Genomic DNA, 72,089 nt, shown 5'->3' on the forward strand with positions numbered 1-72,089 from the left:
TGGGCTCCAAGTTGGCCTGAATGTGTAGATGTGGTTTGTAGGTTGTCTAAGTGTTCAACAATTTTACAATATGGGTGACTTAAAAGAGCCATTTTGTTTTTTTTATACCTCACCCTTACCTACCATCATCTGAGAACTAGAAATGAAAAGGGAGAGAAACTGGGAATTGAGTAACTGCAGTTGATATAAAAGGAAGAATACTATTTTTATTGCAATGTGGGTGGCTCTTAAAAAAAGAGCCTTTGGTTTTGCATAGTGTAGTCTATGGCACAAGGTGTTGCCGGGGAACAAGCTCGGAGAAGTAGGCGGTGAAGGCCTCCCGCACACGGATTGCCTTCCGTGCTGTGTTGTTGGCCCCCATCCATGCAACATCCTGCAGATCTCTCCTCTGGCACACGGCGGCGAGCTGCAGGTCCCCTCCTGGTCCTCGTGTCCATTCTCATGAAGTTATTCAGGACACAGGTAGCCTTCACACACCCCTCTGCGTTAGCAGGGTGGACCCCGATGACTCGCCGGTACATCTGGTGCACTCGATGGTCAGCCTGGCTCGGGAGAGGTCGGTAGTTGAAGACCCTGTTCCTCCAGGGGATGTTCGCTCCAGGGAAAGGCTGCATGATGTTTCTCCGGAGAGGAAAGGCCTCGTCTCTGACGAACACATGGGGCTGAGGTCCCTGGTGCTCTGCTCCAGGAATCAGTCTGTCTTCAGGGAGGTCCCGGGTGCGATCTCTGAGGACCTAACCAAAGGCAGAGTTGGCCAGAGTGCCTCCGTCGCTCGTCCTGCCGTAGCTGCCAACATCCACTACCCGGAAGAGGTAATTGGCATCCACAACCACCAAGAGGACAATGGAGAATGTCCCTTTGTAGTTGTGGAACAGGGAGCCAGAGTTTGGGGTAGCTTGCAGGACACATGCTTGCCACCCACTGATCCCAGACAATTAGGAAAGTTCCACTGTTTTTCAAAGCCAGTAGAGATGGGCCTCCAGTCATCCTTGGTTGAGACAGGCATGAATTCCCCCACGAGGCAGTCCCAGATGGCCGTGGTCACACTTGTGATGATGCACCCAACGGTGCAGTGCCCTACATAGTTACTGTAGGCATTCGTCTTGAAGCAATCTCCAGTTGCAAGGTATCTATGTAGGAATGTGGAAGATAATGTAATTATTAGACTTTTACACCACCAGGTCATTGTAGATTACTAAACTATAATATATCTCATAACAAATCATGATAACATTGGATAAATAGCCCAGCTGCAGCGACAGAGACAGCGACTCAGACGGTGATGAGACTCCCACATGCGACTAGGGGTGACAGACGGGGGACAGTCTGCTGAGACAGATGTCCCACTGGGCACCGACGTGAGCTCAATGTCTAGCTTTGATTTACATTTGGTTGAGTTGTCAACTAACGTGAATTCAACAACAACAAAAATCACCATGTCCATTGGTTAAAAGTTGGGTGAAAAAAATACTACATTTCCTTACGTTGATGAATATCAGCAAATCCAGTTTTCCACATTGATTCAACGTCATCACATTGAATTTTCTGGTTGAAATTATGTGAAAACAACATGGATTCAACCAGTTTTTGCCCAGTGGGATGCTCTTTACACCTTGTACAAACCTACAGCGTCATTGCGCAAAATGGTACGCAGCATCATCAACATTCACCTTCTACTACCATTTCTGTCACATACAATTTGATGCATAACGCCTCGATCACACCGATAGCGTCATTGCATTTTGGTACACCAGAAGTACATTCATTTCCAATGGAATGTTTGTCTTGCAGCATTGCGTTGCAGAGGCAGTTGCGGTGCGTTCTGCGTGGGGCATACATTGGATTTATCGAACGTATGCGTCAAACTGTATGCGTAGATTGACTGTATGCGTAGACGGCTTGACAGAAATGGTAGCAGAAGGTGAATGTTGAACTTTTGTTGCACACATATCCAGATGATGCTGCGTACCATTTTGCGCAATGACACTATCTGTAATGAATACTCAGGGAGAAAAAGGTGTAGATTCACACGCAGGGCGCGGCAGGTGTTTATTTCGCCTTCGCAGAAGGCAAGAATGGTTGTCACAGTCAGGTGAATCAAAACTAGGACTGAAGGCTATACCTGGTTCTCACAAACGAGCTAGGAAAAGGCTTAGTAGAGTCAAAACGAACAATACCTCACAAGGCACAAACAGAAAGAACTGAACTAAATAAGGAGCTGATGAGACCAGGTGAGTAACTAACACAGGTGAAATCAATGAACAAAAATGAAAGACAGGGCTACTTTTTTTTTTTTTTTTTTTTGTCATTTAGCAGACGCTCTTATCCAGAGCGACTTACAGTTAGTGAGTGCATACATAATTTTTTTTTATTTTTCATACTGGCCCCCCGTGGGAATCAAACCCACAACCCTGGCGTTGCAAACGCCATGCTCTACCAACTGAGCTACATCCCTGCCGGCCATTCCCTCCCCTACCCTGGACGACGCTGGGCCAATTGTGCGCCGCCCCATGGGTCTCCCGGTCGCGGCCGGCTACCACAGAGCCTGGATTTGAACCAGGATCTCTAGTGGCACAGCTAGCACTGCGATGCAGTGCCTTAGACCACTGCGCCACTCGGGCTACGTTCAAGAACACAAAGAAACAGGGCTACGTTCCAGAACACAAAATAAGTACAGAACCTTACACTATCGGTGTGATCGAGGCATAAGTTTAATAAATCCAACACACTGCAACTGTCTCTGCAAAGCAACGCTGCAAGGCAAACATTCCATTGAAAATAAATGTACTTCTGGTGTACCAAAACGCAATGAGATGTAGGTGTGATGAGACGTAACGCCTTGATCATACAGACAGCGTTATTGCATCAATGCTGAGGAACTTTTTGCTGAGTAACAAACATTTTCATTATGTACATTTTTTTGTGGATATGTGTGCAACAAAAGTTAAACATCCACTATTTATGTCAAGTCTACACATACAATTTGATGCATACATTGGATAAATCCAACGTATGCACCACACAGAACACAGAACGCACTGCAACTGCCCCTGCAATGCAATGCTGCAAGGCAAACACAGCGCTCCATTGGAAATGAATGTAGACTACTTCTGGAGTACGGAAATCCAATGTCACTGTCGGTCTGATCGAGGCATAACTGTAGGACTCTGCCTGCAAAACATACACACGGTCGACGCACTGAGGTCTATGAGGAATCAAAATACTTGTTTTACTTTCTTAAGAATTTCAAGTTTTGGGAATGTTGATTTCCCTTATGAATGTCACTGATGTTATCGTTTATTGCCAAGAATCTCCCGGGAAAGAACACAATATTTCTTAAAACATCTTATTCAGATGCAGTAGACCTACTTCCTCACACATCCCGCACACCAGCGACCAGCCTACCAACATAATATAGGCCTATTCGCAGCTCAGACCGAGCAGTTGCCATACCAGGCAGTGATACAACCAGTCAGGATGCGCCGGTTGCATCACTGCCTGGTATGGCAACTGCTCGGCCTCCGACCACAAGGCACTACAGAGGGTAGTGCATACGGCCCAATACATCACTGGGGCCAAGCTTCCTGCTATCCAGGACCTCTATACCAGGCGGTGTCAGAGGAAGGCCCTAAAAATGGTCAAAGACTCAAGTCACCCTAGTCGTAGACTGTTCTCTCTGCTACCGCATGGCAAACTGTACCGGAGCGCCAAGTCGAGGTCCAAGAGGCTTCTAAATAGCTTCTACCCCCAAGCCATAAGACTCCTGTACATCTAATCAAATGGCTACCCAGACTATTTGCATTACATCCCACCCCCCTCCCCCTCTTTTACGCTGTTGCTACTCTCTGTTTATTATCACTTTAATAACTCTACCTACATGTACATATGACCTCAATAACCTCAACTAACCTGTGCCCCCGCACATTGACTAGGTACCGGTACCCCCTGTATATAGCCTCACTATTGTTATTTTACTGCTGCTCTTTAATTATTTGTTAGCTTTATTCCTTTTTTTTAGGTATTCTTTCTTAAAACTGCATTGTTGGTTAAGGGTTTGTAAGTAAGCATTTCACTGTAAGGTTGTATACCTGTTTTATTTTGTGCATGTGACAAATAACATTTGAATTTTAAAGACTGTTTTTAACATCTGAATGATAAATGAATAAAACAATAAACTACTGAAGTCGCACTTATTGTATATTAATAACGTATTTTTGAATAGGTATTTTCTCAAAAAATTAGAAGAGCGCACGGCATAAACAACACAGCAACCAGCTCTTGCAGACAGCGCCTCTGCTGAAGAAGACTCGCGGTACTTGGCTTAGAACTCTCGCGAGGGGACATTGTCACTTCCACAGGAGAGGGATAGAGATGGAGAAAGATGCGGTCTGAAAAGGACCAAATGCCCGGAGGCAGGGAGAAAAGTGTCGTCGAGATTCAACTTAGAGACATTCCGAGGGAACAGGACGCCGTCTCTGTCAACTCAAAGCAGAAAGAAGAGAAGAAGGAGGTATTTACTAAGGTAGGCAGAGCGCTGTGATGGCGTGTTTGGTATTGCAGTCGGCCGCAGATATGGACGTGGCAACATAATCAGCACCACAGACAGCGAACGCGAGCCGTATGCTTAGAGTCAATGTATTCTTGATCCGAAAATGTTGTCTGAGGCTCCTTATGGAGGGTGTGACGCATTTACGGAGCCTCCAGAAGGCACACAGAGGCCAAATTGAGCTCTCTGTACTGCATCGCCGTGCACCTCCCACATTTTGTAAGGATCTGCATTAGGCGCATGCAGTATATGTCAAGAACAACATACATTACATGACCAAAAGTATGTGGACACCTGCTCGTTGAACAGCTCATTCCAAAGTCATTAATATTGAGTTGGTCCCCCCTTTGCTGCTATAACAGCCTCCACTCTTCTGGGAAGGCTTTTCACTTGGAACATTGCTGCCGGGGGACTTGCTTCCATTCAGCCACAAGAGCATTAGTGAGGTCGGGCACTGATGTTGGGCGATTAGGCCTGGCTCGCAGTCGGCGTACCAATTCATCCCAATGGTGTTTGATGGGGTTGAGGTCAGGGCTCTGTGCAGGCCAGTCAAGTTCTTCCACAACGATCTCGACACACCATTTCTGTATGGACCTGGCTTTGTGCACGGGGGCATTGTCATGCTGAAACAGGAAAGGGCCTTCCCCAAACTGTTGCCACAAAGTTGGAAGCACATAATCGTCTAGAATGTTACTGGAACTAAGGGGCCTAGCCCAACCATGAAAAACAGCCCCAGACCATTATTCCTCCTCCACCAAACTTTACAGTTGGCACTATGCGTTCGGGCAGGTAGCGTTCTCCTGGTATCTGCCAAACCCAAATTCGTCCATCGGACTGCCAGATGGTGAAACGTGATTCATCACCCCATAGAACGCATTTCCACTGCTCTAGAGTCCAATGGCGGCGAGCTTTACACAACTCCAGCCGACGCTTGGCATTGCGCATGGTGATTTTAGGCTTGTTTGAGGCTGCTCGACCATGGAAACCCATTTCATGAAGCTCCCGACGAACAGTTCTTGAGCTGACGTTGCTTCCAGATGCAGTTTGGAACTCGGTAGTGAGTGTTGCAACCGAGGACAGACGATTTCTACGCACTACGAGCTTCAGCACTCGGTGGTCCCGTTCTGTGAGCTTGTGTGGCCTACCACTTCGCTCTTGAGCTGTTGTTGCTCCTAGACGTTTCCTTCACAATAACAGCACTTACAGTTGACTGGGGCAGCTCTAGCAGGGCAGCAGTTTGATGATGGAAAGGTGGCATCCTATGACAGTGCCATGTTGAAAGCCACTGAGCTCTTTAGTAAGGCCATAATACTGCCAATGTTTGTCTATGAAGATTGCATGGCCGTGTGCTGGATTTTATACACATGTCAGCAACGAGTGTGGCTGAAATAGCAGATTCCAGTCATTTGAAGAGGCGTCCACATATTTTTGTATATGTAGTGTATCTGATATCGTAGGCCTTTGTTTGAACTCAGTAATATGTCTGTTTGCTGTACGATCATATGCATTTAAAGCTACTGCAGCTTATGCTACGCTATGTTGATAAAGCGGCGAAGGTATTGGCTGTGCACCTGTGCCGCGAAGATAGCCTACAGCACATTGCTCAATTCAATGAACATAAATACCCGCCTGGAAACAAGCGCACTCTTGTGTATTATCGACTATTTAGGTCTACCTGTCAAGGCAATGGTAGTTGTCTATAACTAGATATGAAAACATCGTCATTATGTAATCAAACAACCGAGACGCACAGCACGGATTCAATGCTAAAGAGTAAATTCCATCCAACTATTAAACGTGACCATGAATGTCTTTGGTGTCTTCCCAATTCTGGTGTAATTTCAACCCACTATTTTGTATTTGTGTATGTCCTTCTCGGTTCCAGGTAGTAATAAGGCGACTTCCACCCAACCTGTCCAAGGACCAGCTGGAAGAACAGCTCAGTCCTCTTCCATCCTATGACTACTTCGAGTTCTTCCCTGCTGATCAAAGGTGAATATTTAGTAAGCTACTTAATGCAATGACTCCATGTGTTGGGACAGGGTGCCTCCACAGATCAGTGTTTTTCTCAAATTCATTCTGCATTGTGTGATGCCAACATCATGATATTGACATTCCCCACAGTTATCAAACAATTGGCTTCACCTAACCTTGGTTAGTAAAGTCCATACCATCTTTGCTGTTAAGGACGATTCAGTCTGAGTGGATGAATTCTAAATAATCTTGCCAAAACAAAGCTAAGACACTAGCACAGCAATATAATCATTAGGTTACCACCTAAAAGCAGGGTGTATCAGAGAATATGTAATCATCATACCTGTGGCGTCACCCCCTTTTAACCCCACATTTTAGATAGGCTGCGCTGATGGAATGGCTTTCTAAAACAACCTGTTAATTCCATGCAGCCTCTACCCACACTTGTTCTCCAGAGCTTACATCAACTTCAAAAACCCAGAGGACATCCTGCTCTTCAGAGACCGCTTTGATGGCTATGTTTTCATTGATAACAAAGGTAGAATTTTTATGTAGATTTATAATTCAAAACATGATGGGGAGGTTTCCTGGACACAGATTATGCCTAGTCCTGGACTAAAATGTATTTTTGATGGAGATTCTCCATCGATCTAGCTTTTTAGTGCAGGACTAGGCATAATCTGTGTCCGGGAAACCTCTCCTAAATATTTCCTATTACCAATGTGTTAATGCTTAGTAGTTAGTGTTTACACAATGTTTTTGAGCACATAGTGCTGTGAGTAAAAGTACAGTGCCTTTGGAAAGAATTCAGACCCCTTGACCTTTTCCACATTTTGTTACGTTACAGCCTTATTCTAAAATGGATTAAAGAAATAACAATCCTCCACAATCTACACACAATACCCCATAATGACAAAGTGAAAACAGGTTTCTAGAATTTCTTGCTAATTTATTTCAAACAAAAAACAGAAATACCTTATGTACATAAGTATCTAGAGCTCTAGAGTTCCTCTGTGAAGATGGGAGAACCTTCCAGAAGGACAGCCATCTCTGCAGCACTCCACCAATCAGGCGTTTATGGTAGAATGGCCAGACAGAAGCCACTCCTCAGTAAAAGGCACATGACAGCCCGCTTGGAGTTTTCCAAAAGTCACCTAAAGACTCTCAGACCATGAGAAACAAGATTCTCTGGTCTGATGAAACCAAGATTGAAGTCTTTGGCCTGAATGCCAAGCGTCACGTCTGGAGGAAACCTGGCACCATCCCTACGGTGAAGCATGGTGGTGGCAGCATCATGCTGTGGGGATGTTTTTCAGCGGCAGGGACTGGGAGACTAGTCAGGATCGAAGCAAGATGAACGGAGCAAAGTACAGAGAGATCCTTGATGAAAACCTGCTCCAGAGCGCTCAGAACCTCAGACTGGGGCGAAGGTTCACCTTCCAACAGGACAACGAACCTAAGCACACAGCCAAGACAACGCAGGAGTGGCTTTGGGACAAGTATCTGAATGGCCTTGAGTGGCCCAGCCAATGCCCGGACTTGAACCCGATCTAACATCTCTGGAGAGACCTGAAAATAGCTGTGCAGCAACGCTCCCCAGCCAACCTGACAGAGCTTGAGAGGATCTGCAGAGAAGAATGGGAGAAACACCCCAAATACAGGTTTGCCAAGCTTGTAGCGTCATACCCAAGAAGACTCAAGGCTGTAATCACTGCCAAAGGTGCTTCAACAAAGTACTGAGTAAAGGGTCTGAATACTTATGTAAATGTAATATTTCATTTTTTTTTCTTCATTTTTATGAATTAGCAAAAAAAAACTTGTTTTTGCTTTGTCATTATGGGGTATCGTGTGTAGATTGATTATTATAATTTTAAAAAAATTTTTTTAGCATAAGGCTGTAACCTAACAAAATGTGGAAAAAGTCAAGGGGTCTGAATACTTTCCGAAGGCACTGTAAATAGTGGGTAGACGTATAGTGTTGCTGGATATATAATGCATTAAAACACATAGCCGACAAGGCAATGATGTCTCAGTGTGTGTGTGTGTGTGTGCGTTCTAATCTCTCACGAGACAAGAGGATTCTCCTTTCACTTCCCCAGGTGCCATGGTAATGGTTTGATCATTGCGTCAGGTGTTGTCTAATGATGATCTGTCTCCATGTCAATATTTGCTCAGGCCAGGAGTACCCAGCTGTGGTAGAGTTTGCACCCTTTCAGAAAGTCTCCAAGAAGAAACTCAAAAAGAAAGATGCCAAAGCTGGAAGCATTGAAGAAGGTAGGTGCTGGACTCGTCTCTTCAGAAACTATCCAGACATACAGCGTGGATGCCTGATTGTTGTCAAAACACGTTGGCACTGACAAACACAGACTGGAACCCATGCTTCCCTTTACATATATAGTATATGGGTTTTCAGCCCCCTCATTGTACTTTATGCAATTATTCAGCATCTGCTGAATATCACAAATATAAAATATACAAATCTGGGATGTAGTGAAGGGATGAACGCTCACAAATGCCAGTAACAAACCTTTCTATTTTGTGAATAGAGATACGCACCTATTACAGCAAATTAGCGTATTTAGCATAAGAGTTTACATTTAGGATAACGTTACCGCCTGTCATCTGAAGCTTTAACCGTATATTTTGACCCACCTTTTTCTTTACCACTACACCCTTGTGACTGATGGACCTCCTCCCTCTTCTTGACTCACCCTAATCCTTCTCCCCCTCGCAGACCCAGAGTACCGTCGGTTTCTGGAGAACTACTCCTGTGACGAGGAGAAGTCCATGGCCAACCCTGAAACCCTGCTGGGAGAGATCGAGGCCAAGACAAGGGAACTCATAGGTACTAGGATCAATCAGTCAACCAATAAGTCAGGCATTCAATCAATCTGACTTTGCATTATATGTGATTTAATTTCAGCCAAAAGAACAACACCTCTTCTGGAGTACATCAAGAATAAGAAACTTGAGAAGCAGGTAAGAGCAATGTAACAGTGAAAAATAATGAATTTATAGTTGACCTTTGTGGACTCTTATCCAGATATACAGTGGTTCCTCGATTAAAAGTTGCGTCATACCACGGTAGAGTGTGGTATGCCATGGTATTGTAAGGTGCATTAAAGCCAATTTATACTTGATCCGAAGGCATACAGAGGCCAAATCGAGCTCAGTACCACATCGCCATGCACCTCTCAAATGTTGTAACATTGCAGAGGGCTCAGTATAGCTCCGCATTGACATGATCGGTAGGTGAGGGCGGGAGGTCCGGTATAAACACAATCTCACTTCCTTGACAACTATTAATGTTCTGGACTATGTATTATGTCATGTTTCATGTGGACCTCAGGAAGAGTAGCTGATGCTTTTGCAGCGGCTAATTGGGGATCCTAATAAATACCAAACACCAAAGCTTCCTTCACAACAGGTCTGTGCTGCTCTGCTATGTGCAAAAAAGTATGTTTGCTCTGACTCCTGCGGAGGCCACATCGCAGTAAATGGCCTATATAGTGGACATGCAGCATTTTATGGTGCTTGCCGTTAATGCTCCTTTCGAGATCACCATGCCATGCAATTTGTGAATACACTTCATGATTAAAATGGAATTATATATTTCATTGTAAACCTATAGGAAGAAAAAAGGAAGAAGATCAAGCCGAGTCCCAATATGGGCAGAATATTGTATGACATATTCAGACGGTTAAAGGCCGAAATCTGTGCGTTTCAATTCAAATGTGACTCGTTCTATTCTCATTCCATTGATATTATATCTTGGCCTTTATTTACGATTATTTTAGTTGTAGCCCGTTCTCCAATTCACAGCACTGTATGGGTTTTGGCTGACAGCCATTATAAACTTCAGCACTGCGCGACAAGAAGATGCCCCTATCTCTCCCGCTAATTGGTATACTTTTGCACATTTGTTGTCTAAATGAGGGAAATTCTGTAAATCAAGATGCCACCAGATGCTTATTTCTATTGTTGTCCCAGAGTCCCTCTGCTCTCGCACTGTAGAGTCTTGCCAGAATACAGCTTCCTAGTGAATTACCATGAATATAAATAAAGAAGAACAGTCTCAACAGCCCAAAAATCAGTTGGCGGGTGGTCCTGGAGTTGAGAGAGAACTAGGGTGATGGCGCAATTACACTCGACATGTGGACTGATGATTTTCGGAAAAAAAAGGATACTTGTCCCTTACAGCCCATTACATAAACAAAGAGTGGGTGCTTGTGGAGAGGGTGCTATTCACCACGGAGTGGGACAGTTCCCAGCGCAAAACATAACCGAAGGACAGCTATTGTGAAAGAGTGCTTGGGGATGTTGTTGATTTCCTCTATCGCTTCAAAGAGGCCACACTCGCCTTGGAGGCAGGCAAACAGCCTACTCTTCACCTGGTAATTGTGTGGTTCCAAAGGATAAGTCGCTTTGGATAAAAGCGTCTGCTAAATGGCATATTAAATTAAATTAAATTAAATAAAGTGTCACCTACAGCTGGATAGGCCTACAGTATATCTAACCGTTTTTTTTTGTATCAACTAAAAACATTCATCCATAATTCTACCAAGCCTACAAGAGTTTTGGCTCGAGAAGACGTTTTACCTCGAGAAACTGACAATGCAACAAATACATTGATCATCTCAGCAAGGTTTTACCCATGGTTGTGGAGCTGGGGGGAAGTGCAACTAAAATGGTGTTAAAATGTAGTTGAACTAAACATCTGCATTTTTAAAACATACTTTTTTATCATTCTTTTATTAACGAAAACACAAAGATGTTGATGAACAAATACTGTAGATCAGGGGTGTCAAACTCACTCCATGGAGAGCCTAGTGTGTTTTTGGTTTTCCCTTTCAATTAAGACCAAGACAACCAGGTGAGGGGATTTTTTTAACTAATTAGTGACCTTAATCAAGTACAAGGGAGGAGTGAAAACCCGCAGACACTCAGCCCTCCGTGAAATGAGTTTGACACATGCTGTAGATTTATTTATAAAACCCAAATAACAAAGGGAGCCTTGAATAAGTAAACAATAAATAAACCGCAACATGTCGACCAAAGGAATTGCATTCACGAATGCATGCGACTGTTTTTAATCTTAGAACAGATAAAACATTGTTTGTAAGTTATTAGTGTATTTGTTGTATTGTTTACACTGTTCCAAATGGTCAAAAAAAGATTGTTCACATGTTTGATACACGCACTGTGATAAGCACACAGCGCTCGCTCCTCCTACCCTCTCTTCTTGATCTCAAGTCCCTAAAAATATAAATCAACTCGGCGTCAAGAGTCTATTGTCCTGCTGATAGACCATCAAGGGTGGATGGCTTCTTTTGTATTCCAATTTATTGAATGAATAGGTACGGCTGCCAAACGGTTTACACCTGACCCACAGCTTTGTAGCGTACTTACAGTGCGCTTTCACAACATTCTCCGCCTGACTCTTTACCAATGCCACCAGATGCTTCTTTTATATTGTTGTTATCTATTCGGTAACATTCCACTAGTAAATTGTATAAATAAAACAAAATGTGAAACCTTTTCCCCCCCTCCGTATCCACAATGTGCATAAATGAGGCCCATACAGCCTGTCGGTTTGTCCTCGCTGGACTCTCTGTCATTCCGTTTCTTCTTCATATCAACAAAGAACAACTCTGCGCTGTGTGCTTCATATGATGCTTTCGTTTAGGATGGTCATAAAAAACAGGATGCTATGACAATGTATTTCAATATAACCGAATAGCACGTTTTGAGTTTTATTGATCCGGGCTTAGTAGCCGAGGCTATATGGCTGCGCCATCAACTTATTCATTTAGGAGACATCACTCGCGTATATTCAGTCAGCACATATATTCTAAGAACATAATGGAATATAACAGAACATTTTTGTTTGTCTTACAATAAAAACATTACTGTGTAACAACAGTTATAGTAAGTAATAGGCTACGGTCCAGTTTCAGCTTCTTCTGACGAAGTAGAAGAAAAAAAATAGGTGTATTTTTCTGGGTGTGTACGCGGGACAGAGGAAGAGCAATTCTTACACTATTGTTCTAAATGCAATCACCCTCTTCTTCTTCATCCTCATCATTCAGTTTATTAAAATTAAATTGTGAATTCAAGAGGCAATTATCAGTTTCTATCTGGTTTCTATTACCCATTCATCAATTCACGTCGTTCATTCAGTGAGAAGAGAGACACGTTAGCGCCTGGGTACCAATGCTTTACACCGAACCCAAAAGCATAATCAGTGTTCTAGCTCCCCCTTGTGGTGGGGGAGATAGTGTACCGCACTATACCACAATCTACCTCAATGCTCTGCAGCCTAAACTTGAAACTTTGAATTTAGGAACCACTGTAGATCAACTCTCACAATGAGATGCCATTTTTCTGCAGAGGATAAGAGAGGAAAAGAGAGAGGAGCGTCGACGCAGGGAGATGGAGAAGAAACGCCAGAGGGAGGAGGACAAAAGGAAGCGGAGGGAGGAGGAGAGACGCAAGCGCAAGGAGGCAGATAAAGTGAAGAAACTGTCGGAGAAGGAGATCAAGATCAAGGTGGTCACTGGTTCTTTTGAAACAAAGTTCAAATCCAAAAACATTTTGAGTGGTATATGCACATTCACTAAATTCAAGCTTTTAGGAAGCCCTTTGTGTGCTGGATTTTGTTAGTCTTAAGTATTAGTTAGATAGTAATCTCGGGACCCAGAGTTAAAGCGGCAATCAGCAGTAAAAACAATAACAAATCACCCTCCCAGCCCCTGTTTCGGTAAAAAACAATCACTCTCAAATTCAAAGAGAATTTTGCAAGGACTGACCAAAATTTGAGTTTTAACCATGTTTTGAGGCTATAGTGTTTGTGTACATTTACTTTGTTTACAAACATTGGAGTAAAACAAAAATATATTTTGGGTTCTGATTGGGTACGAGCGTTGAATTAAGCTCATGAGACATTTTTAAGTTATTCTTCAAGAATCAAATATAATTAATTTATAAGCCCTTTAAGGCTTTGACGAGAGAATAGATAGTTAGTGACTGTGTTTTGCTAATAACTGTTAGTAGTTGTTGGGCAGTAAGTGTGTTTTGGGCTTGCCTCAGCTCCTAAAGAAGAGTGACCGGGACGATGACGTGGACTCTGACAAGCTCAAGGACAAAGGGGACAGTGGGGATACAGAGAGGGCCAAGTGGGACAAACCCAGTGGACACATGAAGTTCAAGGAAGCCAAGGACAAGTAAGGACCTTTTAGTGCACTATTCATGTAGATAACTCTCTGATGTGTTTTTATTTATTTATTTCCAGTCTCTCCGATGCTTTGTTTTTCTCAGTTATGACAAAGCCAAATCGGAGTTAGCTTGTGGTGGGATGTTTTCTATGCCTTAAGGTATTTTCTAACCAACTGCATTGCGATCTTATCATCCGAATTCACAAAAAATACAGATTCTGATACAGATTCTGATTTTGACGCACTAAACCATTCACACAAAGTCTGATGCATTTTTCCTTCCACTTTTCCAAACAATTCGTATAATTTCACCAACGCTGCACGGTCATTCTCATTGGCAATATACATTTACATTTACGTCATTTAGCAGACGCTCTTATCCAGAGCGACTTACAAATTGGTGCATTCACCTTATAGCCAGTGGGATAACCACTTTACAATTTTTTTTTTTTTTTAAATCTTTTTTTAAAATTCTTTTTTAAAATTATTATTATTAATAAAAAAAAAAAATTGGGGGGGGGTGGGGTAAGGGAGGGGTAGAAGGATTACTTTATCCTATCCCAGGTATTCCTTAAAGAGGTGGGGTTTCAAATATCTCCGGAAGGTGGTGAGTGACTCCGCTGTCCTGGCGTCGTGAGGGAGCTTGTTCCACCATTGGGGTGCCAGAGCAGCGAACAGTTTTGACTGGGCTGAGCGGGAACTATGCTTCCGCAGAGGAAGGGGAGCCAGCAGGCCAGAGGTGGATGAACGCAATGCCCTCATTTGGGTGTAGGGACTGATCAGAGCCTGAAGGTACGGAGGTGCCGTTCCCCTCAGCTCCATAGGCAAGCACCATGGTCTTGTAACAGATGCGAGCTTCAACTGGAAGCCAGTGGAGTGTGCGGAGGAGGGGGGTGACGTGAGAGAACTTGGGAAGGTTGAACACCAGACGGGCTGCGGCATTCTGGATGAGTTGTAGGTGTTTAATGGCACAGGCAGGGAGCCCAGCCAACAGCGAGTTGCAGTAATCCAGACGGGAGATGACAAGTGCCTGGATTAGGACCTGTACCGCTTCCTGTGTAAGGCAGGGTCGTACTCTCCGAATGTTGTAGAGCATGAACCTACAGGATCGGGTCACCGCCTTGATGTTAGCGGAGAACGACAGGGTGTTGTCCAGGGTCACGCCAAGGCTCTTCGCACTCTGGGAGGAGGACACAACGGAGTTGTCAACCGTGATGGCGAGATCATGGAACAGGCAGTCCTTCCCCGGGAGGAAGAGCAGCTCCGTCTTGCCAAGGTTCAGCTTGAGGTGATGATCCGTCATCCTTACTGATATGTCTGCCAGACATGCAGAGATGCGATTCGCCACCTGGTTATCAGAAGGGGGAAAGGAGAATATTAGTTGTGTGTCGTCAGCGTAGCAATGATAGGAGAGGCCATGTGAGGATATGACAGAGCCAAGTGACTTGGTGTATAGCGAGAATAGGAGAGGGCCTACAACTGAGCCCTGGGGGACACCAGTGGTGAGAGCACGTGGTGCGGAGACAGCTTCTCGCCACGCCACTTGGTAGGAGCGACCGGTCAGGTAGGACGCAATCCAAGAGTGAGCCGCGCCGGAGATGCCCAACTCGGAGAGGGTGGAGAGGAGGATCTGATGGTTCACAGTATCAAAGGCAGCAGACAGGTCTAGAAGGACAAGAGCAGAGGAGAGAGAGTTAGCTTTAGCAGTGCGGAGAGCCTCCGTGACACAGAGAAGAGCAGTCTCAGTTGAATGACCAGTCTTGAAACCTGACTGGTTTGGATCAAGAAGGTCATTCTGAGAGAGATAGCAAGAGAGTTGGCTAAAGACGGCACGCTCAATAGTTTTGGAGAGAAAAGAAAGAAGGGATACTGGTCTGTAGTTGGTGACATCAGAGGGATCAAGTGTTGGTTTTTTGAGAAGGGGTGCAACTCTCGCTCTCTTGACGACCGAAGGGACATAGCCAGCGGTCAAGGATGAGTTGATCAGCGAGGTGAGGTAGGGGAGATGGTCACCGGAGATGGTCTGGAGAAGAGAGGAGGGGATAGGGTCAAGCGGGCAGGTTGTTGGGCGGCCTGCAGTCACAAGTCGCAAGATTTTATCTGGAGAGAGAGGGGAGAAAGAAGTCAAAGCATAGGGTAGGGCAGTGTGAGCAGGACCAGCAGTGTCATTTGACTTAACAAACGAGGATCGGATGTCGTCAACCTTCTTTTCAAAGTGGTTGATGAAGTCATCCACAGAGAGGGAGGGGGGGGGGGGGGGGGGTCAGGGGGGAGGATTCAGCAGGGAGGAGAATGTGGCAAAGAGCTTCCTAGGGTTAGAGGCAGATGCTTGGAATTTAGCGTGGTAGAAAGTGGCCTTAGCAGCAGAAACAGATGAAGAAAATGTAGAGAGGAGGGAGTGAAAAGATGCCAGGTCCGCAGGGAGTCTAGTTTTCTTCCATTTCCGCTCAGCTGCCCGGAGCTCTGTTCTGTGAGCTCGCAATGAGTCATCAAGCCACGGAGCTGGAGGGGAGGACCGAGCCGGCCGGGAGGATAGGGGACATAGAGAGTCAAAGGATGCAGAAAGGGAGGAGAGGAGGGTTGAGGAGGCAGAATCAGGAGATTGAAGGTAGAAGGATTGAGCAGAGGGAAGAGATGATAGGATGGAAGAGGAGAGAGTAGCGGGAGAGAGAGAGCAAAGGTTGCGACGGCGCATTACCATCTGTGTAGGGGCAGAGTGAGTAGTGTTGGAGGAGAGCGAAAGAGAAAAGGATACAAAGTAGTGGTCGGAGACATGGAGGGGAGTTGCAGTGAGATTAGTAGAAGAACAGCATCTAGTAAAGATGAGGTCAAGCGTATTGCCTGCCTTGTGAGTAGGGGGGGACGGTGAGAGGGTGAGGTCAAAAGAGGAGAGGAGTGGAAAGAAGGAGGCAGAGAGAAATGAGTCAAATGTAGACGTAGGGAGGTTGAAATCCCCCAGAACTGTGAGGGGTGAGCCATCCTCAGGAAAGGAACTTATCAAGGCGTCAAGCTCATTGATGAACTCTCCAAGGGAACCTGGAGGGCGATAGATGACAAGGATATTAAGCTTAAATGGGCTAGTGACTGTGACAGCATGGAATTCAAATGAGGAGATAGACAGATGGGTTAGGGGAAAAATTTAGAATGTCCACTTGGGAGAGATGAGGACTCCCGTGCCACCACCCCGCTGACCAGATGCTCTCGGGGTATGCGAGAACACATGGTCAGACGAGGAGAGAGCAGTAGGAGTAGCAGTGTTTTCAGTGGTAATCCATGTTTCCGTCAGCGCCAAGAAATCGAGGGACTGGAGGGTAGCATAGGCTGGGATGAAGTCTGCCTTGTTGGCAGCAGAACGGCAGTTCCAGAGGCTGCCTGAGACCTGGAACTCCAGGTGGGTGGTGCGTGCAGGGACCACCAGGTTAGAGAGGCAGCAGCCACGCGGTGTGAGGCGTTTGTGTAGCCTGTGCGGAGAGGAGAGAACAGGGATAGGCAGAGGCATAGTTGACAGGCTGCAGCAAATGGCTACAATAATGCAGAGGAGATCGGAATGAAATGAACTAAACATCTGGGAAAGGAGAGAGCGGGGCCTCCCTCAGCACAACTCCCAAATATAACTCTCCCAGCTTCCACCTCAGAAACGATAATTGTTGTAAACTACAGCGGTTCAATGTCTCCATGAACAGACTAACTCAGTTTATTCAGCTAGCTAACTAGGTGCAGCACTATTCCGTGAAAACCGTCCGGGCATCAAGTCATATGACGCCACAGCCAGCTAGCATGCCGGACTCCAGCAACACGGCCCAGCGCCAATACTCTGCCACAACAAACCACCAGTGTATCAACACGCAAGCAGATCGTTCGTGTCTAACGTTGTGGGTTAGTCCCGACAGCTTGAGCGAGTCCGTCGTCAACTTATTCAGCCAGTTAGTTAGCTAGAATAGTTAGCAAACTAGCTAGCCATTGCTCTCAGACAAAGAAGAACCCCTCCTTTCACGGCACGAACACACAGAGAGAGCCAAACTAACGTTAACTAGTCACCCATGTCCCAAATTTCCTTGAACGACTTGGGCTATTAATATGTAAAAAACAAAACACAAATGTAGGTTATGACTTACCCCTAGCAGCTACTGTTAGCTAGCCAAGTGCAAAGCTAGCCACTGAATTGACTCAGCCAGTTTGCGTCTGTTCACACGGTCGTTCCAGCTATTGTTTACTAGTAGCTATCCAGGTAGCAACAAGCTAGCTAATATTTCAAGCACAAGTAGCCACTTGCTACCTAACGTTAACGGTTCAGACAATGAGGTTAGGAAACAGCTGAATGGTAGGCAATTATTGTATGTAATGATTGTAGGCAGCCAGCTGGCGTTATTACAGGCACTCTCACTACTCGCCAGCTAGTCCCGGTGGTGGGTTAGCTAGCTAGCTTCGTGCTACGCTGGGCTACGCTGGGCTACGCTGGGCACAGCCGAATACAATACTAACCTACAATAATTACATACAACAACCCACAATAACTACCTACAATACCTAACTACAATCTAAATACATAGCTTAAGCCTTACTCGACAAAGCCCAAGCTATGTGTAAAGCCAAGCTTACCCGACGCCAAGCTTACCCGACCAGGCCGACGACACAACAGTGGTATGCTGTTCATAGTGGCTAGAGAGGATGCAGTAATGAGAAAAATAATACACTACTGGAAAAACAATATGCTACTGAAAATATTAGGAAAGGGTATTCATCTATAGGATGAATCATGAGTCAATAGTATATTATTGGCTACGTTTCATTCAGTGGGACATTTAATAACATTTAATAACATTTAATAAGACAGGAAACACAAAACTGGCACCTGTCATCATTCCTCACACATACAGAATGCTGACCATCATGACGCTTGCTGCCTACAGTTTTCTTTCTATCTGATTAAAGTGATGAAGTCCAGACAGGGTAGGCCTATTTTAGGAAACTTTCTGAATGGACAAAGAGAATTAGCGAACTCATAGGCTACACGCATACCCACCCACCTAGAATGACCCATCAATCAAAGCCTCCTGCAGCGCATCTCGCTCAGACAAGCAAATCACATTTCTCCATTAACTTCAAATAATTTCTGTTGGATATCAAAAACGAGTCTACATTACAGAATAATTCTCAATCAATGAAGCCTATCATTCAAATTGATGAGGAACGTTTTAACGGGGAGATATAGAGACAGATGTGATATAGGCTATATTAACAGGAAATTGACAACTGTTAGAAAATAGAAACACATGCATGCAACCTGTCCATAGTCTAATGATCAGCCGTTTTAGTGAAGCAATGGGTGGTTATGTTGACACTTCATTTTAATTTGAGGGCTTTATCTAAATCTGTGCAACCATTTATTGATTTTCTCTTTTAGGGTTGCTTATAGCAAAGGTGAATGCCTAGATTCACTTTAGCAGGCCTATGCTACAGTTGAATTTGGAAGTTTACAAATACATTTAAACTCAGTTTTTCACAATTCCTGACATTTCATCCTAGTAAAAAATTCCCTGTCTTAGGTCAGTTAGGATCACCACTTTATTTTAAGAATGTGAAATGTCTGAAAAATTGTAGAGAGAATGATTTATTTCAGCTTTTATTTCTTTCATCACATTCCCAGTGGGTCAGAAGTTTACATACACTCAATTAGTATTTGGTAGCATTGTCTTTAAATTGTTTAACTTGGGTCAAATATTTTGGGTAGCCTTCCACAAGCTTCCCACAATAAGTTGGGTGAATTTTGGCCAATTCCTCCTGACAGAGCTGGTGTAACTGAGTCAGGTTTGTAGGCCTCCTTCCTCGCACACGCTTTTTCAGTTCTGCCCACACATTTTCTATAGGACTGAGGTCAGGGCTTTGTGATGGCCACTCCAATACCTTGACTTTGTTGTCCTTAAGCCATTTTGCCACAACTTTGGAAGGATGCTTGGGGTCATTGTCCATTTGGAAGACCCATTTGCAACCAAGCTTTAACTTCCTGACTGATATCTTCAGATGTTGCTTCAATATATCCACATAATTTTCATTCCTCATGATGCCATCTATTTTGTGAAGTGCACCAGTCCCTCCTGCAGCAAAGCACCCCCACAGCATGATGCTGCCACCTCTGTGCTTCACGGTTGGGATGGTGTTCTTCGGCTTGCAAGATATCCCCTTTTTCCTCCAAACATAACGATGGTCATTATGGCCAAACAGTTATATTTTTGTTTCATCAGACCAGAGGACATTTCTCCAAAAAGTACAATCTTTGTCCCCATGTGCAGTTGTAAACCGTAGTCTGGCTTTTTTATGGCAGTTTAGGAGCAGTGGCTTCTTCCCTGCTGAGCGGCCTTTCAGGTTATGTCGATATAGGACTCGTTTTACTGTGGATATAGATACTTTTGTACCTATTTCCTCCAGCATCTTCACAAGGTCCTTTGCTGTTGTTCTGGGATTGATTTGCACTTTTCGCACCAAAGTACGTTCATCTCTAGGAGACAGAAAGCGTGTCCTTCCTGAGTGGTATGACGGCTGCGTGGTCTCATGGTGTTTATACTTGCGTACTATTGTTTGTACAGATGAACGTGGTACCTTCAGGCATTTGGAAATTGCTCCCAAGGATGAACCAGACTTGTGGAGGTCTACAATATTTTTTCTGAGGTCTTCATTAGATTTTCCCATGATGTCAAGCAAAGAGGCACTGAGTTTGAAGGTAGGCCTTGAAATACATCCACAGTTACACCTCCAATTGACTCAAATGATGTCAATTAGCCTAACAGAAGCTTCTAAAGCCATGACATCATTTTCTGGAATTTTCCATGCTGTTTAAAGGTACAGTCAATTTAGTGTATGTAAACTTCTGACCCACTGGAATTGTGATACAGTGAATTATAAGTGAAATAATCTGTCTGTAAACAATTGTTGGAAAAATTACTTGTGTCATGCACAAAGTAGATGTCCTAACCGACTTGCCAAAACTATAGTTTGTTAACAAGAAATTTGTGGAGAGGTTGAAAGACGAGTTTTAATGACTCCAACCTAAGTGTATGTAAACTTCCAACATCAACTGTATATAGCCTATATATAGGCTATACGAATGATTCATTAATATATTATCATACCCCTGCACATCGACTCGGTACTGGTACCCTGTATATATAGCCACGTTATCATTACTCATTGTGTATTTATTATTACTTTTATTATTACGTGTTATTACGTTTCTATTATTTCTCAATTTTCTTTCTCTCTGCATTGTTGGGAAAGGCCTGTAAGTAAGCATTTAATTAATTTAATCTCTCTGCCTTCTTTACTATTCCGTTCATGCGCAATTCACGCATCTCCGCTGGCAACTCGACTATCTCTTCCCCCCCTCTCTAGCGCTTGAATGAGTAGCCTATACAGTGGGGGAAAAAAGTATTTAGTCAGCCACCAATTGTGCAAGTTCTCCCACTTAAAAAGATGAGAGAGGCCTGTAATTTTCATCATAGGTACACGTCAACTATGACAGACAAAATGAGAAAAAAAAATCCAGAAGATCACATTGTAGGATCTTTAATGAATTTATTTGCAAATTATGGTGGAAAATAAGTATTTGGTCACCTACAAACAAGCAAGATTTCTGGCTTTCACAGACCTGTAACTTCTTCTTTAAGAGGCTCCTCTGTCCTCCAGTCGTTACCTGTATTAATGGCACCTGTTTGAACTTGTTATCAGTATAAAAGACACCTGTCCACAACCTCAAACAGTCACACTCCAAACTCCACTATGGCCAAGACCAAAGAGCTGTCAAAGGACACCAGGAACAAAATTGTAGACCTGCACCAGGCTGGGAAGACAGAATCTGCAATAGGTAAGCAGCTTGGTTTGAAGAAATCAACTGTGGGAGCAAATATTAGGAAATGGAAGACATACAAGACCACTGATAATCTCCCTCGATCTGGGGCTCCACGCAAAATCTCACCCCGTGGGGTCAAAATGATCACAAGAACGGTGAGCAAAAATCCCAGAACCACACGGGGGGACCTAGTGAATGACCTGCAGAGAGCTGGGACCAAAGTAACAAAGCCTACCATCAGTAACACACTACGCCGCCAGGGACTCAAATCCTGCAATGCCAGACGTGTCCCCCTGCTTAAGCCAGTACATGTCCAGGCCCGTCTGAAGTTTGCTAGAGTACATCCAGAAGAGGATTGGGAGAATGTCATATGGTCAGATGAAACCAAAATAGAACTTTTTGGTAAAAACTCAACTCGTCGTGTTTGGAGGACATAGAATGCTGAGTTGCATCCAAAGAACACCATACCTACTGTGAAGCATGGGGGTGGAAACATCATGCTTTGGTGCTGTTTTTCTGCAAAGGGACCAGGACGACTGATCCGTGTAAAGGAAAGAATGAATGGGGCCATGTATCGTGAGATTTTGAGTGAAAACCTCCTTCCATCAGCAAGGGCATTGAAGATGAAACGTGGCTGGGTCTTTCAGCATGACAATGATCCCAAACACACCGCCCGGGCAACGAAGGAGTGGCTTCGTAAGAAGCATTTCAAGGTCCTGGAGTGGCCTAGCCAGTCTCCAGATCTCAACCCCATAGAAAATCTTTGGAGGGAGTTGAAAGTCCGTGTTGCCCAGCGACAGCCCCAAAACATCACTGCTCTAGAGGAGATCTGCATGGAGGAATGGGCCAAAATACCAGCAACAGTGTGTGAAAACCTTGTGAAGACTTACAGAAAACGTTTGACCTGTGTCATTGCCAACAAAGGGTATATAACAAAGTATTGAGAAACTTTTGTTATTGACCAAATACTTATTTTCCACCATAATATGCAAATAAATTCATTAAAAATCCTACAATGTGATTTTCTGGATTTTTTTTCCTCATTTTGTCTGTCATAGTTGACGTGTACCTATGATGAAAATTACAGGCCTCTCTCATCTTTTTAAGTGGGAGAACTTGCACAATTGGTGGCTGACTAAATACTTTTTTTCCCCACTGTATATTGACAATGAACAGCAATATAGTTTTAAACTTATTTCAAGCCATTTTTAAAACCTAATAGGCCTAGGCCTATTCGAGGAGAGAAGCATAGATCAATCCTCTTGCTTGCTAAATGGCTATAAAATAGGCTACAGCGTTGGCAATGAACTGGCAGGGAAGTTTGAATGGCGAGATCGACGTGTAGCTCGGGTGTGATGTGATCACATTGGCTAAATTTATACATTGCTGCGCTGATGCATTGCTAATGTAAAAAGCAGGCAGAGAAATGTATTGATTAATTCATTCACACAACGAAACCCACAGACCTGTCAGTGTCAGTGTCCCAGATAGCAATTTATATTGGTCAACAGCTTATAGACGGTTGGCAGACAAGTGCACGCAAATGATTTGTGGCCGGAAGCCGTGCTTTGTTATGATTCTGAACAGTCAGATAGCTAGCGAAAATGACAAGGTCTGCCATGTGGGGAATCGTAGGTGGCTCATTTCAGCTAGTTTTATCTTGTTCTTGACACCATGTCTTGTTGTGAGGTGTTTTGACTGATTTCATGTTAATGCTTATATGGCTAAAATTCGCTAGCTAGCTAACCAACAACTGTAACGATCTATTTGAGAGACAAGTGCTCATTGTGCAAATGTATTTATGTTTTCAATAAACATTTGGAGATTAAATATAGTTCACATATTGTCAACAATCTAAGCCAACCGTCTGTTTTGCTCCATAGTTGTGCACGCAGTGGTTTTGTTGCTAATCAACCAACCCGTCTATATTTGCATGTGAAAAGACACAAAAGTCAATCCAGTTCTGAATAAATAATTGACAGATTGCAGCAGGACGATATTTTAGTTTTATTATTTTTTGTTTTATTTATTAGCACCAAAGAAAACAAGTGATAGACAACAATACAGATAAAAAATAAAATAAAAATGGTGTGCAGGAATGGCTGGATTTCGCAGTTGGTGTGAATGCATCATAAAGAAGACATGTGCTCGTATTTCTTTATTTCATCCTAATTTTTTGGACGAAAATAACGAACTTGGTGAGAATGTCATGAGCCCTCTCACTCCACCGGGTTACCACCGTATTTGTTTCCACTATCTTCCACTCTGCTCACCACTCTCTCTCTACTCAGCCTAACTAGCTCCACCTGTCCCTGCTCTGCTCGGCTCTAATTACTCTGCCAGCTGCGCTGCATTACCCACTAACCTCTCCCAGTATTTAAAGTCCTGTCTTTCAGCTCTCCTTTGTCAGATCGTCTGCAAAGCTCACACCCGGAACCTGTTTGCTCGCGCTTCTGGCTCACCCTTGTTTTGTGACCCCGGACCTGCCTGATTCTTGGATACTCTTCTGCCCCAGGAAAACCAGACCTGCTTTCTGCCATTACGACTCCTGACTACTCTTCGATCCCGGTAACTCTGACCAGCCTTCTGCCTTGCTACTACGTATTTTGGATTCCCCTTGAACTGTACTGCTGCCTTGTTTCATTCCGCCCTGTTGTGTCTGTGTCTCCCCCCCCCAGGACTTCTGGACCACCCACCACCGGCTTCATAGGACGCATCGCTGCCACTGGGGGGGGCACAGACCCAGCACATTGGACGGGACCCCTGTTACCCCTGGAGCCTTCATTCACTCCCTACTTCCCTTTTCCCTTAAGTTTAATAAACTTTCTGGTGTGTCGCAATTGTGGTCCTCTGGTCGTCTGTCTGAATCGTGACAGTACGATCTGACCATTATGGACTCAGCGCACACTTTCCCCGACATGGAAACCGATGAGCATGAGCAGCAGTTCCAGCAGCAGCAACAACAACTCGCCATGATCTTTCAACTCCTCACCAACCTTACCCCAGCCAGTCTGCCCACCAGCCCTGCCCCCGAGTTACCTGCCCCGGTCATTGCAGCCGCTGCTCCGGAACCCAAGATTGGAAACCCCGAGCGGTTCAACGGCGATTCAACCCAGGTCCGGCCATTCCTGACTAGCTGCCGACTTCAGTTCTCCTTGCAGCCAAGGACCTTCGCCACGGAGGGGGCTAAAGTTGGGTATGCCATCACTCACCTGACGGGCCGAGCTCGACTCTGGGGAACAGCAGAGTTCGAACGTCAAACCCCCGCATGTGCAACCTTCGACCTGTTTGCTGAGGAGATGCTGAAGGTGTTTGACCTGGATTCACCCACCGCAGAGGCGTCTCGTGAACTGTTCAGTATTCGGCAAGGCAGACGTACAGTCGCAGACCATTCCATCGACTTCCGAACCCTGGCTAGACGAAGTTCTTGGAACACACCATCGTTGGTGGACGCGTTTTTCCATAGTTTGGCTGACTATATCAAGGACGAGTTGGTCTCCCATGAACTGCCTTCCACTCTTGATGAAGCCATCGCACTGACTGTCAGGATCGACAGAAGGATACAGACCCGTCGTCGTGAGAGGGGGCGCCAAGGTCCACCTACTACCGGCATTCGGAGAGATCCGACTGGGCTCCTGTCATCTACTGCCACTCACCCAGGTCAGCTTGATCAGTCTGAGCCTATGGAGATTGGGCGAGCCTCTCTCACTCCTGCAGAGCGCCAGCGCCGCTTCACCTCAAACCTCTGCCTCTATTGTGGAGGTGATGGACATCGTGTGGTAACCTGCCCTTTAAAGGGCCGAAGCTCACCGGGCATAGGGGGAGTCCGGTTGAGTTCAATGACCATCCAGTCCTCCGACCGCAAACCCCTGCTGCAAGTTCACCTCCGCCTCTCTGACTCAACTCACACCCTGGCTGCTCTGGTGGATTCTGGCGCCGAAGCCAACATAATGGACATCAAGCTGGCACGCCAACTGGGACTGGAGAACCTCCGTTTGACACCTCCTATTCCTGCCCGGGCACTGGACGGACACTTACTCGGATCGGTCACTCATGTCACGGCCCCGGTCTCGATGGGTCTGTCCGGAAACCATCAAGAAACTATCCAGTTTCACCTGCTCCCCTCTCCAGGCCAACCCCTCATCCTGGGTTACCCATGGCTCCGCCGGCACAACCCTCAGCTCGACTGGGTGACCGGGGTGATCAGGGAGTGGGGAGAGGACTGCCACCGAACCTGCCTGCTTGCTGCCGCACTACCCCCTCGGCCAGTACCTACTAACTCCGCTCCTGACCTCTCCAATGTCCCAGAATGCTACCATGGTCTCAGAGAGGTGTTTAACAAAGCAAGAGCCACATCTCTGCCCCCTCACCGACCGTACGACTGTGCCATCGACCTCCTTCCTGGAACAGCTCCTCCAAGGGGTCGTCTCTATTCGTTGTCTGCTCCTGAAAGAAAGTCCATGGAGGACTACATCAATGGCTCTCTGTCCACAGGATTAATCCGTTCATCTTCATCTCCTGCTGGTGCTGGCTTCTTCTTTGTGGGGAAGAAGGACGGATCTCTTCGCCCCTGCATCGACTACAGGGGACTCAACGACATCACAGTGAAAAACCGTTACCCTCTGCCTCTGCTCACCTCTGCTTTTGAGTTGCTCCAGGGAGCCACTGTTTTTACCAAGTTGGATCTCAGAAACGCTTACCACCTAGTGCGGATCCGGGAGGGAGATGAATGGAAAACCGCATTCAATACACCAACAGGCCACTACGAGTATCTGGTTATGCCTTTTGGCCTCACCAATGCTCCTGCTGTGTTCCAGGCTCTAGTTAATGATGTACTGCGGGACATGTTAAACAAGTTTGTCTTCGTTTACCTGGATGACATCTTAATCTACTCCAGAGACCTGTCTGAACACACCCGCCATGTCCAGCAAGTCCTTCATCGTCTTCTGGAGAATTCCCTCTACGCCAAGGCAGAGAAATGTGAGTTTCACGTCAAGACAGTGGCCTTCCTGGGGTACATAGTGGCAGAGGGAAGTATCCAAATGGATCCTGCCAAAGTATCAGCAGTCACTTCATGGCCAGTTCCGGAGAACCGAAAGAAGCTGCAACAGTTTCTGGGGTTTGCTAACTTCTATAGGAAGTTTATCCGGAACTACAGTACCGTTGCTGCCCCTCTCACTGCTCTAACCAGCACCAAGCAACCCTTCACCTGGACCCCAGCAGCCGACAAGGCCTTCAGTACCCTCAAGGTGAGGTTCACCTCCGCTCCCATCCTCCAGATGCCTGATGTGGACCGGCAATTCATTGTGGAGGTGGACGCCTCGGATGTGGGAGTTGGTGCTGTGATTTCTCAGTGGGCTGCGGAGGATAGGAAGCTCCATCCCTGTGCCTTTTTCTCACGTCGGTTGTCCCCCTCTGAGTGCAATTACGACATAGGGAACCGTGAGCTGCTGGCTGTGAAGCTTGCCTTGGAGGAGTGGCGTCACTGGCTGGAGGGGTCCACCATTCCATTTCTCGTTTGGACCGATCATAAGAACTTGGAGTACATCCGCACGGCCAAACGGTTGAACTCCAGGCAGTCCCGCTGGGCCCTGTTCTTCACCAGGTTTAATTTCACTCTGTCATACCGGCCTGGATCACGCAACACCAAGCCAGACGCCCTCTCCCGTCAATTCCAGAAGGATGACACCCCCTCCAAGGACCCTGTGTCGATTCTGCCAAGTCCCTGCATCGTTGCAGCTCTGACCTGGGCTGTTGAGGAACAGGTGCTGGAGGCTCTCCGTAACCAGCCAGGTCCCAGCACCTGCCCAGCTGACCGCCTTTTTGTCCCCGAAGACCTGAGGTCCCAGGTCGTTCAGTGGGGACATGACTCCCGCCTAGCTTGTCACCCTGGCTCCACCCGCACTTACAACCTGCTCGCCCAGAGGTTCTGGTGGCCCTCTCTGAGGAAGGATGTACGGGAATTCGTCCAAGCCTGCCCCATCTGCAACCAACACAAGTCGTCCTGCCAGCCCCCAGCCGGATTGCTGCAGCCCCTGCCTGTGCCCAGACGTCCCTGGTCTCACATCGCCCTTGACTTTGTCACGGGGCTGCCCCCTTCAAGGGGCATGACCGTCATTCTCACCATCGTTGACCGTTTCAGCAAGATGGCACACTTCATTCCCCTCCCCAAGCTCCCAACCGCCAAGGAGACCGCCCAGGTGGTCCTGGAACACGTCTTCCGGATCCACGGACTGCCAAGGGATGTAGTTTCTGACCGTGGTCCACAATTCTCCTCCGCTTTTTGGAAGGAGTTCTGTCACCTGCTGGGAGCCACAGTCAGTCTGACTTCCGGATTCCATCCCCAATCCAATGGGCAGTCAGAGCGGGCTAATCAGGAGCTCGAGAAGGCACTGCGATGCATGACTTCACGCAACCCCCACTCCTGGTCGCAGCAATTGACATGGGTGGAGTACGCACACAATTCTCTGACCTGCTCTGCCATCGGTATGTCCCCTTTCCAATGTGTTTTTGGATACCAGCCTCCTCTATTTGCCAGCCAGGAAGAGGAGGTTACTTGCCCATCTGCACTTGCTTTTGCCCGTCGATGTCGCCGCACCTGGTCACAAGCCCGAGCCACACTCCTCAGATCCGTTGCCAGCTACACTACCGGGGCCAACCGTCGGAGAATTCCTGCTCCCACCTACCATGTTGGTCAAAGGGTGTGGTTGTCATCGAAGAACCTGCCACTCAGGGTGGAGTCGCAGAAGCTGGCACCTCGGTTCATTGGCCCATTCCCTATCATAAGAGTGATTAGCCCAACTGCTGTCCGGCTCCAACTGCCTAATTCCCTGAGGGTGCACCCCACTTTCCATGTGTCTAAGATTAAGCCCATCCATGAGAGTCCGCTGGTCCCTGCGGCGCCTGGTCCTCCTCCTCCACGGCTCGTCGATGGTGGTCTGGTTTACACCGTCCGCCGCCTGCTTCGGTCCAGACGGAGGGGTAGGGGTCTCCAGTACCTCATTGACTGGGAGGGCTATGGACCTGAGGAAAGGACCTGGGTGCCAGCTAGTCGGATTGTGGATAGGACTCTCATCACCGCTTTCCACCAACGGCATCCTGATCAACCTGCAATCCGTAGGGGCCGCCCCAGAGGGGTCCCTAACCGTCCTGCCCGCTCGGCTTCCTGTCCTGTGCCTGATCCTGTCTCGGGACCTGTCCCATCTCCCGACCACGGCCCTCCGGCTTCCTCCGAGGATGAGGACGTTCACTCGGACCGTTCGGAGGAGTTCTAGCCCTCCTCCGGCTCCCCTCCTCCCGCCCGGCGTGGTGTTGCTCTTGGGACTTCTGGGGCCGTCCCTTGGGGGGGGGGTTCTGTCATGAGCCCTCTCACTCCACCGGGTTACCACCGTATTTGTTTCCACTATCTTCCACTCTGCTCACCACTCTCTCTCTACTCAGCCTAACTAGCTCCACCTGTCCCTGCTCTGCTCGGCTCTAATTACTCTGCCAGCTGCGCTGCATTACCCACTAACCTCTCCCAGTATTTAAAGTCCTGTCTTTCAGCTCTCCTTTGTCAGATCGTCTGCAAAGCTCACACCCGGAACCTGTTTGCTCGCGCTTCTGGCTCACCCTTGTTTTGTGACCCCGGACCTGCCTGATTCTTGGATACTCTTCTGCCCCAGGAAAACCAGACCTGCTTTCTGCCATTACGACTCCTGACTACTCTTCGATCCCGGTAACTCTGACCAGCCTTCTGCCTTGCTACTACGTATTTTGGATTCCCCTTGAACTGTACTGCTGCCTTGTTTCATTCCGCCCTGTTGTGTCTGTGTCTCCCCCCCCCAGGACTTCTGGACCACCCACCACCGGCTTCATAGGACGCATCGCTGCCACTGGGGGGGGCACAGACCCAGCACATTGGACGGGACCCCTGTTACCCCTGGAGCCTTCATTCACTCCCTACTTCCCTTTTCCCTTAAGTTTAATAAACTTTCTGGTGTGTCGCAATTGTGGTCCTCTGGTCGTCTGTCTGAATCGTGACAGAGAAAGGGCCGTTACTTTGAGTGAAACTTCCTTATCACAGTGGGATGCCAACTTTGGCCGTGACCCACCTACAACCTTACCTTTATAAAACCAATGTTTATATTCAGGGCCAAGGTCTTAAAACCTCTTAAGGATCGGACCCTTTTTTTCAATTTTCACCTAAAAGGACATACCCAAATCTAACTGCATGTAGCTCAGGATATGCATATTCTTGATACCATTTGAAAGGAAACACTTAGAAGTTTGTGGAAATGTGAAATTAATTTAGGACAATATAACACATTAGATAATACAAACAAAAAAACATGCGTTTTCAAAACAAAATTTGTTCCATCATCTTTGAAATGCAAGAGAAAGGCCACAATATAATATTGCAGTTTAGGCGCAATTTAGATTTTGGCCACTAGATTGGCAGCAGTGTGTGTGTGTGCAAAGTTCAAATTGATCCAGTGAAGCGTTGCAATACTGGACTATTTTGTATCAAGTCTGCCCAAATATGCCGAATTGGTCAATTGATACATTTTCAAGTACATAACTATAGAGAACATACAAAAATGATATGGTAATGCAAAATATAAGTTTACACACTCCCAGGAAACGATACATAATGAATCATTAGCTTATACACTAACTTTCACACATCTAGATGGCCGGGCGGGGTGGGTGTGTAGCCAGAGACAGCAGGGGTTCAAACTGTTTTTGTTGTTGTTGTTTTTTTGTAACCTTTATTTAACTAGGCAAGTCAGTTAAGAACAAATTCTTATTTACAATGACAGCCTACACCGGCCAAACCCGGACGGCCAATTGTGCGCCGCCCTATGGGACTCCCAATCACGGCCGGTTGTGATACAGCCTGGAATCGAACCAGGGGGTCTGTAGTGACGCCTCAAGCACTGAGATGCAGTGCCTTAGAACGCTGCGCCACTCGGGAGCCCAGTTCCTACATTGGAATATAAAAATGAATTTTATCAAACAAAACTATGCTACATTTGATCTCTGGGACCCTTAGGATGACAAATCAGAGCAAGATTACTGAATGTAAGTACAACATTTACCTTCAGAGGTCAATGTATCAAACCAGTTGCCGTGATACGTTTTTTGTTGTTGTGCACTCTCCTCAAACAAGCTACTGTAAATTGTAAAAGCTACTGTAAATTGACAGTGCAGTTAGATTAACAAGAATCTAAGCTTTCTGTCCATATAAGACATGTCTATGTCCTGGAACTATTGCTGTTACTTACAACAGTCATGCTAATCACATTAGCGCACGTTAGCTCAACCGCCCCGTATACAGGACACCGACCCGTTAAACTGATATCACAACCCTCCAGTGTGATAACCATTCTAACTGTGCTTCCCCTTCCTGCCACTAGGGGTCAGATGGAGAGCGATAAGGGAGAACATGGCCGCAGGCAGAGAGACAAAGACCACAGAGGAAGAGACGAGGAGAGGAAACGACAGCGCCACCACTTTGAGTTTGACAAGTTCATGCGGCGCAAGGAGGAGACCAAGTGGGGCAAAGGCTACTGCCAGGACCGGGCCAAGAAAGATGGCCACCACCACGGCTCCTATTCCTACTGCCCTGGCACGGGCGACAAGGTGGGCAAGGAGGACAGGGAGGGCATTGGCGCTAGCAGGAAGGACCGCACCCGGAACAAGGTGAGCGACAAGGTGAGCAAGAGAGGGTCAGGCGTTGGGGTAGGTTAATTTTTATTGATGTCATAACCAACTTGCCAAAACCATAGTGTGTTAAGAATTTGTGGAGTGGTTGAAAAACTAGTTTTAATGACTCCAACCTTAAGTGTATGTAAACTTCAACTGTATACCCAAGTCTGTGTTTCGTCAGCTGTGAAGACAGACAGTGTTATACTGTTATAGTGCAGTGGAGACATTTTTATTTCAATACAACTTTATTGTGCACAAGATGATGATTTACAGCTTAAGATTATCGTATGTACTCTCCTGAGTGGCGCAGTGGTCTAAGGCACTGCATCGCAGTGCTAACTGTGCCACTAGAGATCCTGGTTCGAATCCAGGCTCTGTCGCAGCCGGCCGCGACCGGGAGACTCATGGGCGGCGCACAATTGGCCCAGCGTCGTCCAGGGTAGGGGAGGGAATGGCCGGCAGGGATGTAGCTCAGTTGATAGAGCATGGCGTTTGCAACGCCAGGGTTGTGGGTTCGATTCCCACGGGGGGGAGAATAAAAAAAAATATATATATGTATTCACTAACTGTAAGTCGCTCTGGATAAGAGCGTCTGCTAAATGACTAAAATGTAAATGTACAGTCATCCTACATTGTGTTGAAAACAGTGAGAATTACAGTACATATGCACTACAAATAAGAACACACATCCAAACATTACATATCTGCACGTAACTCCCATTGATCCAGGCTCGTGTCTCTCAGTCTGTGTTAGCCCATCAGGACAGAGGGACGTCCCAGTCAGAGGGGCCACACCAGATAGGAGGGGCTCTGCCAAACAAGGTACAGTCAGCTAGCCTTTCCACTACCAGCTAAGGTACAGCTACAGCTAGGCTTTCTACATGGGGGATGAGGGGGGGGGCACACAAAGTAGTGGGAGGGTGTATCAAAATACAGATGTACAACTACCCATGGGTCCTGTTTACATAGGCATACCTGGGTTCAATTAGCAAATAGTATTTGCAGCCTTTCAAATACCTTGGGTGTTTGGTTGAGCCTACCTGGGGTGCCAGATGGGCAGGGTTTGCACTTTTGGGAGTAATGTATTGCACCAGGCAAGCTCAGTTAAAAGCAGATAAAGAAAGACAAAATACTTTTTCAACCCGGGTCTGATAGGTGGGGGCCGGTGGTTGGGGCATCTGCTAGTACAGATCAACATCTAACAATATGCTTTTGATGTCATTTGGAGAAAAAAACGATGATGTTGACTACTTTTAAATGCCTTCTTCTCCAGAACCACTGGAGCGATCGGCACCAAATTTGTTATATAGCATCTATGGATGCATATCTTCAATATTTCCAAGACTGTAGCTGAAACAATATGGCCACTATAAGCTTGCATGAATATTTTTTCTTGTCCAACAGTGCCACAATGCAGTCCAACTGACCCATACTTTACAGGTTAGCTAGATTCATATCCCTGAGCATTTGTGCTACGTTTTATCACTCTGAGTCAAACAGATCAAGAGATATAAACGTGCCCATTATAGCACCACCATGTGGTTGATCTCAATGTGCTTGCATATGTTGAGTTTTGACAGTGTTTGGAACATGTGTATCAAGTTTAGTTACAATACGAATATCTGTGTGTGATTTATATGCATTTATGTGCCAGACCACGCCTTGTTGTTTGAGATGCTAACCTGGCCCAGTGGTTCCGGAGTAGATGTAATTTAAGTGTTTTTCACCAAATTCAAAATGGCGGAAAATCCATTATGGTGGACCTTATGGGTTCTTGAGGCAAATTTGTTCCTTGTGAGGAGAGGGACCTATGTACCGAATTATGGGGTGAGGGGCGTGACCTTTTAAAGTTTGCATTTTCAATCGCTTGTTATAGCGCCACAATGTGGCTAATGGCATTGCAGGAGAGGGTGTGGCCCATGGCCCTTTCCTCCTAGGCCTTACTATTTCACAGGAATTTGCTTTTTTTCACCAAATTGGCAGAATTGGTATAATAATTATATTGACCGAGAATAAATATCTCCAGCTTCACTGCTTGAACCCCTAATAATCAATGCCAACAAGTACAATAGGGTTTCACGCTTCGGTGATGAACCCCTAATAATAATACTTGGGACTTATATAGAGCTTTTTAATTACCCAAAGTCGTTTAATTAATTAATTAATATAGAGAGTCCCATTCTCAACGATACAAATATAGATCTTGTACTGTACAGAATAGACAAAAAACTCTGACATTATCAGAATCTTACAGTAAACTTCCATGAGACAGGTTGAATTTTCTTTCTGTCCTCTGTCAGAATGAACGTTATTCACTTACTGTAAATAGCACTCTTAGGGACGGTTTCCCAGACAGAGATTAAACCTAGTCCTGGACTTAAAAGCACTCTCAATGGAGATTGAAATCACTTTTTAATCCAGAACTAGGCTCAATGTGTGGCCAGCAAAACAACTCTGATAGTTTAGCAGCCATTTTGTGTTGTTGTTGTTGTGACCCAGATTGTGTGGCTTTTCTCTCCCGTGTTCCTGCCTCCTCTCCATACAGGACCGACCGGCCATGCAGCTCTACCAGCCTGGCACTCGCAAATGCATGGGCTCGGCGAGCAAAGGTTACGAGCTCCCCGTCCGCCAGTCGCCAGAACACATTGCCGCGGAGCGCTGCTACGAGGCCATCGCCATGGGAACAGGCTCGGAGAAGAGCAGCGAAGATTAGTCCAGTCCGTAGTCCAGTCCGTCGCTCTGATAGGCCTTTCACAATCTTTATGCGTATTGGGCTGCCAGATGGTAGGCTTGTGCATTACCGAACAGCACTCATGTGCAAGGCTTTGGGGTTGACGGAGCTGCACTCACAGTTCAAATCATTTGAACTTTCCGACACTTCTGCATCAAAACCTTTGTGGAAGGCTTGTAAGATTGGCCTGCCCCTGACAGGAGGAGGAGGGTAACAAAAATCAAACATTCCCAGAACATAATGGAAACATTTTCATTGTGTTCCCATTTGGTTGTATACTGTACATCACAGTATACAGAATGTTCTCTAAGCATGACGGGACAGAAGCTAAAGGAAGTTGTTTGTTTCTTGCCTGTATGTTATTCCCATGTTGTGTCACCCTTGGGTACAATAGCACAATAATCATGATGCTTTTTTTTTACCCTATATGTACAGTTGTTTCATGACAGGATACTTCATCTGTGGTGTTTACATATGTCTGGTACATTCACTCATTTCAGAAACCACTGCCTGATAACAGTTATATATATTATAGTTATATTTTGTATATTCCACGAGACATTATGTCATTGTTTTAATGAGAAGTGTACCTGAGGCAGCACATTATAGGCCAGTTTCCCAGACACAGATTAAGCCTAGTCCTGGAATAAAAAAGCATGGTCAACGGAGAAGCTTTTTAGTCCAGGGCTAAAATTAATCTGTGTTCTGGAAACTTCCCTTATGTGTCTGTCTACTACTTGCCTGTGAAGGAATACCTCATCAAGTGAGATCATATTTCTACGCCTTTTTAGTGATTCCATTTGACTGGGATGTTTTTAAAAGAAAGTCTATAGATTTTATCACAAAGAAAATATATGAAGTAGTGAGAATTCTATTTAAGATATTCAAAATGTATTTGCAGTGTTGGATGTAGAACCTTTAGAATCTGTTAAGCAAATAATTGTGTGTGCGTATGTGCGTGTACGTTTCAGCGTTTGAGTGTGTGATACGAGACAGAGAGGAGAATGTTTAGGTTTGTCAATTGTTCTCTTGTATAATGTGACTTATGACAATTCTTACATCATCATGTTTCTAGATGTCATAGACAGTAGCTATTTGTGTTAGGAAACATAAGGTGACGTGAGCTGTCTATTATAAAGCAGTATTTTCACACTTGAGCCAAGAAGAACATAATTATTCAACAAAAACTTCTGGCCCTTAAATGTCATGATGAAAATGAGGCAAAATAACATTAAAGGTGCTGAGTTGATGCTGTTGAAAGTCTCTACGTTTTCTAACTGTTTGCATGGTTTTCTACCAAATTGTGAACTGTTGGATTCAGCTGATGCCTGAACTGCAGTATGTTATGGTATAGATATGTGTAACATGCCTTAGATATTTTCTCCACATGACAGTAAAATCACATTCTTGTTAAGACACCTTCCTTCTGTTTGTTGTTTGTTTTCATGAAGAGATTTGAAAATAAGTTAAATAAAACTATCCAATAGAGATTTCCTGTGCCTCGATTGAATTGAGCATTTGTCTGTTTGAAAAAAAGGATGTCCACTTCTTTATATCTAGGAGTACACTTATAATATCCACTATAGTATCCACTCAGTAATATCTTGATATTTCCATTACACTTTCTATGAACACCCTCTTCATGATGAGTACATTTTTATGTCTCATGGGCTATGCATACTGGCATTATAATGCTCAACATAGGTGCATAGCTGTTCTATTAATAAAGCATTACAAGCAGACAAAGACAGCACAATGGTTTAGAAAGCAAAGTGGTATAATCCATATTCTGAAGCATTGTTTATGCATGAGGCCAGATTGCCATAAATCTCCATTGACTCCATTCATTCTACTCTTACTTGATGTACGCCCTCTGCTGGCTGGTAGGAAACTGCACGTTTTATGATGAAGCGCAAAAATATGTCATACAATTGGCTGATTCTCTCGGGGATACATTGAATAGCACTTTTACATCGGCTGAAATGAAGAGAGCATTAGCTAAAGCTGGGGTAACATCTCCTGGGAAGGATGAGATGTGTTACCTCATGATGACTCATCTCAGTGACACTGCAATGGGGGAAGTATTTGGCCTTTACAACAAGGTGTGGCAGGAAGGGAAACTGCCTGGAGGTTGGAAGCAGGCTGTGGTGGTGCCAATACAGAAAACAGGGAAAGACCCTACTAGTCCTTTAAGCTATAGAACGATAGCGTTGACATCTCACGTATGTAAACTTATGGAAAGGATGATAACGGAATGGCTGACTTACTTTCTGGAGAGTAAAGGACTAATGTCACCAGATCAAAGTGGGTTCAGGAAAGGCAGGGGAACGATGGATCCTGTACTGTGCCTTGAGTCAGTCATACAGAAGGCACAGGCAAATAAGGAGGTGGTGGTAGCTGTTTTCTTTGACGTAGAGAAGGCTTATGATATGATGTGGAAGGAAAGCCTACTTATCAAGCTGGATAACATGGGGTTGGAGGAAGGGTTTTTAACTGGATAAAGAATTGTCTTTTTGGGCGATCAATACAAGTGAGCTCTATGTCAGAAAGCTATGAGGTGGATAATGGTACCCCCCAGGGAAGTGTCATTAGTCCTTGGTTGTTCTCCATTATGATTGACGATGTATTCTCTCAGGTGAGACCTGATATTGGGAGGTCATTGTTTGCGGATGATGGAGCGCTGTGGAAGAGAGGGAGAAATATTACCCATACAGCCAGAAGAGTTCAAGAAGCGATTAGTGAAGTAGAGCAGTGGTCCCTCAGGTGGGGACTTCAAGTTTTCAGTTGAGAAAACACAGACTGTGTGTTTTCTAGAAGGAAGGTTGGGGAGGAAATATGCTGGAAGTTGTATGGAAGGAATCTGGAGAGGGTGGGAGGGTTTAGGTTCCTGGGGGTCTGGTTTGACACTCAAATGCCATGGGTGGAGCATATTAACAGAGTAGTTGTCAAAAGAAAGAAAATATTGAATGTGATGCGTTGCTTGTCAGGAATGGAGTGGGGGGCAGATAGAATGGCGTTGAACATGATATATATATAGCGCTGTTAAGGTCATCAATGCATTATGGAAGTATAGCATATGGATCAGCAGCTCAGACATCTTTAAAAAAGCTAGATGTTATCCAGGCCCAAGCCCTAAGAATATGTTGTGGAGCACTCAGGACCTTAAGAAGACAACAGCTAGCCATTATATTTTGGGTAAATCTACAAAGACATATGGTTACACATCCTACAAAAAAGGTGCTCCTAGAGTGCTGGGAACATGAACACAATCTGAATACAAGCTTTGGGTGGATAGGCAATTGCATGGCGAGAGAGATGGCGTTGTTTGGGAGGGACTTTAGCCCCTCTGTGGTTCTTCCTGCTATCCCACCTTGGTTTCTCCCTCAACCAGTGATAGATCTAGGGTTGCTTGAGAGGGTAAGAGATGTTGAGGAAGGAGTAGATTCAGTTGTAAGTGAACATTTAACAACACAATACTATGCTTTCTTGAATATATTCACAGATGGATCTAAGGACCCTAAAACAGGGAGGACAGGGGCAGCTTTTAGTGTTCCTGAGTTTAAGGTGGCAGTGACGAAAAGAGCATCATATCATTTATCTGTTTACACAATGGAGTTGTTGGCCATACTATTGGTTGCAGAGTGGGTGGAGGAGGTGTGGCCAGACAGGGTAGTCATCTGCTCTGACTCCTGTGCAGCACTGATGAGCTTCAATTCGTGTGTGTCTCAGAGCAGACAGGATGTATTGTATGAGGTTTTGCAGTGTTTGTATAGGGTGAAACAGATGGGGGTATTTGCGATGTTCCTCTGGGTACCAGCTCATGTGGGAGTAGAGGGGAATGAGGAAGTGGATATTATTGCCAAGCAGGCTCTTAAACATCCTAATGTTGAGATGGAATTGTCAATCAGTGAAGCAGAAGCCAAGGGATTAATAAGAACAGTGGTTAAAAATAAGTGGGAAGAGTTGTGGAACAGGGAGAGAAAGGGAAGACACCTGTATAAGATCCAGGAAAAGGTGGGGGCAGGGAGGTCCTCAGGCCGAGAGAGAAGGGAGGAAAGTGTAGTCACAAAGCTGAGACTGGGACACACAAGGCTAAATAGTACATTGAAAGTGGTGGGGAAACATCCGACTGGGAGGTGTGATCATTGTCAGGAGGAGATGGAGACAGTGGAACATGTTCTATTTCAGTGCCAGAAATATGTGAGAGAAAGGCAGCTATTGTTATTAGATTTGAGGAGTAATGGGGTTGAAGAGCCAGGATTAAGTGAACTGCTGGGGAAATCTTCAGGGGATGTAATATTTAATTATGTATTTTGTTTCCTTGGGGAGACGAGATTATTGGGTAGGATCTGGACATTAATTGTCTCTGGTCCACACTCCAGTCCAGTTGGTGGCGGTAACGCACCTTAAAGTTGGTTACCATCCGCCATATAAAATCCACGGAAGAAGAAGAAGAAGCAGAAGAAGAAGACGAAGAAGAAGGCTGATTCTCTCGATTCTTCTTCCGCTATGCTTGCGCATGCGTTGTTTCTTGTAGCGCAACAAGGAATTGATTCGTATGGAAGACCTGCAGGTAATGTTTTTTCATTTAGCTACCGTAGATTACAAAGTGTAATTTGTTGAATTACACTTAAATGCAGCTTTGCCCAAGGTTGTATGCCGCATGTTTTAAACCTTTCTTGAGGATTGAGATGTTGTAACTGAACTTGCATGATCTGCGGAAGAGTTTCTCAAGCCAATCAGTGACATGTGCAACATGGTAACGTTACTTGTTTCCATGTCAATAATAGCAATGATCAATACCAACACTAACCAGCCTGTTCCCTTTTAAGTTGTCAACTCACTTCTAAGTCAACTTTCATAATAATTCGGTCTATTCATGGCATATTCTAGGATAGCCCAATAATGGACTAAATGGAGCCTAACGTTACTCCTGGTTGTCCAATGAACTCACATGTTCTGTTTAAAGGCGAATTGGCTCTGGCAGCCAAAACACCCAAATACTCCATCTAAACTTGAATCGATTCTTAATTGCGGTATGGTTCTATAAACATAAAGCGCTCTACTTAATTTCACAAACGCAATAAAATAATATACAGTTACTGTACACTGTTTTAAAGTTGTAGCAGACAGCATTTTTCTGTGGCAACACATTTGTGGTGTATGTCTTCTGTTTACACACGTGTTCAGAGATGCAGCTAGTTAATTAGCACAGGTATGCCTCTGTCTTCCATCTGTTTTCCGTAAACAAGTACAGTAACATGGAAAAATGGTCGTGTGGGAACCCTAACCATAACCCTATAAAGGTGTGAAGTAATTTAACCATTCGTTCTTTGAAAAATATTTATAGCTGATATGAAAGTTGTGTTTCCAAAACCGTACCGCATGCGATGTTTTTTTAACGTTCAGAACGATCGTAGGGGTTCTCAACAAAATTCCATCAGCCAGAAGATAATATTGTCAATAGGTGCTAAGGTATTTAGCGTCAATGAATAGGTTTATACTTGGATAGCCCTTTGACCCATTGTCACAAATTCCACGTCAGTGTATTATTGATACAAGAGAACAATGTGTAGCCTACAAAAGCATATTCAGTAGATTAAATGCATGGACAGAGGCTACATGTGTGCCTTGGAGCACCAGTTACCACATGTCATTACAGTGAGTGGGCTACAGAGCCTGCCACAGTACACACTAGTTCGTTGTCTTTCTCTGCATACATTACATTAACATGGAACACATGCATTGTATGTAGGCTGTAAAGTGTGACGTCTGACCGCAAATGGTATGTAGGCTATGTCAAGGAAAAGTCACAGGCGTCTGACACCAAACAGCTGACAGAGACGAACTAGTAGCCTAATGTTTAACTTGTGTATGCGCAGTGAGGAGGTCACCATGGTGTTGATGAATCCTGTCATTTCCAAGCTGACCGGTAAACTGGTGGTCCTGGCTAGTGCGTCTCCAAGGAGGCTGGAGATACTCACCAATGTGGTAAGACCGAGGCCTCCTTCCTTACCCTCTTCCTCTTTGCTAGGATAAATAGGTGAAAGCAAGGTTTCTACAATATTGGACATTTGCAATCACCTATCCATGTCATGAAAGATCAATGATTACTTCCGTTAAGGGAGTAAGAAAGCAAACTTTTTGAAAGCCGATTCTAACTGAGCCTCAAAGTTACAGTAATGACATGTAGTATCTGATGGTGATGATGACGATGATGCCTTGTTATTCCATTTATGTCACAGGGTTTACGATTTGAGGTTGTCCCATCCTGGTTCAAGGAAACGTTAGACAAGAGTCTGTTCAAAACGCCCCATGAGTATGCTGTGGAGACTGCCAAGCAGAAAGCCCTGGAGGTGGCCAAGAGGATGCCATTTGTCAGTGAAGCCTTTGCTTACTGTTATTATTATTACGATATCATTACCATACTTGTCTGTTAATATTCTTACCTCACTGAAGAAACAAATATATACCAAATTTTGCCTCTTCTATAAACCTCATGAATGGTTGCTGTTTCTTAATTTGTTCTAGAAACACCTGAAAACTCCAGACATTGTGATCGGAGCAGACACTGTTGTGGTAAGCAAAGTCAGCTATATCAATGTCTTCTATCCTTCATATCATAGTGGTTATTATCTCCTTTACACTGTGTGGTTGTCTTCTTTCCTCAGACAGTAGATGGACTGATTCTTGAGAAGCCAGTGGACAAGCAAGATGCCTACCGAATGCTTTCTAGGTTTTGAGATACTTTTGCCTCTGGCTAATTCTGTGTACATTTAAAAAATAATAATCATCATCATAATAGGAAAACGTGGTTAACCCTTTTTTTTCTTTGTTTTTGTGTTTCTGAACAGGTTGAGTGGTAAAGAACACAGTGTTTTTACCGGAGTGGCGATCATTCTCTGCCATGAGAAAGAAGGTAAGCCTTAAAAAAGAAATAGATAAAGGGTAGGTTGGGAAGTTGTCTGCTTTAAAGTTGTACACGTTTATTTATGTCATGGAATATTCAAGTGTTCCCCCTCTGATTCAGAGGGGTTGGGTTAAATGCGGAAGACACATTTCAGTTGAATGCATTCAGTTGTACAACTGACTAGGTATCCCCCTTTCCCTTTATTCCAGATGAAGAGATTGATTACCAAGTAATTGACTTCTATGAGGAGACCAAGGTGAAGTTTGCAGATCTGTCTGATGATTTGCTCTGGGAGTACATCAATAGCGGAGAACCCATGTGAGTTTCACCTCTCCTTCTGTTTGCATTACTGGCTATGGTGTAATGCCAATAGATTTTTCTTTGTTTAGAACCCAACCTCACCTCTCGCAGAGGCAATTGGGGTCACTTCACTGAATTCAAACCTTGTGAACCCATGGTTTTGTGGACTTTCATACAGCCAACAAGTCCATGTTTGCATAGCTTTATTGAGATAAGGTATGGATTTTTCATATAATTTCAGCCTGAAACAAATGAGTGAGGGTCAATGAGCCTTAGTTCAATCATAGAAGCATGTTCTGCTGTGTGGTCTCGTATACCGTGGACAGTTCTGACACCATATGGCCTGACACATGATTGCCCCCCTCTGTGTGTGTGTGTGTGTGTGTGTGTGTTCCCTGTGTCTTTGTGTCCTGTGTCTTTCTATGTGGCCTCTCTGTCTCTCACTTTGTGTGAGACCTGTGTGTGTGTTGTGTCTCTGTCTGTGTGTCTTCCTGTATGTTTCTCTGTGCGTGTGTGTGTGTGCATGCGTCTGTGTCTCTCTGTATGTCTATGTGTGTGACAGGGACAAGGCTGGTGGCTATGGTATCCAGGCTCTGGGTGGTATGCTGGTGGAGTACGTACACGGAGACTTCCTGAATGTGGTGGGCTTCCCGCTCAACCATTTCTGCAAGAAGCTGGGTCTCATCTTCAGCCCCCCAAACAGCCTGGGTCTAAGCCCCCCAGGCAGCCTGACACACAACAGCACCCAGACCAGCCCCCAAGGCAGCCCTGTCGACACGGACCCTCCAGCCGAGCCAGCATCCAGCAGCCCAACCCATAACGGCCCCCCGGACAGCCAAGGACAAAACATCCCTTCAGCCAGCCCAGCCCACAATGTCAGTACACATGTCAATGCATTGAAATACGTCTCTTGCCCTTAGCAATTATTGCACAACACTTAACTTTTCACTTTTTGTTGTATGTCAGTGTTGGTGTTTTCAATGAATTTTTAATGTGTTGCATGTGACCCTGCGTCTTTGATGGACAATAAAGTTTATTGAATTGAATCAATAATAATAATAATAATATGCCATTTAGCAGACGCTTTTATCCAAAGCGACTTACAGTCATGCGTGCATACATTTTTGTGTATGGGTGGTCCCGGGGATCGAACCCACTACCTTGGCGTTACAAGCGCCGTGCTCTACCAGCTGAGCTACAGAGGACCATTTATAATGTATCCATCCATCCATCAAGGTAAAGCAGGAGGAGAGTGGGTGTGGAGAGGGCGAGATGCCATGGACGTTGGTCAACAGCCTGTCTAAGTGTTCTGAGAACAGGGAGGCTGAGCCCCAGGACATCAGCGACCCTGCAGCACCAGACTTGACCAGCAGGGGTACCATGCAGAATGTGAGGGAGCACGAGACGAAAGAAAAGTTGAGCAAGATGATCGAGCTCATGGATGGATTCAAAGCCTCAAAGGTATCCTGTGGATGGATATGTATTTATATGCTATAATAAAACATTGGGTTCCACTTTCTATTGTGTTTTGGTTCCCCATACTGCTAGGTGTTATGTTGTTCATGTATTCATGCTCAGGTTGCATGAAGTTTTTTAATTTTAGGCTTATTAATCAAACTACTTGTACTTGAGGTAGGTTAAAACATTGTAATTCCGTTAATACCCACTTTTAAACATTTTGAATTGTTCTATTACCCCTCTTCCTTCTCTAATCTCTCAATGAGCGTTTGCCCTCTTTTGTCTCCTAGGTGTTGTTCACAGCATCCAAGCTACGTGTGTTTGACGTGTTAAGGAGCAGTAAGACAGGGGAGCTGCGGGCTGAGGATGTGGCCCAGGAGATCAAAGCCTCTGTGAAGGGGACTGAACGCCTGCTGGAGGCCTGCGTCTCTCTGGGACTCCTGCAAAGAACGGGAAAAGGTATACTGTTTCAATTTCTCACATTGTCTCCCTCTATAATTAGACATATTCTTTCCTAGAAATGTACCCAAGAAAGTAAAGGTAACTGAACTAAATGACTATCGCCCAGTAGCACTCACCTCTGTCATCATGAAGTGCTTTGAGAGACTAGTCAAGGATCATATCACCTCTACGTTACCTGTCACCCTAGACCCACTTCAATTTGCTTACCGCCCCAATAGATTCACAGACGATGCAATCGCCATCACACTGCACACTGCCCTATCCCATCTGGACAAGAGGAATACCTACAGTGGGGAAAAAAGTATTTAGCCAGCCACCAATTGTGCAAGTTCTCCCACTTAAAAAGATGAGAGAGGCCTGTAATTTTCATCATAGGTACACGTCAACTATGACAGACAAAATGAGGAAAAACAATCCAGAAAATCACATTGTAGGATTTTTAATGAATTTATTTGCAAATTATGGTGGAAAATAAGTATTTGGTCAATAACAAAAGTTTCTCAATACTTTGTTATATACCCTTTGTTGGCAATGACACAGGTCAAACGTTTTCTGTAAGTCTTCACAAGGTTTTCACACACTGTTGCTGGTATTTTGGCCCATTCCTCCATGCAGATCTCCTCTAGAGTAGTGACGTTTTGGGGCTGTCGCTGGGAAACACAGACTTTCAACTCCCTCCAAATATTTTCTATGGGGTTGAGATTTGGAGACTGGCTAGGCCACTCCAGGAGGAAAAACAGCCCCAAAGCATGATGTTTCCACCCCCATGCTTCACAGTAGGTATGGTGTTCTTTGGATGCAACTCAGCATTCTTTGTCCTCCAAACACGACGAGTTGAGTTTTTACCAAAAAGTTCTATTTTGGTTTCATCTGACCATATGACATTCTCCCAATCCTCTTCTGGATCATCCAAATGCACTCTAGCAAACTTCAGACGGGCCTGGACATGTACTGGCTTAAGCAGGGGGACACGTCTGGCACTGCAGGATTTGAGTCCCTGGCGGCGTAGTGTGTTACTGATGGTAGGCTTTGTTACTTTGGTCCCAGCTCTCTGCAGGTCATTCACTAGGTCCCCCCGTGTGGTTCTGGGATTTTTGCTCACCGTTCTTGTGATCATTTTGACCCCACGGGGTGAGATCTTGCGTGGAGCCCCAGATCGAGGGAGATTATCAGTGGTCTTGTATGTCTTCCATTTCCTAATAATTGCTCCCACAGTTGCTTTCTTCAAACCAAGCTTCTTACCTATTGCAGATTCAGTCTTCCCAGCCTGGTGCAGGTCTACAATTTTGTTTCTGGTGTCCTTTGACAGCTCTTTGGTCTTGGCCATAGTGGAGTTTGGAGTGTGACTGTTTGAGGTTGTGGACAGGTGTCTTTTTATACTGATAACAAGTTCAAACAGGTGCCATTAATACAGGTAACGAGTGGAGGACAGAGGAGCCTCTTAAAGAAGAAGTTACAGGTCTGTGAGAGACAGAAATCTTGCTTGTTTGTAGGTGACCAAATACTTAGTTGTCACCATAATTTGCAAATAAAAAATTCATAAAAAATCCTACAATGTGATTTTCTGGATTTTCTTTACTCATTTTGTCTGTCATAGTTGACGTGTACCTATGATGAAAATTACAGGCCTCTCTCATCTTTTTAAGTGGGAGAACTTGCACAATTGGTGGCTGACTAAATACTTTTTTTCCCCACTGTATATACTGTATTATATTCTATAATATTCTACTGTATCTTAGTCCATGCCGCTCTGTCATTGCTTGTCCATATATGTATATATTCTTAAATCCCATTCCTTACTAGTTTTGTGTGTATTGGGTATACGTTGTGAAACTGTTAGTTATTACTGCACTGTCGGAGCTAGAAGCACAAGCATTTCGCTACACCCGAAATAACATCGTGTATGTGACAAATACAATTTCATTTGATTTTGACATTGTTCATGGCGTCTAAGCTGCGTGTGTCAAGGAGCGATTTATGACATGCATTCTGACATGCCAATTTCTCCCTAGAGTATGCAAACACAGCGATGTCCAGGCATTTCCTGCTGTCGGATGCCCCCCTCTCTCTGCAGGGGTACATCCAGCACTGTAACGAACTGGTGTGGCCTCTCTTCACCCATCTGGAGAGCGCCGTGAGGGAGGGGACCAATCAGCACGAGAAGGCCTTTGGAAAGTCCTCCGATAACATTTTCCAGGTAATAACAATCTCAAGTTTCATGTCACATTCCAGTTACCTTGGTAGTTATTCAACAGATCAATCTTGTTCCTGGAGAGCCACAGTAGGGCTTTTTGTCCAAGCTTAACAGAATCAGCTAGTCAAGGTGTGGGAGACGCGTTGATTAGTTGTATCAGGTGTGAAAGCACTAAAATGGGATTAAAACGTACAGCTCATGCAGCTCTCCAGTTAACGCCAGCTAGAATGGTTTTGTATTATTGTTTATAAGTCAACAATTGAATATACACTGAGTGTACAAAACATTAAGAACACTCTATGACATAGACTGACCAGTGAATCCAGGTGAAAGCTATGACCCCTTATTGATGTCACTTGTTGTCACTAGTCCCCTGTAGCTCAGTTGGTAGAGCATGGCGCTTGCAACGCCAGGGTTGTGGGTTCGTTTTCCCACGGGGGAGCAGTGTGAAAAATGTATGCACTCACTAACTGTAAGTCTCTCTGGATAAGAGCGTCTGCTAAATGACAAAAAAAACACTTCAATCAGTGTAGATGAAGGGGAGGAGAAAGGTTAAAGAAGGATTTTTAAGCCTTGAGAGAATTGAGACATGGATTGTGTATGTGTGCAATCAGGGGGTGAATGGGCAAGACAAAATATGTAAGTGCCTTTGAATTGGGTATGGTAGTAGGTGCCAGGTGCACCGTTTGTGTCAAGAACTGCAATATTTCACGCTCAACAGTTTCCTGTTTGTATCAAGAAAGGTCCACCAGCCAACTTGACACAACTGTGGGAAGCATTGGAGTCAACATGGGCCAGCATCCCTGTGGAACGCTTTCAACACCTTGTAGAGTCCATGCCCTGACGAATTGTGGCTGTTCTGAGGGCAAAAGGGGGTGCAACTCAATATTAGGAAGGTGTTCCTAATGTTTTGCTTTCTCACTGTAGAATAGAGTATTGGAGTGGTAACTCTGTTTTTGTTTCGTCCATGTTGTTCATTGTTATAGGACGCCTACTACAGCAGACATGAAGTGAAGCTACGATTCATGAGGGCCATGCACAGCATCGCAAAGGTTTCTGGTAGAGACGTGGCTACGGCCTTTGACCTCTCCAAATATAAGACGGCCTGCGACCTGGGAGGTGAGGTCATAGTAACCTAAACCTCAACTCCATTTAAAATGGCCATCGCATTAGAATGCTACAATATTGTAGTAAAATCTCAAATGGCCCTTCCGTTATTATCTTTGTGCTTTACATTAGAAAGCCTCTGGCCAGAAGTATGCCCTTAATAGGGAATCGGGTGTAGCCGTTCAGAATCGATCCATTCCAACCATCCACCAATCAGTGTTTTTTCCTTCACCCAGGATGCACTGGGGCCATGGCATATGAGTTTGCCAAAGCACACCCGGGGTTGTCTGTGACCATGTTCGACTTACCCGAAGTCATCGAGATGAGCGGTCACTTCCGGCCACATGACGCAGACGACAGAGTATCTTTTGTAGCAGGTTTGTTTAATGACTTCCAGAGGGTGGAATGGGTTTTACAATGCTGTTATCGTCATGGGTAATGTGTTCTGTAGATGCACAAAAACATTTACATTTAGCAATAAGTATCATTTTGATCATGAATATGTTTTCTGGCAGGGTACATGTAAAATGTAATGAATGCTTTGGTAATGAATGTTTTTAATTTTTAATGTCTGAACAGGAGATTTCTTTAAAGATGAGCTTCCCAAGGCAGACGTATACATCTTGGCAAGAATTCTCCACGACTGGTCTGATGAGAAAGTGCACTTTTTGCTGAGTAAAATTGCGAAAGCATGCAATCCTGGTAAGAGTGAAAAACAATACTATTTTTGGATTCTGATAAGGATAATGATTCACACATTGGCTAGAGTTTTTTTGGTTTATCACTTGTGCTTGTGTATAACGGAGTTAGCCTGGGCCCATGCTTCATGTTCCAAAGACAACTCGTCTGTTGTTGTCATGCCATACATTTTGCAACAGAATAACATTTCCATCCAACAATTTTATGTGGATGAATTACCTGACTCCTAAAAATACTCACAACAGGCCTGATAAAAACAGCAAATCTTTCGGTAAAAAAAAAAAGTCAGAAAGTGACGGTGAAATAGATAGTGACAATTGTGATGGAAACGCTTTAATATGCAAATATTGATAATAACAACCATCATGTCGAAGTACATTTTGAGTCAGGCGATGTTCTGTTCTGTTGCCCACCCATCACAGTGTGGAAAAAGCATAACAAGTTTATTAGGCAGATGAAATAAGTTCTTATGAACTTGAATGAACACAGGAGTTGGCTCAAGCCTAAACGGAATGAGCCACAAGACTATAACAGCGTAGTGTTTTAACAGTGCAAGTTAAACTCTGCAAATCAAAAGTGAAAAGCAGAGGGCACACCTCATTGACTAGCCTAGGTACCTGACTGTTTTTGCTTTTAACAATACTACATTATTGCCTTATTTAAAAAAAATTAACAAATTAACTATACAAACTGACTGACGGCCGGTCCAATTTGTGTATCAGAGTTCAAAATGCCTTTATTGCATATTATGAATGTGACTTTCACATGCTAATGTAAATACTGATTGTATGCACAACGTTAAATATGTATGCATACATCCTGTGTACGCCACACCTGTCCCAGGCTGCTGCGTGCTGGTGAGTGAGATATTTTTGGATGAAGACAGGAAGGGGCCGAGCAGGGGCCTACTTCAGGCCCTCAGTATGACCGAGGGGAGACAAAGGAGTGCCTCCGAATACAGCCTCCTACTGAGGAGCCACGGCTTCACCGCAGCGCACGTCAAGCACACACACAACCTCCTGGATGCCATCCTGTGTGTCAATGAGTGACTTGGAGTCAAACAACCTTGAAACCAATAAAGAAAATGAAATCAATGAAATACATCCCCAGTCCAAAATCTAACTCTTGCCCCAACCACGTTGTTCACTGATCTGACGTGACGCGGGGATGGGTGATTGCAAACTGTGCTTACATCCATCCTGTCATGTCAGATCAACGATTACTTCAAGAAAGGGAGGAAGGAAGGACGCTTTTTAGAAGTATTCAAACGGCCTCACTCCATTGGGCTAGGTGGTGTGTCCACCGTATTACTTTTACCCATCAATTTCTTATTGATCTTCAAATGGGTCAGGAAGTGTTGGGGAAATTGGGCTAGGGGTTTATTTCGGATGATAGATTCTGTGACTACGAAGCCGCCACCTCCCTTGGCTGTGAGACATGTTACCGTTCCCCACAATGACCACGCCAGTTTAATTAGACTTTTAATTTATGATAAAAATGTACCACAATGTTGTGAATTTCAATGGACCACAGTGAAGGCATTTCTTTCAAACACTGCAATATAGACACTATCAGAGGTATGTCTATGCAGCTGACTTTCATCTCACAGTAATCCTTGCAATCTCTGTCATAAAGCCAGCCAGATCACCCGTGATATAAGTCAGTATTCGACGTCCATCCATGTCTGAGGACGTCGGGAGATGCCGTGGAAACCGGCCACAATAGTGAGCGCTGTTACCTTCAAGTAGGTTTTGGTTTTGCTAGAGCAGGGTTTCCCCAAACTCAGTCCTCTCAACCCCAAGGGGTGCACATTTTGTTGTTTTCCCTAGCACTACACAGCTGATTTAAATAATAAACTAACATCATGCTTTGATAATTTTAATCTGCTGTGCAGTGTTACGGCAAAAACCAAAACGTGCACCCCTTTGGGTCCCGAGGACCAAGTTTGGGAAACGCTGGGCTAGGGGTGTTGTGGAGGGGGATGATGGATGGGCGTAATCCTTAACTCTAACCATAAAAATGTGGCGTTAATGCCTAAACTTAACCTTAAACATTTTGAAATTTGATGTTTGGAACAACGTCGAAATTTGACGTTTGAGGAACATGGATGAACTTCTAATTCTGACATGAGACTGTGAGAACTGGTAGCATAAAACTGTCATAAACTGTCATGACAGCACAGACAACCAACATTGTTTAACTGACCACTTTCTCAACATTGTGAGACTTTTGAGACCACAACAACACTACGTTGTTTTCCTATCTGAATTGTTGTTTCAATAATGAAATAAATGATTGTCTAAAATAATTCAGCTGTTGTGTTTTTTTTCTCCCTGTGTACACTATTTTTAACCATGTGTTTGCAGTATTTCTGCCTTGGCCTGTCTTGAAAATCTGATTTGTCCCTGTGTTTTGAATAACAATGTTATAATGTGAACATTTCATTAAATGTTAATGCAACTGTGTAGAGCAGTGGTCACCAATCCTGGTCTCAGAAAGCTACGGTGTGCTTACTCCAGCCCGGCACTGTCCCACCTGATTTAAACTAAGATCGGTCTTGGTGATAGGTTTATTGGATGAAACATGTATTTCAGTGTCGAGTTGGAAAGCCTGCAGGAGGAATGGGTTGGTTCCTGGATAAAGTGATGTACCCAGTCAAACTCTAAAAGACAGCCTTGTGTTTTGGACCAGGAGGTGCTGTGATCATAGCGGAGAGAGACCATGATGGGTGGAACCTAAACGGATCTTCAGTCTCTCAACATGCTGGTCCAGACTGAAGGGGAGGAGCGGGATAGGACCCAATACTTACGCCTTCTATATAGACATGGGTTTAGGGGCGCGTGCAGAGCAGCAGAAACCAACCTCTTCATGGATGCCTTGATACTGCGTAAATTGGGAAATCAACGTTTAATATCAAAGGACTCTGTGTTATTGGATATTTTTTTTGTTTCGTTTCATCATACCAGATATTATTTGAATACATGTACAATGAACAAAAATAGACGCAACATGGATTTTTTTTTTCCGATTTCAGTCAATTTAAATATATTCATTAGGCCCTAATCTATGGATTTCACATGACTAGGAATACAGATATGCATCTGTTGATCACAGATGGTTAAAAAAAAATTGGGCTGTGGATCAGTATCTGGTGTGACCACCATTTGCCTCATGCAGCGCGACACATCTCCTTCGCATAGAGTTGATCAGCCTGTTGATTTTGGCCTGTGGAATGTCGACCCACTCCTCTTCAATGGCTGTGCGAAGTTGCTGGATATTGGCGGGAACTGGAACACGCAGTCATACACGTCGATCCAGAGCATCCCAAACATGCTCAATGGGTGACATGTCTGGCGAGTATGCAAGCCATGGAAGAACTGACTTTTTCAGCTTCCAGGAATTGTGTACAGATGGGGCTGTGCATTATCATGCTAAAACATGAGCTGATGGCTGTGGATAAATGGCACGATAATGGCCCACAGGATCTCGTCACGGTATCTCTGTGCATTTAAATTGCCATCGATAAAATGCAATTGTGCTCGTTGTCTGTAGTTTATGCCTGCCCATACCATAATCCTACCGTCACCATGGGGCACTCTGTTCACAACGTTGACATCAGCAAAATTCTCTAAAAACGCAGAGGCGGCTTATGGTAGAGAAATTAACATTAAATTATCTGGCAACAGCTCTGATGGACATTATTGCAGTCAGCATGGCAATTGCACACTCCCTCAACTTGAGACATCTGTGGCATTGAGTTGTGTGATAATTTATTGTCCCTAGCACAAGGTGCACCTGTGTAATGAGCAGGCTGTTTAATTAACTTCTTGATATGCCAAACCTGTCAGGTGGATGGATTATCTTGGCAAAGGATAAATGCTCAATAACAGATATGTAAACACATTTGTGCACAACATTTGAGAGAAATCAGCTTTTTGTGTGTATGGAACATTTATGGGATATTTTATTTCAGCTCATGAAACATGGGACCTACACTTTACATGTTGCGTTTTATATTTTTGTTCAGTATATACAGTTGAAGTCGGAAGTTTAAATACCTTAGCCAAATACATTTAAACTCAGTTTTTCACAATTCCTGACATTTAATCCTTGTAGAAATTCCCTGTCTTAGGTCAGTTAGCATCACCACTTTATTTTAACAATGTGAAATGTCAGAATAATAGTAGAGAGAGATTATTCAGCTTTTATTTCTGTCATCACATTCCCAGTGGGTCAGAAGTTTACATACACTCAATTAGTATTTGGTAGCATTGCCTTTACATTTTTAAACTTGGGTCAAACGTTTTGGGTAGCCCTCCACAAGCTTCCCACAATAAGTTGGGTGAATTTTGGCCCATTCCTCCTGACAGAGCTGGTGTAACTGAGTCAGGTTTGTAGGCCTCCTTGCTCGCACACGCTTTTTCAGTTCTGCCCACAAATGTTCTATAGGATTGAGGTCAGGGCTTTGTGATGACCACTCCAATACTTTGACTTTGTTGTCCTTAAGCCATTTTGCCACAACTTTGGAAGTATGCTTGGGGTCATTGTCCATTTGGAAGACCCATTTGCGACCAAGCTTTAACTTCCTGACTGATGTCTTGAGATGTTGCTTCAATTTATCCACATAATCTTCCTTCCTCATGATGCCATCTATTTTGTGAAGTGCACCAGACCCTACTGCAGCAAAGCACCCCCACTGCATGATGCTGCCACCCTCGTGCTTCACGGTTGGGATGGTGTTCTTCGGCTTGCAAGCAACCCCCTTTTTCCTCCAAACATAACGATGGTCATTATGGCCAAACAGTTCTATTTTTGTTTCATCAGACCAGAGGGAACTTCTCCAAACAGTACGATCTTTGTCCCCATGTGCAGTTGCAAACCGTAGTCTGGCTTTTTTATGGTGGTTTTGGAGCAGTGGCTTCTTTTTTGCTGAGCGGCCATTCAGGTTATGTCGATATAGGACTTGTTTTACTGTGGATATAGATAATTTTGTACCTGTTTCCTCCAGCATCTTCACAAGGTCCTTTGCTGTTGTTCTGGGATTGATTTGCACTTTTCGCACCAAAGTACACACTCTTCCAAGATGGAGTAGCAGTGCGGTCGTGTATTCTGTTGTGTCCTCGTGTAAATAGCCTGTTTTTTTGTCTTTTTTCGTATATAATTCTCTCTCACTTTTCCATCCTTTAACTAAATATACTTTCCTGCAACCCACCTCACCCAATGTGGAAAGGATTCTATTATTTCTTTATACCTTTTATCAAGAACCTCTGGCTGAAACTAGTCAGCTAGCCAGCTAACTAGCTACTTGCTATTAGCCACCATTAGCGGTCTTCACCACTGTCCGTGGCCTGCACTACCTACCAGCCAGCTCTAGCCTGGACAATTATCGGCCAGTCTGCACAGCGTGCTATCGACCCAGAGCATATCGGATTTTCTGCCTGAATCACTGGACCTTAACACCGGATCATCGCAACTAGCTAGCTGCAAGCAACAGAATGGCTGTTGTTGTTGTTGGCTAATCACCACTGTCTGAAACACGCACCAGCAGCCTTGAGCTAGCCTCGAGCCAGGCCCATCTCCCGGCTATCGACCTCTCTGTCAACTGGACGGGAACTCCTAGTGTTGACACGGAGCCCCGCCGATCACGACTGGTCTGCCGACGTAATCGTCTGATGTGGTTTCAACAGGCTTCCCGTTGCGACGACCATTAAGATCCATCTGCTAGCCCCGGCCCGCTAGCACATGCAATCAACAGCCGTGCCTCCTGCTCGCCTGTGGTGTAGCAGCCTACGAACTGCTCCTGGAATCACCTATTGCTGTTCACTGGACCTTATGATCACTCAGCCACACAGCTGATGCCTGCTGGACTGTTCCTTTACACGGTACCCCATCCTGTTTATCTGTTTAGCCTCAGCCCAAACTTTCATCGCCATTACCAGTTGTTGTCTTAGCTCTCTCAAATAACACCTGTGATTGCGTTATGCCTCTCTCCCATGTCAATATGCCTTGCCTATTGCTGTTTGGGTTAGTTCTTATTATACAATTTCACTGTAGAGCCCCTAGTCCCGCTCAACCTGCCTCAGATAGCTCCTTTGTCCCACCCCCCATACACGCGGAGACCGGCTCAATCGGTGCCTCCAGTGATGCTATCTCTTTCATCTTTACCCAATGTTTAGGTTTACCTCCACTGTACTCATATCCTTCCATATCCTTGTCTGCACATAATGCCCTGAATCTATTCTACAACGCCCGGAAATCTGCCCCTTTTATTCTCTGTACCCAATGCACTAGAAGACCAGTTCTTAAAGCCTTTAGCTGTATCCTTATTCTATTCCTCCTCTGTTCCTCAGGTGATGTAGAGGTTAACCCAGGCCCTGTAGCCCCCATTATCACTCCTACTCCCCAGGCGCTATCATTTGTTGACTTCTGTAACCATAAAAGCCTTGGTTTCTTGCATGTTAACATCAGAAGCCTCCTCCCTAAGTTTGAGTTATTCACTGCGTTAGCACACTCTGCCAACCATGATGTTCTAGCAGTGTCTGAGTCCTGGCTTAGGAAGGCCACCAAAAATTCTGAAATGTCCATCCCGAACTACAACATTTTCCGTCTAGATAGAACTGCCAAAGGGAGCAGAATTGCAATATACTGTAGAGAGAGCCTGCAGAGCTCTATCATACTATCCAGGTCTGTGCCCAAACAGTTTTAGCTTCTACTTCTAAAAATCCACCTTTCCAGAAATAAGTATCTCACTGTTGCCGCTTACTACAGACCCCCCCTCAGCCCCCAGCTGTGCCCTGGACACCATATGTGGATTGCTTGCCCCCCATCTATACTCAGTTTGTACTGCTTGGTGACCTAAACTGGGATATGCTTAACACCCCGGCCGTCCTACAATCTAAACTAGATGCCCTCAATCTAACACAAATGATCAAGGAACCTACCAGGTACAACCCTAAATCCGTAAACATGGGCACCCTCCTGGATATCATCCTGACTAATTTACCCTCTAAATACACCTCCGCTGTTTACAACCAGGATCTCAGCGATCACTGCCTCATTGCCTGCGTCCGTAATGGGTCCGCGGTCAAACGACCACCCCTCATCACTGTCAAACACTCCCTAAAACACTTCAGTGAGCAGGCCTTTCTAATTGACCTGGCCCGGGTATCCTGGATGAATATTGACCTCATTCCGTCAGTAGTTTTTAAAGTGCTTTCCTCTCCATCTTAAATAAGCATGTCCCATTCAAAAAATTCAGAACTAAGAACAGATATAGCCCCTTGTTCACCCCAGACTTGACTGGCCTTGACCAGCACAAAAACATCTTGTGGCGTACTGCATTAGCATTGAACAGATCCCGCGATATGGAACTTTTCAGGGAAGTCAGGAACCAATATACACAATCAGTTAGGAAAGCAAAGGCTAGCTTTTTCAAAACAGAAATTTGCATCTTGTAGCACTAACTCCAAGAAGTTTTGGGACACTAAAGTCCATGGAGAATAAGAGCACTTCCTCCCAGCTACCCACTGCACTGAGACTAGGAAACACTGTCACCCCCGATAAATCTACGATAATCGAGAATTTCAATAAGCATTTTGCTACGGCTGGCCATGCTTTCCACCTGGCTACCCCTACATCGGCCTGCAAACTCCGGACCCCTACAAATCAGCTGGGCTAGACAATCTGGACCCTTTCTTTCTAAAATTAGCCACCGAAATTGTTGCAACCCCTATTACTAGCCTGTTCAACCTCTCTTTAGTATCGTCTGAGATCCCCAGAGATTGGAAAGCTGCCGCGGTCATCCCCCTCTTCAAAGGGGGTGACACTCTATTTCCAAACTGTTACAGACCTATATCCATCCTGCCCTGCCTTTCGAAAAATATTTGAAAGCCAAGTTAACAAACAGATCACCGACCATTTCGAATCCCACCGTACCTTCTCCGCTATTGCAATCTGGTTTCCGCGCTGGTCATGGGTGCACCTCAGCCACGCTCAAGGTCCTAAGCGATATAATAACCGCAATCGATAAAATACAGTACTGTGCAGCCGTCTTCATCGACCTGGCCAAGCGTTTTGACTTTGTCAATCACCACATTCTTATTGGCAGACTAAATAGCCTTGGTTTCTCAAATGACTGCCTCGCCTGGTTCACCAACTACTTCTCAGATAGAGTTCAATGTGTCAAATCGGAGGGCCTGTTGTCTGGACCTCTGGCAGTCTCTATGGGGGTGCCACAGGGTTCAATTCTTGTGCAGACTCTATTCTCTTTGTATATCAATGATGTCGCTCTTGCTGCTGGTGACTCTCAGATCCACCTCTACGCAGCCGACACCATTTTGTATACATCTGGCCCTTCATTGGACACTGTGTTAACAAACCTCCAAACGAGCTTCAATGCCATACAACACTCCTTCCGTAGCCTCCAACTGCTCTTAAACGCTAGTAAAACTAAATGCATGCTCTTCAATCGAACGCTGCTTGCACCTGCCCGCCCGACTAGAATCACTACTCTCGGCGGGTCTGACTTAGAATATGTGGACAACTACAAATACCTAGGTGTCTGGTAAGACCGTAAACTCTCTTTCCAGACTCACATTAAGCATCTTCAATCCAAAGTTAAATCTAGAATCGGCTTCCTATTTCGCAACAACGCCTCCTTCACTCATGTTGCTAAACATGCCCTCGTAAAACTGACTATCCTACCGATCCTTGACTTCGGCGGTGTAATTTACAAAATAGTTTCCAACACTCTACTCAGCAAATTGGATGTAGTCTATCACAGTGCCATTCATTTTGACACCAAAGCCCCATATACTACCCACCATTGTGACCTGTAAGCTCTTGTTGGCTGGCCCTCACTACATATTCGTTGCCAAACCCACTGGCTCCAGGTCATTTATAAATCACTTCTAGGCAAATCCCCGCCTTATCTTAGCTCATTGGTCACCATAGCAACACCCACCCATAGTATGCGTTCCAGCAGGTATATCTCACTGGTCATCCCCAAAGCCAACACCTCCTTTGGCCGCCATTCCTTCCAGTTCTCTGCTGCAAATGACTGGAACAAACTGCAAAAATCTCTGAAGCTGGAGACACTTATCTCCCTCACTAACTTTAAGCATCAGTTGTCAGAGCAGCTTACCGATCACTGCACCTGTACACAGCCCATCTGTAATTAGTCCACCCAACTACCTCATCCCCATATTGTTATTTACATTCTTATTTATTTAGCTCATTTGCACCCAAGTATCTCTATTTGCACATCATCTTCTGCACATCTTTCACTCCAGTGTTAATACTAAATTGTAATTATTTTGCACTATGGCCTATTTATTGCCTTACCTGCATAACTTACTACATTTGCACACACTGTATATAGATTTGTGTTATTGACTGTACGTTTTGTTTATTCCATATGTAACTCTGTGTTGTTGTTGTTTTTATCGCACTGCTTTGCTTTATCTTGGCCAGGTCGCAGTTGTAAATGAGAACTTGTTCTCAACTGGCTTACATGGTTAAATAAAGGTGAATAAAATATATATCATCTTAGGCCTCCTGTAGCTCAGTTGGTAGAGCATGGCGCTTGCAACGGCAGGGTTGTGGGTTCGATTCCCACGGGGGGCCAGTATGAAAAATGTATGCACTAACTGTAAGTTGCTCTGGATAAGAGCGTCTGCTAAATGACTAAAATGTAAATGTCTAGGAGACAGAACGCGTCTCCTTCCTGAGCGGTATGACGACTGTGTGGTCCCATGGTGTTTATACTTGCGTACTATGGTTTGTACAGATGAACTTGGTACCTTCGGGCGTTTGGAAATATCTCCCAAGGATGAACCAGACTTGTGGAGGTCTATAATTTTTCTTCTGAGGTCTTGGCTGATTTCTTTTGATTTTCCCATGATGTCAAGCAAAGAGGTACTGAATTTGAAGGTAGGCCTTGAAATACATCCACAGGTACACCTCCAATTGACTCAAATTATGTCAATTAGCCTATCAGAAGCTTCTAAAGCCATGACATCATTTTCTGGAATTTCCCAAGCTGTTTAAAGGCACAGTCAACTTAGTGTATGTAAACGTCTGACCCATTGCAATTGTGATACAGTGAATTATAAGTGAAATAATCTGTCTGTAAACAATTGTTGGAAAAATTACTTGTGTCATGCACAAAGTAGATGTCCTAACCGACTTGCCAAAACTATAGTCGTTAACAAGAAATGTATGGTGTGGTTGAAAAACGAGTTTTAATGACTCCAACCTAAGTGTTTGTAGAACTATTATGTACCTAAATTAAAATGATCAAAAATAAGCAAAAATTGCTTCTTAGCAAGTGCAATTTCTCAAGCAAGACTTTTGAGAGGACTCTGGGAGTGGTCTGACCGGGGAGAGGAAAACTACAATTAGCTGTAATTGGCAGGGAGGTTTGGAACTCTCTTTCTTATTGGTCTAATAATTAGCTGTTATTGGTCTAACTAATTTACCACATGGTGATGGCCAATAATCCATCCCACCAAAGCCGTCTGACATTTCTGGATGAACGTGTACGACAGCGTGTTCTGGTTCCCAACAATATCCACCAACTTCGCACAGCCATTGAAGAGGAGTGGGACAACATTCCACAGGCCACAATCAACAGCCTGATCAACTCTATGTGAAGGAGATGTGTCGTGCTGCATGAGACAAATGGTGGTCACACCAGATACTGAATGGTTTTCTGATCCACTACCCTACTTTTTTTTAAAGGTATCTGTGCCCAATTGATTCATATCTGTATTCCCAGTCTTGTGAAATCCATAGATTAGGGCCTAATGCATTTATTTCAATTGACTGATTGATTTCCTTATATGAACTGTAACTCAGTAAATTCTTTGAAACTGTTGCATGTTGTTTATATTTTTGTTCAGTGTACATTATTGCCACCAGCCAGCAGTCTAAAAATGGCAGCAATAAGACACCTTGTACAGTATAGCTTTGGGAAATGTTAGGCTTTACCTGAAAAAATTACGTACAAATAGTAAAAGACCATAAACCATGCATGGGCAGAGAAGCACTGGTCAGTTATCTTTCCAAGGAAATTTACTTCATAAATATAAGGCTATAGTTTACTACAGTTCCTAGAAATAAATATTGATTACCCATATTTGTCTCCATCTGAAAATCGTCCCACTCCCAAAAGGTAGGCAATAATTTAACCTACAGAATGTCTTAGGTTATTTTTGAGCATTTTGATATTACCTGCAAAACACCAGTCTCAACGTTATCAGTGAAGAGGCGACTCCGGGATGCTGACCTTCTAGGCAGAGTTGCAAAGAAAAAGCCATATCTCAGACTGCCCATCTTAATGTTTTCTTTTATTGGCCAGTCTGAGATATGGCTTTTTCTTTGCAACTCTGCCTAGAAAGTCAGCATCCCGGAGTCGCCTCTTCACTGTTGACGTTGAGACTGGTGTTTTGCGGGTACTATTTAATGAAGCTGCCAGTTGAGGACCTGTGAGGCGCCTGTTTCTCAAACTAGACACTGTAATGCATTTGTCCTCTTGCTCAGTTGTGCCCCGGGGCCTCCCACTCCTCTTTCTATTCTGGTTAGTGCCAGTTTGCGCTGTTCTGTGAAGGGAGTAGTACACAGCGTTGTACAGTAAAGCCTGGCGAAAACCAAACACTGCATTCCACAGTAAGAACATCATACCAAAGGTCAAGCATGGTGGTGGTGGTGTGATGGTTTGGGGATGCTTTGCTGCCTCAGGACCTGGGCGACTTGCCTTAATAGAAGGAACCATGAATTATGCTCTGTATCAGAGAATTCTACAGGAGAATGTCAGACCATCCGTCTGTGAGCTGAAGCTGAAGCGCAACTGGGTCATGCAGCAAGACAATGATCCAAAACACACAATCAAGTCTACATGAAAATTGCTAAAAAGCAACAAATTGGAAGTTTTGGAATGGCCTAGTCAAAGTCCAGACCTAATCCCAATTGAGATGTTGTGGCAGGACTTGAAACGAGCAGTTCATGCTTGAAAACCCACACGTCACTGAGTTAAAGCAGTTCTGCATGGAAGAGTGGGTCAAAATTCCTCCACAGCGACGTGAGAGACTGATCAACAACTACAGGAAGCATTTGGTTGGAGTCATTGCAGCTAAAGGTGGCACAACCAGTTATTGAGTGTAAGGGGGCAATTACTTTTTCACACAGGGGAATTGGGTGTTGCATAACTTTGTTTATGAAATAAATATGTAATTGTTGTGTTATTTGTTCACTTATGTTCCCTTTTTCTAATATTAGGTTTTGGTTGAAGATCTGATAATATTCAGTATCACAAATATGCAAAAGTAGAGAAAATTAGAAAGGAGGCAAATACTTTTTCATAGCACTGTATATAGCCTCCCTACTGTTATTTTATTTTACTGCTGCTCTTTAATTATTTGTTATTTTATAACTTATCTATTTTTTACTTAACACTTTTTTTTCTTTTCATAACTGCATTGTTGGTTAAGGGCTTGTAAGTAAGCATTCACTGTAATGTCTACACCTGTTGTATTCGGCGCATGTGGCAAATAAAATTTGATTTGATTTGATTCTGAACTGCCGATCATCTAAAGCTGTGGAAGACCATCGCCCAAGAACTGCCAGATCCCTACATTTCTTTTGTAACATTTTTTTGTTTGTTTGTTTTTAAAGCAACTTTGAGATTCTAGTTGTAATGAAAAGTGCTACATAAAATAAAGCATATTTTATTATTAGTAGTAGTATTAATATATCTGCCAGTAAACCTGTCTCCCGGGCCAATAATCTAACATCACCTGCTGTCTAGACATCTGAATGCTCGGCTATGAGAAGCCAACTGACATTTACTCCTGAGGAGCTGACCTGTTGCACCCTCTACAACCACTATGATTATTATTTGACCCTGCTGGTCATCAATGAACATTTGAACATCTTGAAGAACGATCTGGCCTTAATGGTCACGTACTCTTATAATCTCCACCCGGCACAGCCAGAAGAGGACTGGCCACCCCTCAGAGCCTGGTTCCTCTCTTGGTTGCTTCCTAGGTTCCTGCCTTTCTAGGAAGTTTTACCTAGCCACCGTGCTTCTTCATCTGCATTGTTTGCTGCTTGGGGTTTTAGTCTCGGTTTATGTATAAGCACTTTGTGACAACTGCTGGTGGTCCTCTGTAGCTCAATTGGTAGAGCATGGTGCTTGTAATGCCAGGGTAGTGGGTTCGATCCCCGGGACCACCCATACGTAAAAATGTATGCACGCATGACTGTAAGTCGTTTTGGATAAAAGCGTCTGCTAAATGGCATATTATTATAACTAAGGAGTGGCTCCGTAAGAAGCATCTCAAGGTCCTGGAGTGGCCTAGCCAGTCTCCAGACCTGAACCCAATAGAACATCTTTGGAGGGAGCTGAAAGTCCGTATTGCCCAGCGACAGCCCCGAAAACTGAAGGATCTGGAGAAGGTCTGTATGGAGGAGTGGACCAAAATCCCTGCTGCAGTGTGTGCAAACCTGGTCAAGACTTACAGGAAACGTATGAAATACATTTGATTGATTGACACAACGTTTGCAAAAAAATTTGTACACTAGCCTCTAGGAATTTAAACTACTAAACTTCCACCACCATAAAAACATTTTGGGTCAACTGATGCAAGCACACACATAAAAAAAAAAAATTATGTTTTTAGTTGACAGGTATACTCCTTTATATCCTCAGACCCAATCTAACCTTTTCATTATCTTGATGATCATTTCTAACAAAACTAGGCCTATGTCAAAAGCCCACCAACTGGAGAGTGCAACAGTATCTACATTTTTCTCTTCTTTCCATTGCTTTATACGATAATATCTGGTCCCAGCAAAGCCAGATTGTATTCAACTATATGGCAATCTCAAAGAGAGGAGAACGATCTTAATGCTTAGAATCTCAGAATGCAAAGCACCAACAACAACTGCATTTGTTGTTGTGGGAAAAGCTTTGGGCCTATATGAGTTCCATTCAATATTTACAGATAGAAATAAGAGGTGAAGTGGCTAATGACTGTAAAAAACAAAATAAAAAAGATTATGTTTTATTGTCACATCAGGGTTCGTACAGACAGTGCCAAGTCAAATTCAAATTCAAGGACTTTCAAGTATTTTTCAAGCACTAATACCTATTTTCAAGGACCATCAATTTGTAATAGATCCTATTATGCAATTGTTTCTAGTCTCCACCAGATGGCAGTATATTGCCACAACCTCATGAAAAACCCCATCTTACTATTCATCACTACCTACTACAAGTTCTACTCAATAATACGTGTTTCATTACTTATTTACTGCATACATGAGTGGTAAGTCAGTACTGATGATGTTGACTGATTTCCTTATATGAACTGTAACTTAGTAAAATCTTTGAAATTGTTGCATGTTGTGTTTATATTTTTGTTAATATATTAAATTGTCTTTATATTTAAATTGTCTAAAAATGTCACTACATTTTAGGTCCCACAGACTGTCCCAACACATAATGACAAAGTGAATTGTGACTGTGTAAAAGGCCTTCAGATGACTGTAAAATGTTGTATTCTATACCCATTTGAAGAGAAACAACTTATTAATGTGTTTGATAAGATTAAAGACTCTCAGGGGAGCCTATTTACATTTTAGGGGACACCACATGGGTCCCCGAGCCCAAGTTTGGAAACCACTGTACTACTAACCTCTCTCCCTGCTTGCTTCAATGCTTCCTCTCTCTGTGTATCTCCTTTGCCTCCTACATTGCAGCCTGACTCACCACTGTCTGTCTCACTACTCTCTATAAATAAAATGTTTGTTATGAGAACTTAAGAGAACCATCTTTTGATTATAGCTAGCTTAATTTCAGTCAGCTGTTTAGGGGATGTCTGTTGGCACGGTAGGAGTTGAGGGACGTTAAAATAATTCCCACTGTCAGCGGCGTCTCTGTGCTACTTGCCACCGTAGGTCTGGGCTGATGTAGTTTGTTTCACCTCTCGGCCTATGTCGTGGGCAGAGTTTCCTGTTGGACAGAGTGGTGAATGAATGCGCTGCTAACAAGGCAAATCTGGGGGAGCAGGCGAACATAACGAGCATACATGATTCTACTCGTTCGCAGAGGTAGGTGCGATTAGAACTCAGATCAATAAGCCTTCTGAGCGTTGATCAATGCTGGGAACGCAAAAAGTGGGTAAATGATCATTAACAAAATAATAAGGTGAGTAAACGCTATTTCACAAATAAAAAGGTGCGTAAACAGGGTTTACCCTCCACCACATTCCTGGTTGGGTCTGGGAAAACCCATTCATAAACATCAATATCCTGCCAGGCAGGCTTGAATCTACATTTGCTCTGCAATTTAGCTATCGATGTGACGTTTGGCGGCGCCTAATCAGTCAGGTCTGTACCTACCTGGATGAGTGGCAGTGTGGGTGGAATGAGCGAGCTCGCCTGGCAACCAGAGTGCGAAACACGTGAGGAAATAAAACTTGGTAGTCTGCCTGGAAATTCATTCGCAAGACCAATAAAAGGTTATAATGTTTTTCATATTAACATATCTGATCATTTTCTGTTCTCCTCTCATTTTAAATGAAGTACTTTTCAAGTACTTGTGGCGCAGTGGTCTAAGGCACTGCATCGCAGTGCTAGCTGTGCCACTAGAGATCCTGGTTCGAGTCCAGGCTCTGTCGTGACCGGGAGACCCATGGGCGGCGCACAATTGGTCCAGCGTCGTCCAAGGTAGGGGAGGGTTTTGCCGGCAGGGATGTGTGTTCGTTTCCCACTGGGGGCCAGTATGAAAAAAAGGAAAGAAAAAAAAATACATGTATGCATTCACTAACTGTAAGTTGCTCTGGATAAGAGCGTCTACTAAAATGTAAAATGTTAAGAAAATGTCTGATTTTCAAGGTATTCCAGTACTTGAATTTCAGAGTGCCAAATTCAAGTACTTTAAGGACCATTTGCGAACGCTGTCACAATCACCAGATAAGTGCAGTGAAATGTGTTGTTTTACAGGGTCAGCCATAGTAGTAAGGCACCCCTTGAGCAAATGAAGTATCAAAAGATCCTGTAATCATACTCCTCCACTATCCCAGCTGGACTCACTCACCCTTCAATGTCTTGGCGTTAGTTTACCAGCATCAGTACACAGGACTTTGTAATGAAAACCATTCAAGTCAATCAGATTTAGCAGAGATCAAAGGCCAAAGCAATTTACGAAAATGGCCGAAAACTCCAGAGCAATCTTCTGTAATGTGATCTTGCTTGTTGAGCACTCACTGTACTGTATGTGTGGGATACATGTGCAGTCAATTGTTCAAATGCAGATTTGACAAACAGCATGGATATCCCACCTGCAAGTCATTACGATACTCGTGTCAAGTGCTTTGATATTAAAATGACTGATTTAAAACCATTTGCTTCTCGTAGATAGCCGGATATTTGCAACCACTTCCATATGTTGATATGCAGGGATAAGCTGAATGAGTTTATGAACAACATGGGGCACAAGCACTACATGTCAGCTGCTAACCCCTTTTTTGGCAGCCACCAAAAACACACCCCAACATAGATACATGGAGACTAATTAGATTATTGACAATTTATTTTTATATTGGTATTTAAATGTATCACATTATTCATTACAATACAGTAGTTTATGTAAAGTAGCACAGCCTATATGGGCTTACTTCTGTGTGAACTTTTATGACACTTTACACTTTATTTTCTGATATTTACTGGATATGTACTTAAATAATTACCTACAGTATAACCATACCAAGTATGGGATCCCAAAGGACCTGTTCTGTTGGTGAGTAGAGGCATTTAGTGCACTCCTTATTTTACCCACACGAGGGCAATGTTGGCCAAGAAAACAGCAACGTGGATATTTTAGAGTTAAAGTGAAGCTACACCAATATACAGTATGTCTTCACCAATATAGTGCTATTTTACTCTATGCAAAAACATTTAACCTTAAAAGGAACTACAGGAGTCCTTACACAAGTATTTATTTGTTGAGTTAACAATATACATTTTGAGATTGTCTGTGTACCCACATTTTGTTTTATTGTTGTCCAATTAAGAAATTGCTATTCTAAAAGAAAGTCTAGAGTTATATTATGTCATACTATATTGTGCTATCTTTTAGAATTGACAAAAAAACAAGCAATTCAAATAAATGTGTGATACTTTGTTAAGTGCTTTGAGACAATCAATTTGTTAATTGTCTAATCATTCTTTAAAATGGAACAAAAAGGCACTTAAATAATTACTGATCAGACCACTACTTCAGCCAACAATGAGAATAAGTCAGATGATAACTAGGTCCTCAACTAACATTTGATTTGCACAATTGTTCAATTTGGGAAGAGTTTCATTGATTTGTTTAAAAGATAGAAGAAAATGGAGTCTTGTTTGTGTATCTCTCAGGTTGGACAGAGGAGGAATAATGAGGGAATTTCAAAGTGGAAAGAACTGTATGTGTGGACTGTGTGATCATGAACATACTGTATATCGGCAGGTTTGAGAGGACAGAGGACAATTTTCACAACCTGGCTGGATCCTGTCTGTCACCAAAGAAGATGCATCATCTTTACACAACAATTACATGGTGTACCATAATAACTAATAAGACAAAATGTCTGAAATATGCCAAGAAAGATTTCTAATTAGTGACAATTTTTTGTGAATAATTATGTTCCATGTACAGCATCACAACTTAATTTGTGTAAACCTCTCATAGCCCTTCTCAATTCACTTACTCACTCACTCACTACCCATGTAGGATGGAATATATGAAAAATAGAATAGATGAAATGGAGAGAATTGAGTGTTCATTTTGATATTATCGCATTATCTAACATTGTATTTGGAAAACCTCATCATAGTCAAACAGACAACTAGAGATGTCCTATCTTTCCTATCTTACAAGATGAGTGTGATGTCAGTTAGTCAGAGCTACAGTAGGGGAGGGAACTTTCCGTCTGTTTCCGTGCTGAAATAGTTGGTGACAGGGCTTTCATCCGACCCACTGAGGGCCCTTGTTATCTTGGGATCTCTCACGGGGGCAAACTCAGCTAAAAGCAGACAGACTTGGTCTCATCTCCACTCACTCACACACACACACACACACACACACAAGACATACCACCAGACAATACACTGCGACATGTTCACTGTGACTGTCAATCAAACAAGCGTGCGTGTTGTGGTGGAGAGGAGTGTGTATGTGTGTGTGTTCGGTGTGTTTTGACTTACAGTGCCTTCAGAAAGTATTCACACCCCTTGACTTTTATCACATTTTGTTGTGTTACAAAGTGGGACTAAAATGGATTTGCACTTTGTCATAATGGGGTATTGTGTGTAGATTGGTCAGAAAAGGGGGTATGAACACTTTCTGAAGGCACTGTATCATTAGTCTTTTTTTCTGGATATTTAGCCGAAAATAAAAGTCCTCCCCCAATAATGGAGGGAAATCACAGCAACAGATATTACTTGTTTTTATACTTGCTGTAGAAAGTTTTTTTGACGTGTACTGTAACTCGAGCTCCGTCTTGTCGGTTGAGAGGAACCTGTGGTCTGGGATGTGGTTGACACCTGGGGAACTATTACACTAAACACAAGTTGTCATGACGCCACTGTTCCCATGACAATGAGTATCATCTGATCTCTATCAACGATGGTGAATTTGACTGTGTATGCAGAGAACTACAGCAATAGGCAGCAATATTCTGCTTTTCAAATCTACAGTTACATCTATGAACAGCATTAATTTACTACATCTGGCAGGATGTGATTTCATTTTCAAACAGTTCACGAGAACATCCGTAACCCTGTGTCACTTTATACCACAAAACAAATAGACACAACTTAGCCTATGTGGTTTGTGTTGATTAGATATTTATGTTGGCTACGAAGTGCACCGTGAATCTGTTTTTGTTGTCTCAGTTCTAAGGGAAGTGTGTGGCCCTCAGGCACAGATAACAGAATGCTGCTGTTTAGAACAGACGAGGCAGTAGCTCTCTCTCGCAAACGCTGACCCCTGCTCTTAACCCCATACTATTTTTAAACCCCACCCCCCACCCAAGCTTCCCACTGTACACTCCTCCAAAAAATAGCAATACATTCCCCCCACATCAGACGTGGAGCCAGAGAACAACTTATAAATGAAATGCATCTCCTGCTGGTCCCATGGCAATTGCCTTGACTTTATTGTTCTGTTGCCTTTGATCCTGCCAAAGCTTTGATTCATTTTCTCTTTCACCCTTTTAGCTAAACATATCATGTGAATTTGGAGCTTTGTTCCTGACAGGCCCTGTCTTACCTTGCTCTCACCACAGGCTCCAATCGCTTCCCAGAGGACGCACGCAGGGAGGAGGAGAGGAATTCTGCGGGATTCAAAGACTTTGCCTATCCTCTCCGGTTTCTTTCTTTGACTCTTTCCTTTCCCCTCCCCACATTGACTTGTTCTGTCTGTGAGTGTCTGCCGGCTCTCATCCCGAACCCACAGCCCAGCCCAGGAGGACCATGAGAACAGAGTCAAGGGTGAGCAACTGCAGCCCTGGTGTGCAGGCTTTTGTTCCAGCCCAGCTTTTAATTGGTTTCAACTTGATTGAGATCTTATTGGACAATTATGATTAGTTGATTATTTGAGACAGGTGTGCTGGACTGGAAAAGAAAAGTCTGCTATTTTAAATGTCACAATTATTTGTATACGCTACTGTTTCAGTTTTGGTTTGGATTCACAGTCCAGTGTGAAAACTAGGAGTAGCCAGTGAGTGTGTAATAGAAAGTGTAGAGTGCAAGGCTCCAGGGTTCCGGTCTGGAAGCACGCTTTCCTCTGCACCTACAGGCTAGCTCCAGTATTGCAGTTTAGCTGAAGTCTAGCCCAACAAGACAATTCCCATAGACAACCCCAGAGAAGTCACATTTGAAAATTCGCAATACCATGTAGTGGTTTCTGTTACAGCAACACAGATCTACATATCCTCAACATAACCAAACAGAAGTCAAATGCACATAAGTCAAATGCTACATGCATTAAAACAACTGGCACATTTCCCAACAACATTAACATATCACGATTGATATGACTAGAGCACTGCGACATAGACCTCTAGCCCCCATCCTACAGAGAGAGAGAGAGAGAGAAAGAGAGTCTCTGTCATCCCCCCCTCTTCCTCCTCCTCCTAATACTGGGGACAGCTTCTAGGTAATGTTATTGTCTGGCTGAGGTGAGATGTTCACAGAACTGTCTGATGGGCCGTGGAGATAAACGGTTCACACTCAGCCTCCTGCGTGTCACAGAGTCTACCGTAATTAGTGGCTTTGGAAACTGTGGGAACATGTTTTTATTTGACAAAAAAATCAAAGTAACACACATGCAATGCATTTAAAAATCCTTGAGGATAACACAAAAACATTTTAAAATGTATTTCCATTGTGGTCCTCTTGTTGATTAGATCACCAGCGCTTTTGGAACCATTTTGGTTTCCATCAGTGTGTTGATGGTTTGATTGAGAATGGGTGGCCAGGGTTTTAAGAAGGACTTTTTGAAGAGGATAAGGCTGATTCTTTATGTTGATGTATGATTACTATCATACTCATTCACATTAGGACAAAAATGTCTTAATACTGCGGTCTCAGTATTTTGTCTGACCAGATTTTTAAAAATCACACTATCAGCTTGTTTTAACATCTATCCGAAACCCAAAGAAAAATATGATTTACTCATACCGTATGTATATGAGGTTGTACAAAACGTAATCTTAGCAGACATTTTATTCCAAGATGGCGTAGTAGTGCAGTTCTGTTTTTGTCGCATGTCTGTAAATAGCCTGTAAATACCCTATTTTTCTGTATTTTTCGTACATATTTCCCTATCAGACTTTTCATCCTTCTACAAAATATACTTTCCTGCAACCCGCCTCACTCAATGTGGAACGGATTCTATTATTGACTTACCTTTATCTAGAATCTAGAATCTCCAGTTGAAACTAGCTAGCCAGCTAACTAGCTACTTGCTATTAGCCACAGCTATCGGTATTTCACCCAGAACATTGGATTTTTTTTCTGCGGGATTAATTTTAATCACTGGACATTAATCACCGGATATTCGGCCAGTCTGCACAGCGCGTTATCGACCCAGAACATATCAGTTTTTCCGCCGGAATCACTGAATCACTGGACCTTTAACTCCGGATTCATCGCTACCAGCTAGCTACAACAAAACGGACGCTGTGGTCTGGCTAATCATCCTGAGCTAGGCCCATCTCCCGGCTATCTACCTCTCTGTCAACCGGACGGGACCACCTAGTGTTGACACGGAGCCCCGCCGATCCTACACGACTGGTCTGCCGACGAAATCGTCTGATGTGGTTACGACGTTAACCACGAAGATTCCATCTGCTACCCCCGGCCCGCTAGCACACGCTAGCCGTGGCCTCTTACTCACTAGTGCTTTACCACCGGACCTTATGATAACTCAGCTATACAGCTGATGTCTGCTGGACTGTTCCTTTTTACGGTACTACATCCTGTTTATGTTTAGCCTCAGCCCAAACATGGTTAGTTTATTGTTGTTTCGGTTATTTCTAATTGTACTATTTCACTGTAGACCCCCCAGCCTAGCTAAACCTGCCTTAGTTAGCTCCTTTGTCCCTCCCCCTATACACGCGGAGACCGACTCAATTGATGCCTCCAGCGATGCTATCTCTTTCATTGTTACCCAACGCTTAGGTTTACCTCCACTTTACTCATATCCTTCCATATCCTTGTCTGTACATAATGCCCTGAATCTTTTCTATAACACCCGGAAATCTGCCCCCTTTATTCTATGTACCCAACGCACTAGAAGACCAGTTCTTAAAGCCTTTAGCCGTATCCTTATTCTAGTCCTCCTCTGTTCCTCTGGTGATGTAGAGGCTAACCCAGGCCCTGCAGCCCTCAGTATCACTCCTACTCCCCAGGCGCTATCATTTGCTGACTTCTGTAATCGCAAAAGTCTTGGTTTCTTGCACATAAATATCAGAAGTCTACTTCCTAAGTTTGAGTTATTCACTGCATTAGCACACTCTGCCAACCCTGATGTTCTAGCAGTGTCTGAATCCTGGCTCAGGAAGGCCACCAAAAATTCTGAAATTTCCATCCCCAACTATAACATTTTCCGTCTAGATAGAACTGCCAAAGGGGGTGGAGTTGCAATCTACTGTAGAGATAGCCTGCAGAGCTCTATCATACTATCCAGGTCTGTGCCCAAACAGTTTGAGCTTCTACTTCTAAAAATCCACCTTTCCAGAAATAAGTTTCTCACTGTTGCCGCTTGCTACAGACCCCCTTCAGCCCCCAGCTGTGCCCTGGACACCATATGTGAATTGATTGCCCCCCATTTATCCTCAGAGTTTGTACTGCTTGGTGACCTAAATTGGGATATGCTTAATACCCCAGCCATCCTACAATCCAAGCTAGATGCCCTCAACCTCACGCAAATTATCAACGAACCTACCAGGTACAACCCTAAATCCGTAAACATGGGTACCATCATAGATGTCATCCTGACTAACATACCCTCTAAATACACCTCAGCTGTATCAACCAGGATCTCAGCGATCACTGCCTTATTGCCTGCGTCCGTAACGGGTCCGCGGTCAAACGACCACCCCTCATCACTGTCAAACGCTCCCTAAAACACTTTAGTGAGCAGGCCTTCCTAATTGACCTGGCCCAGGTATCCTGGATGGAGATAGATCTAATTCCGTCCGTAGAGGATGCCTGGTTGTTCCTTAAAAGTAATTTCCTCTCAATCTTAAATAAACATGCCCCATTCAAAAAATACAGAACTAAGAACCGATATAGCCCCTGGTTCTCCTCAGACTTGACTGCCCTTGACCAGCACAAAAACATCCTGTGGCGTACAGCATTAGCATCAAATAGCCCCCGCGATATGCAACTTTTCAGGGAAGTTAGGAACCAATATACACAAGCAGTCAGGAAAGCAAAGGCTAACTTTTTCAAACAGAAATTTGCATCCTGTAGCACTAACTCCAAAAAGTTTTGGGACACTGTAAAGTCCATGGAGAATAACAGCACTTCCTCCCAGCTGCCCACTGCACTGAGGCTAGGAAACACTATCACCACCGATAAATCTACAATAATCGAGAATTTCAACAAGCATTTTGCTACAGCTGGCCATGCTTTCCATCTGGCTACCACTACCCCGGACACCAACTCTGCACCCTCTGCTGCAACTTGCCCATGCCCCACCCGCTTCTCCTTCACACAAATTCAGACAGCTGATGTTTTGAAAGCGCTGCAAAATCTGGACCCCTACAAATCAGCTGGGCTAGACAATCTGGACCCTTTCTTTCTAAAACTAGCCGCCGAAATTGTCGCAACCCCTATTACTAGTCTGTTCAACCTCTCTTTCATAACGTCTGAGATCCCCAGAGATTGGAAAGCTGCCGTGGTCATCCCCCTCTTCAAAGGGGGTGACACTCTAGATCCAAACTGCTACAGACCTATATCCATCCTGCCCTGCCTTTCGAAAGTATTTGAAAGCCAAGTTAACAAACAGATCACCGACCATTTCGAATACCACCGTACCTTCTCCGCTATGCAATCCGGTTTCCGAGCTGGTCATGGGTGCACTTCAGCCACGCTCAAGGTCCTAAACGATATTATAACCGCGATTGATAATAGACAGTACTGTGCAGCCGTCTTCATCGACCTGGCCAAGGCTTTCGACTCTGTCAACCACCGCATTCTTATTGGCAGACTAAATAGCCTTGGTTTCTCAAATGACTGCCTCGCCTGGTTCACCAACAACTTCTCAGATAGAGTTCAGTGTGTCAAATCGGAGGGCCTGTTGTCTGGACCTATGGCAGTCTCTATGGGGGTGCCACAGGGTTCAATTCTTGGGCCGACATTTTTCTCCGTGTATATCAATGATGTCGCTCTTGCTGCTGGTGACTCTCAGATCCACCTCTACGCAGACGACACCATTTTGTATACATCTGGCCCTTCATTGGACACTGTTAACAAACCTCCAAACGAGCTTCAATGCCATACAACACTCCTTCCGTAATGCATGCTCTTCAATCAAACGCTGCTGGCACCCGCCCACCCGACTAGAATCACTACTCTCGACGGGTCTGACCTAGAGTATGTGGACAACTACAAATACCTAGGTGTCTGGTTAGACTGTAAACTCTCCTTCCAGACTCACATTAAGCATCTCCAATCCAAAGTTAAATCTAGAATCGGCTTCCTATTTCGCAACAAAGCCTCCTTCACTCATGCTGCCAAACATGCCCTCGTAAAACTGGCTATCCGATCCTTGTCATTTACAAAATAGCCTCCAACACTCTACTCAGCAAGTTGGATGTAGTCTATCACAGTGCCATCCGTTTTGTCACCAATAATAATAATAATAATATGCCATTTATCCAAAGTGACTTACAGTAATGTGTGCATACATTTTTACGTATGGGTGGTCCTGGGGATCGAACCCACTACCCTGGCGTTACAAGCGCCATGTTCTACCAATTGAGCTACCAAAGCCCCATATACTACCCACCACTGTGACCTGTACGCTCTTGTTGGCTGGTCCTCACTACATATTCGTCGCCAAACCCACTGGCTCCAGGCCATCTATAAATCACTGCTAGGCAAATCCCCGCCTTATCTTAGCTCATTGGTCACCATAGCAACACCCACACGTAGTATGCGCTCCAGCAGGTATATCTCACTGGTCATCCCCAAAGCCAACACCTCCTTTGGCCGCCATTCCTTCCAGTTCTCTGCTGCCAATGACTGGAACGAACTGCAAAAATCTCTGAAGCTGGAGACACTTATCTCCCTCACTAACTTTAAGCATCAGTTGTCAGAGCACCTTACCGATCACTGCACCTGTACACAGCCCATCTGAAATTAGCCCTTCCAACTACCTCATCCCCATATTGTTATTTATTTT

The 72,089-nt window shown here is 44.2% G+C and overlaps 2 protein-coding genes across 2 annotated transcripts; both read left to right on the plus strand.

Annotated features, from left to right (window-relative positions):
• Positions 1-4,381: 4,381 nt before the first annotated feature.
• LOC311143251 (regulator of nonsense transcripts 3A-like) lies at positions 4,382-33,980 on the plus strand (the record flags this gene model as incomplete). The annotated part of the gene is made up of 11 exons (XM_084179065.1): positions 4,382-4,522; positions 6,432-6,538; positions 6,952-7,058; positions 8,696-8,794; positions 9,255-9,365; positions 9,444-9,499; positions 12,911-13,069; positions 13,610-13,743; positions 30,976-31,273; positions 31,997-32,089; positions 33,813-33,980. The coding sequence occupies 11 exons, from the start codon at positions 4,382-4,384 to the stop codon at positions 33,978-33,980; spliced, it is 1,473 nt and encodes a 490-aa protein (XP_084035191.1).
• A 4,506-nt stretch (positions 33,981-38,486) lies between these two features.
• asmtl (acetylserotonin O-methyltransferase-like) lies at positions 38,487-49,436 on the plus strand. The gene is made up of 15 exons (XM_084179800.1): positions 38,487-38,571; positions 39,881-39,989; positions 40,244-40,375; positions 40,530-40,577; positions 40,670-40,734; positions 40,853-40,917; positions 41,118-41,226; positions 41,771-42,083; positions 42,445-42,669; positions 42,957-43,125; positions 45,141-45,325; positions 46,309-46,441; positions 46,666-46,806; positions 47,009-47,131; positions 47,972-49,436. The coding sequence occupies exons 2-15, from the start codon at positions 39,894-39,896 to the stop codon at positions 48,175-48,177; spliced, it is 2,010 nt and encodes a 669-aa protein (XP_084035926.1). The 5' UTR covers positions 38,487-38,571; positions 39,881-39,893; the 3' UTR covers positions 48,178-49,436.
• The last annotated feature ends 22,653 nt before the right edge of the window (positions 49,437-72,089 follow it).

Source organism: Coregonus lavaretus, assembly GCF_964263955.1.
Source record: "Coregonus lavaretus genome assembly, chromosome: 16".
NCBI classification, from domain to species: Eukaryota; Metazoa; Chordata; class Actinopteri; order Salmoniformes; family Salmonidae; genus Coregonus; species Coregonus lavaretus.

Bases quoted from the DNA above. Each gene is read 5' to 3' on its own strand.
- asmtl (XM_084179800.1), top strand. From the start codon at position 39,894: ATGGTGTTGATGAATCCTGTCATTTCCAAGCTGACCGGTAAACTGGTG. The intron at 40,578-40,669 runs GTAAGCAAAGTC...TTCTTTCCTCAG, and splicing joins TCGGAGCAGACACTGTTGTG to ACAGTAGATGGACTGATTCT. The intron at 43,126-45,140 runs GTATACTGTTTC...ATTTCTCCCTAG, and splicing joins CCTGCAAAGAACGGGAAAAG to AGTATGCAAACACAGCGATG.